The sequence below is a fragment of the Emydura macquarii genome, unplaced genomic scaffold, assembly GCF_026122565.2.
Source record: "Emydura macquarii macquarii isolate MOO-44397 ecotype Brisbane River unplaced genomic scaffold, CSIRO-AGI_Emac_v2 contig_302, whole genome shotgun sequence".
Lineage (NCBI taxonomy): Eukaryota > Metazoa > Chordata > Testudines > Chelidae > Emydura > Emydura macquarii.
Window position 1 is genome coordinate 1 of NW_027130439.1, and position 72,089 is coordinate 72,089.

At 43.2% G+C, this 72,089-nt stretch overlaps 1 protein-coding gene across 1 annotated transcript; it reads right to left on the reverse strand.

Annotated features, from left to right (window-relative positions):
• Window positions 1-1,829: 1,829 nt before the first annotated feature.
• LOC137156668 (nuclear factor NF-kappa-B p105 subunit-like) lies at window positions 1,830-56,210 on the reverse strand (the record flags this gene model as incomplete). Its single annotated transcript, XM_067553556.1, has 9 exons — window positions 55,658-56,210; window positions 38,453-38,505; window positions 35,744-35,828; window positions 26,503-26,540; window positions 23,542-23,640; window positions 7,639-7,787; window positions 5,798-5,958; window positions 4,769-4,927; window positions 1,830-1,936 (listed from the first exon to the last, which is right to left on the reverse strand). Coding segments are annotated over exons 2-9 (843 nt in total), but the record flags the coding sequence as incomplete, so codon positions are not given.
• Between the last annotated feature and the right edge of the window lie 15,879 nt (window positions 56,211-72,089).

A 72,089-nucleotide genomic window follows, 5' to 3' on the forward strand; every position in this document is an offset into this window, starting at 1 on the left:
TACTGCTGGCAAAAAGCCACTTCTCAGCTACTGTCAAGGTGACAACATCTACTTTCAGCAGCAGTCCTGAGCTAAGTGCTCTCCAGCAACACATTTCCTCCCCCCTTCCCAAAGCAGTGGGAGGGTGGGGATGGGTTCTGTCAGGCTGGTGGCCGTCTGTAGAGATCTCTTGGAGAGGTGGGGGAAAAGCTCATATAAAAAGATCATTTTCTGGTTTTGGTAATGGCAGGAAAGTCTTTCACCTTCCTAAGCAATGGGAAGAGCCCTGGAGTCAGGTGAGTTTCTGCCTGAGCCCCAATCTGGCAGGATTAAGATTGAGAAACACTCCTTTCAGCCCCTGCTGCCATGTGCATTCAAGTTTCCTAGGGCACAGAAGTTTCAGAAAGTGACGGAATCAGGGCAGGGGAAACCCCACTCAGCCCAAGGGGAAACCCCACTTTGGAGTTTCCATTTATTCAGACTTTTAAAAAAAAATTACATTTTACTTAATCACCTTGAAAGGCCCTGGATTTATAGTTTTAAAGAGAAAAAACTACTTCCCCAAACTCCACCAGTTTCTCTCTTCCCTACAAAACTACATGGTACATTTTCTTCTTCCACAGCTCTCTGCTGCAATGTGGAATAACAGAAAATGCCTGATTCATTTAACAACCCTACGGTCAGGCAGAAAACCATGCACACTGTTGTAGAGATAAAGTAGATCTGGGGGTCCCTGCTTTAATCTACAGCTTGAAACACTCCAAGTCCCCTTTTTCTTTTCTGTTTACTTCCATCGATGAACAGGAAATCAGAATATTGGGAGGGGGGAGGGGGGAAGAAGGGAAAGGCCAATATGTTCAAATTTGAGCATCTTAAATTAGGCATCCAAATCTGTATTTAGCGCCTGACCCTGAAAACACTTAATTCCAGGAATAATGTTTACTACTGTGAGTCCATGAGACACCTCACATGGCACAAACCTTATACCTCGTAGTAACTATTTATAGGTTCATTCCCTTTGGCATCTCTACCTAAAAATGGCCTGATTATCAGCAGTGCTTTGAGCACCTGCAGCTCCCCGACCATTATACAAGGGGTTGGGAGCACCATTGGTGTGATCACTGAATTTACACCTGAAGGGTGATCATGTCCTGTTTTGGCTGGGATGATTCCTTTTTAAACCCTGTCCCAGGTATTATTACATTTGGCAAAACTGAGCATTTGTCCCCATTGCTCTTGCCAACTGATCATCAGGCAGGAAGAGCAAACAGGACAAATGCTCCAGCTTGCCAAAGCCCTCGAGGAGGAGGAGAAAGGCAATCAGTGATGCCAGGCGGCTCAGGCTAGCTCCACCATGTGTGGGAGGAGGCTTGGGCAAGCGGCTCATGTTGAGTCCCGTGTGGTGTCCCCATTTTCCTTTGGGAAATATGGTCACCCTAGGTCCATGATTACACATATCCAGTGTTCACAAATCCTGGCAGCCTGGTGGCTAAAACACAAACTTCAGAGGGACTGGGGAGGTGTCCTGGTCACCATTTGCTGGTTGGGGGCGAGGGAAAAGGAATACGTGAGCTTTCTTTCTCTCCCAACTCTCCAAGGCTGTTCTCCACACAAACTCCATTTACTTGAGGGTGAGGCATTTCACCCTGTTAGGTTTAATCACGGCTGGCCTGACTTTCAGAAGGGCTGAGAACTCACAATCCTGCTGAAGTTAATGGGAGCGGTGGCGGCTGAAACCCTTTGAATGCCACTGCAGGCCTTAAGCATACAGTACATGACAAACACAGCAATGCTACGTTATAGTCCCAACAAATGGGATGACTCAAAACACCAGAGTCTGAGGCTCTTACCTTTCTGAACCTTGTCACAAAGAAGGTAAAATCTCTTCTCCCTCCGGTCACACACCCGGCCGTTCTGTCCATTCTTACAATCTTTAAATTGGAGGCATTGGGGGCTTCTGTCGAAGGGACGAGTTAAAAACAAGATGTTATTCATGTACTCTGCTGACAGCTCTAGGCTAAGAATAGGCATGTCAGGGTTTGGTTTTAATCCATAATGGTCAGTACACATCGATTTCAGCTGACACCCTGACACTGAAAAAAAAAAAGACATCAATTGGTAACAGCTGGCGGGACTGCAGGGACTGGGTGTCTGGCTCTGCAGTCGTGTAGGAAGCCCTCTGCAGCTCCGCTGTCACAGCCCCACTCGCTCACCAGCCAGGAGTGAGGGAGCTGTCCCCAGACAGGAAATGGTCCACAGCACCCTGTGGCCAGGGGCTCATCCTCCTCCTTGCAGTCCTAGCTGGGATTCTCTGCTCCCTTGGGCCAGGATGATTGTAGCCCCTTCCTCCACTACCTTACACCCCGGTGTCTTTGGCCCCTCAGACACACAGAGCCCCCTGCAGCCCCGCTGTCAGCACTGCCCTAGTTCTAACCTCAATCCTACCCCCCACAACTGTAAAAATAAAAATATTTAAAAATAGAAAAGAAAATCTTAAAAATAAAAAATGGATAAAAACCATCAAAATTAAGGGGGGAATTCAAATTCTGCCAAGCCTAGCTAACAAGAAAGCACAGGAAATGGGATAAAAGGCAAATCTCAAAAGAGTCACATGATATTGTCTAGATACCTATTCTTGTGAAAGTGAAGGATGAACCACTAATTTTTTCATCTTAAGGGCCTAATCTTGTACACCTTATGCAGGCCAAACTCCCACTGACATCTGTAGAAATTTTGCTTGAGAATGGACTACAAAATAAGAGGCTTCATTCACTATCGTGTTACTCCTGTATGAGCACCATACCAGTCAAGTAATGCAGAGGTCAATTAGACGCAAAACTCTACATCGTTACTAATTAGATAAAAAGAAAATGTCATATGAGAATTGCATTACATTTTCTCTCTTGAAATCTGTCAGTGTGGTGCTAAGGCAGACCTTTGTCCCACTAACTGCTCAATATGGTGTGTGTGTGTGTATGTTGCCGTATGTTTTTTCAATCTTCTGTTTCTTTTCTGCTCTGTGGCCTACTGAAAAAGAATTTCTTGGTCTCCATCAAGTTGGCAGTAGACTGGGGTCCCCATTGCCACCACAAAAAATGGCAATTATTGGCAGTCTCAGCAGACAGGTCACAGAACTATCCTCTCACCATTACAAATAATACCTTCATGTAAGGTCTGAGACACAAAGGCAGAGTGGCATGGCAAAAGCTTGCACTGTCACATGCTGCACCCTTATTGTGGAGGACTTCAGTGGCACCATTCAAGAGCACTAGATTCACTCAAAAATAAATTGAGAAAAAAAAAAATCCTGTTTCTTTTGACATTAACAAATAAATGAATTCAGTTGGTGGTCCCAGATACTCTGGTCATTGGCAGTGGCATGAAAACCTAGATAGTGAGAGAGACAGATACATCTATTTCCTCCACCTTCCCCACAAACTGAGGATGGACTTTGATGCTCAAACTGCTCAGCAACAACAAAAACAAAAATGTATAGAGCAACATCACCTTCCTTTTAATGTGGCTTGGCATAACTACAGCACATTTTGTATTGTAACTTCCTCCTCTCTGCTTACTGTGTCAATATACGGGTGTGTGGTACCATAATGAAAGCATATTGGAATTATAACAGATATTAAAGTAAACCATCAACATTCTTCAGAGATGTCACTCGATATGTCACCTCACCCTCCAGATGAACAGAACCCTGCAGATACAAAATTGGTATCCACATCTGAGCCACGATCCGCAGATATAAAGCTGCAGATTTGCAGGGCTTTAGATATAAAATGTGGATCTGCATCCATCCGCGATCTGCAAAAATGGTACGCAGATATCTGCAGACATAAAGTGGATATCCATGGATTTGCAGGGCTCTACAGATGAAGAGCCTGATGCTTTTACTCTTCCAGAGAATGCAAGTACTGTATTTTTAAAAAATTGTATATACTTTTTATGGATTATTATTGCATGAATATTGATAAACTGGTAGTTATCAGTAGCAGGTAGGAGAATAGCAGAATTAGAGGGGGTTCAGAGATGGGCAATGAGAATGATCAATGGCATTGGAAAAACTCTTATATGAAGAGAGATTAAAGATTGGGATTGTTTACCTTGGAAAGGAGATGAAAAGAGTGGATTTAAAGTATATAAAGTAAGGAATGGTCTAGAGACAATAGATTAAGAACAAGAATTGTCATAATTAATAGGACATTTTTGGATGGGATATACCAACTCCACACTGGGATGGAAGTGGTTAAAGGACTGTACTGGGCCCAGAAAGCCCCGCCCCTCCAACCCTGCAGAGCATGCTCCACCGAGAAAGAGGGTTGAAAAGGGAGCAGCAACCCAGCTCAGAAGTGGGAGGCTGGGGAGGAGTACAGACCTACCCTGCAGGACTGTATGCGGAGCCCAGCTGGGCCTGGCAGTTTGGTTTCCTTTTTCCTTATCTTGGAGCAGAAGCTGAGGAAGGAAGCAGTGGTAGGAAGCGACCAGGACTAAGCATTAGGCCCCTCGGCCCACCAAGGACCCCATCACAGGATATTGAACCTTAGGCTTCAGGGCTTAGGCCACTCTCTTACTCTAGAGACCAGGATGACACCCAACGTGAGGGGCAGATTATCCCACATCAGCCTCATGTGGGGTTCTTACCTTCCTCTGAAGCATCTGGCACTGACCACTGCTAGAGACAGGACAGGGACTAAGTGGATCTTGGGTCTGATCCAGGCTGGCAATTCCTATATCCTATTTTCCTAGAAAGGAAAAGGACATTAATGCCAAATGTACTTACTGCTATCATATATTGCATCTGATATGACAGGATCAAGTCTTCTCGTGAAGCTGCCAGTGCTATCTGGGAGGAAGGCAGTGAACATGAGTCGCACCACGCTGAGGTCCATCTCTTTAGTCTGCTGAAGTGCTGCCTGACGGATGATTTCTCTTTCCCGTTCTAGAACCAATCAATAGCAGAGAGAAATTGACACAACAGGGGAAAAATAATTCTACCTCCAAAAAGCACTGACAAAAACTGCTTTGCTTTTTGTTATTTTATTGTTTTAACCACGAGCTTCAATCCTTATTTTTACCTGGAAAATTGTAAAGGGCTAATTCACTGCATACTGCACTGGCAGTAAGTGCAATGACATGCAATTTGTTGCCTGCATGTTGATATTTATACTGCACCCATAATTGTGCCAGGCACCTCACAAACATACAAAGAAGTCCTGGCCCTTTGGAGTTTACAGTGGGTGGAAATATGATGGAGGAGGACAAGGATAAGATAGTGCAGTTATTTAAACAAGGATCACATTTAGATCCTTTAGGCACCAAGCAGCAATAAAATAAGTAAGTATTCTCTAACTTCTGGCTTTGCTGTAGACTTGGATTGGCTCTTTGGTCCTTCATTAGCTCTCTGGGAGCAATACTGACCCTAGGGATTGGAGGGATGATCTTTCCCCAGCAGGATCTCCATTCTGCCTACAACCACTTAAAGGAGCCGATAACTCTCCATGATTATACAAAGTGACTCAGTTTCTCAGCCTACTAAACGGGTGACGATGGCAGCAATGTTGGTGGGGCTCGTGTACAATTGTAAATGTTGTCAAAAACTAGAGCAGGTGGTCTGGTTCTACATGCATGATAAAAATGGAGATCCCAAAAGCAAAAGACGTCTCAAAACACACAGCTGGGGGCAGACTGCCTAGGGAGCCTACTTAGACATCATTCTGGCTGAGAATCTGTGTTTCTTGAGCAAATCTATTATCAACAACACATGTTCTCTATCAATCACAAAAATCCAAATGCATAATATCCCACCCACCTGTTAGTTGTCTCTCTCCACCTTCTGCTTGTATGTAGTTGAGTTCAGGATGCACTAGGAGCCCAGGATTGTATCCTTTTTTACAGGCATTTATCATTCGTGCTTCCAGAGTTTCAAACACTTTCTTTTTTGTGACATGAAGTATCCCTAGGTTTGGAAACCTACACAATATGATTGGAGAAATATATTCTTAGTCTCTTATGCAGAAGTTTGTCCACAGTCTTTCTCTGTTACCCCAATCACTTGGAGCTGATTCAAAGACTCCATGATCATCCAACCTTCTGAGCAATATTGCTTTTCAAGGGTAAATTTTCAAATGTGGGTGATTGAGCAGCACTTGTAAAATGTGAGGGCACCCACTGCATATGCAAAACCTAAATCACTACGTGTCAGTGATCATATGGATGCACACAACAGGTAACCTGACACACACGAGTACTTGTTTGCACGAGCAGTTACCAGTTTTGGGCATGTATTTTTGTTGTGGATGCAACTCAGGAAACGACGTTTGAAAATTTGACCCTCACTGTCTGTGCTTGCTCTGTCTTGGTAATGCCATAACCAGAGATGTTCAAACTCATGAATACTGTAGGGAGAACAGTTGGATTTTAAAACCAGTGGCCTTCTATATTTTTTAACTGCTGTGCAAAAATCCTGTTCAGAGAAGTTAAATCAGAGTCCTAAAGGATTATGAGAGCAAGCTAAAAAACAGTGCAATGATTTCCATAGGATAAGAAATTTACTAGTATGGTTTTTATTAGGCATTCAGTGAGACACTGCAGATACCAATTTGAGTGAAAATTTCATAATACACGACCTATTTTGAAATGAGCTATTAAATTTTAAAATAGTCAATTAGCTCTGGAATTAGCATGGAATGAAGTCGATATTCCAATTGAGGATAGAAAGAGCGGTTCCTAAATATCTGATGAGAAACTACACAGGAGTTTAATAGGAAACACACCAAAGAAATATTTCAGATAAAACTATTTAAACTGCTACAATCAAATCAAGTCAGCACATTGGGCTTGAACATCAAAAAGTCACTGCATTTAAAAGAAGTCTTCCTCCTCTCTAGTTTTTAGACTTCATCACTTTCAGCAAGAAAGACATTCAGGAGATCATTGGAGTAAAATTCACAATTAACAGCTAGCTTTAAACCTGATCCACAACTGAAATCAGACATTAACCTGATTACTGAATACTGATATAAACAATTGCTCTCTTGTAAACCAACAAGACCAGACTAACTGTTGTTTTAGTATAATCTTTATTGCTTTAAACTTAGATTGAACAGTTTTAATTATTTAATGTTCTCATGTTTATATTTGTCTTATTTTAATTTCCATTTTACTAACTTCTATTTTTTTAATTCTTTTTCAGCTCTGATGTTGGCAAAGTTCAATGAAAATGAAAATCGATGAAAACTGTAATAAAAGGTCAAGAAAAATTTTACAATTCTGCCATCCCCATTTTCAAACTAGTTCTAAATACATTTTTGAATAAACTTTTAATACAAATCTGGATTGCACACACAACGTGCCTGTTTGTAGCTCTCCAAAATCATAGTAAAATTGTTTGGTTAAATCTATTTAACTTTTCCAGATTCGAATAAGTCCCAAATATACCCTCTACGTCTTACACCAGTGTCTTCTAACCACAGATAAATTGAGGCCACATTTATTTTTTTCTATTTTAAAGTATGAGCAAAGTACAGAGCAGAAAGAGAAGGACTAATGCTCCATTTAATGGTTTACCTTTACAATTTTTGTCTCACCAGTTACAGTTTTTATCCTGGATTCTCTACCCACTAGCTTTGCCAGATATATCAGTATACTCACCCTACTACCATATCCTTAGGTCCTGCATTAACTGTGCATACTCCATCCTCACAATATTTACCCACCAAGCTATGGGCATGCAAGTGGACGCATTTTCCATTAGTGACTAACTGGACAATTACTTTTGCAGGCCCAACATAATTGAAGATCTGTAAACAAGTGTAACACATGTATTTTAAAAACAGAACAAATATTAATTTATCATCAATCTAGACAGGTATTTTCTGTCACTCTGATATTTGAGCACAAACAAATTTACATAAAGCACATATATTTTCATTCATTCCTTCACAAAATACAAACAAGATAAAATGATTCTGCCATGTCACCACACAGAGAGTCTCATCAATTCATTTACTAACTGATTTTTTAAAATTAACTACAACAAAAATAAACTCAACATACAAATAGGAGGAGTAAAAACAAAAATAATGAGAAATAAAAGTTCAAGAGGGTCATATACATCCATTTTTCAGAAAATAAATAAGTAAGCAATTCATTTTGGTCTTCTGCACTACATAGGTTAAATTCCATTCAGTAGATTGCATTTCCAGTAGACAATAATGCATGTTCAGAAGCTGAAGGAAATGGTATGTGTTTAGCATTAAGAAAATGCACTGTTTTGCTGAATGTAAAAGTGCTCTTACAAAGTTAAGATTGAAATATTACAAAGATTACTGCATTTCTTTACAATGTGGTGTTCTCATTCCAATAACCCCTTTTGGCAGAGGCTTTACAGAGATAGATTTGGCACGGAGTTCATTCTATGTTCATAAGAAAGTATTCTACACTGGCTCAAAAAACTGCAGCTATCATAGGGACTTACAATAGCTTCCATTACCATAGTATCTTAGTACACACAATCAACACCTTTCTCCTTACAGCAGCCATGTAAAACAAGGAAGTGCTGTCCCCTTTACCTATGGGGAACTGAGGGGCAGAGAGACTCACCAATGGTCACAGAAGAAATCTGTGGCACAGCAAGGAATTGAACCTGGGTTTCAGCATAGCTCCCCAACAACTGACCATCCTTCCACTTCACACGCTAGGCGTGGCCCTGAAAATACTAATGCACATGTTTTTCTTTACTCATGTGCATAGTCCCACTGAACTGTACATAAGAAAAAAGATAAGCAAGTGCCTAAGGTTTTGCAGGATTGGGATCACAGTAACCGGGGTGCTTGGGGCCACTGGTGTGGAAGTGTGTAGAACTCTGTCTCCTACTTTCTCACAACAACTTTTTTTCTGACACAATTTTTAAAGCTATGGTTATAAAAACAAGTGATACCACAGAAATTGTATACATTAAAAAGTATTGATCAAATACCAATTTTATAAGGGCTTTATTTTATCCATGATATCATTCACATCTCTGATTAGCTTCTCTCACAAGCTGTGTTCATCAACTGATTATCAGTTATCTATATATTTTAAATTGCGCTTAGAATAAAATCTTCTAACCCTGTGTTTCTTACACATCCTTCCCACAGTTACACTTAATTAACTAACCAGTTTACCAATACGTCTTTCCTCACATTTAGCCCCAGGTAAAGTCATTTTCATTACAGAAACATACAGATTTAATCAACTAGGATACTGAAGGATATGCATACACAAATGCAGTAAAACCTCAATTTTACAAAGCCAGTCAGACAAACAACCAGTTATATAAACCATTCTTCCTGACGAAAAAAATAAAAATGATATAACCAAAGTAAGGTTGATAAAAGAACAACTTGACATCCCACCACATTCTCATGCCTTAAATGAATTGGAAATCACTTTGAAGTGGTTTGAAAGACAAGGTAAAAATGATGCCGTGAACCATGTTGTAATTTACACACTGCACCTACTATAATTTTGGTATTTTTTTCAATTTTATGAACTTTTAATTTTATGAATTTCTCAATCCTCAATGAATTTATAAATGGGGGTTCTACTGTACAGAAAAAGTGATAACTAGGTGACCTCAGCTTCTTATATTGATAAGATACTGGTATCATTACTCACCATTACTTCACCACTCTAACATGTGTTGCTTATTTTCATTGTTCCCTTTAACTCTTCTTAATTCCACTCCATTACACTTGGAACACTCTTAATCTTTGCCAAGTGCCCTCCCACACGACTTCCTCCTACTCACTGCTAAAAGCTAACCAGTTCCAGGAAGCATGTGTCTGTGAAAGTCCTTTCTTTCATAACCCACTTTCTGCTTTTACCTGTACTGTACAATTAAAATTGCCTCTATTCCGAGTATATGGTTTACACATAGGACTAGCACCCATGAACTAATCTCAGCTCTAACAGTGAATCAACCTACAGCCTTGGCCAAGTCACTGCCTCATCTTCCTGATTTGGAAAATTGGTGTGATAATATTTGTCAACCTCAAAGAGGTATGATGATTATTGATTAATGCTTACAAAATGATTTGAGAATGAAAAATGCTACTTACGTCTCAAGTATGATGATAATGATTAACAATTCTCTAGGATACATTATTTCCTCATTTTGACATATGTATTTTCACTGCTATAAAGTGCCTTAATTATCTACATTGTTATATATTGATAAATATTTAGAATGATAAATAATGATTATCTACATTGCTAATAAATGATAAATAATATATAATGTGCATGTTCCATCTTTGCATCAAAATAGTTCACGACAGTTCTGTATCAGCTGTTCAAACCACAGTGAAACTGTATCTAGGCTGCTGGGTTTTAAGGACTTTCCAAAACATCTGAAAGCAGAACATTTAACTACCGTGGTATCAAGATTGTAATCTTCTCATGGTTTACTCAGCTCAGCACAGTCTTTGTAATCTGCCTAACGAGAGAAGCCATAGTTCTCTAAAATGTAACTTGTATACAGATTCTTAGATCATAAAGCAAGAAGGGAGCAATGTGATCATCTGGTCTGACCTCCTATATATGACAGGCCACAGACTTCCCCAAATTAATTCCTGTTTGAATTAGAGCATATCTTTTAAAAACACATACACTTTTGATTTAAAAATTGCCCGTGATGAAGACTCCACCACAAGCCTTAGAATAAGTTGTTCTCATCGTTATTTACACCTGCTGGTAAAAATGTGTGCCTTATTTCAAGTCTGAATTTGTCTAGCTTCAACTTCCAGCCATTGGATTATGTTATCCCTTTGTTTGCTAGACTGAAGAGCCCATTTTCAAAGTTTTGTTCCCTATGTAGCTACTTATAGACTTTGATCAAATCACTCCGTATTTGATCAAATCACTCTTTGATCAAATAAATAGATTGAGCGCCTTGAGTTTCTCAGTTTAAAGCATGGTTTCTGATCCTTCAATCATTTCCTTAGCTCAACTCTGAACTCTCTGCAATTTTTCAACATCCTTCTTGAATTGTGGACACCATTCACAGTATTTCACAATTAAGTCTAAATTTCATCTGGTAACAGGTCAACTGCATATATACTCATCCAATTTTTTCCACTAAGAACTCCAAAAACAGTCACAGACATTTAATTACTGATAAATAAGTTCTTTTTAGAAAGTTATACAAAATATATCCGTGCTGAACATCTAGAGGCATTCAGATACTATAGTGATGGTGCCAACATAACAAGATAGATAAAATAAAATGTGGCAAGAAGGAAATGTTCAGCTATTAGAAAAATAGCTAAGTGTCACTCTACTGTACAGTTAAAAAATGTCTATTGTCTAACAAGGAAATTACTAAATATTTGGTTTCTAAGGGGCAGAGAAGACAGAGAAAAAGAAAACAAGGAGTCCTTGAAAGAATATTGTTGCAGTTTTTGCAGTGCTTCTAGCATATGGAAGCAGCGTTCAGTTTATCTAATCCGATGAAGTAAAAAATACTGCATACTCACATTTATCTGATGTTTCTGTTTAAGAGATATTTGTTTTAGAGATTAAAGGAACATCTTGAGATCTAGTGAATTTCAAAACATAAATTGAAAGTAGTTTCAACTGCTTCACATTTCCCTGACTCTGCTCAGCAGTTTTTATGGTTTACAAACATGTTTTCCTATTTTAAAGATATTTTTCTGTTGCTCACACAAACAAGTGAAACTAACTGACTGATTAGAGAGAGCAAACGGTGAAACTAGCTATAAAGTGATGTCAAAGTATTACGCCAACAAACTAAAAATTAAGACCCTGACTCCTGCTTTCTAATCTCTTTCAGTTTTAGCAACAATTGGCCCCAGTTCTGCTAACAATCTGAGTAACTCTGCATGTGAGTAGTTCCATTATTCCTGTGTGTAAAGTTACTCATATGCGTAGGAGTTTTCAGGATTTGCATGGCTTTAGCCGTTACTTATAAGTGAAACATTTTTAGACAGCAATGTGATATTTTCAGTTGACAGTGTCCCTTTAGGCCAAAATTTTCAAATTTGGGGGCCTAAAATTTAGACATCTGAGTACATATTTCTGCACTTAAATATAAATGACCTCCTGTTTGATTGAAGTCAAGGGGAGTTCCAGGTCTTCAGCTCCTCTGAAAATCAGGCCACTTATTTAAGTGCCAAATAACAGGTTAGGTGGTCAGTTTTAAGAACCCAAGTTTGGCTATTTTGGCCTAAAGGAAGTCAATGGCTCAAATTCAGCCATGGCAATAATGGATGCAACTCTCATTGATTTCAGTCTTGGCTGAATTTGGTCCAATGCATTTTGCTTTAAAGGAACTTTCAAAGGCTTATAACAAGTTCTGTTCATGCTTGAATATTGATCATTTCATTTTAAAGCAACTAGGGAATAAAGAGTAACTTTAATTATTCTCTAACGTGTATTTAATATTAAGCAGTCATTCTAGAATTTAATTTCTACTGGAAGAAAATCAATATATTGTTCCATTCCTCATCAGGGAAGCACACTACCTGAGTAACTTTAAATGATTATTCTGTCAATTCCCATGGAAACTACCTAAGACTTAAAATTAAGTACATGCTAAAATCCCACTGACTTCAACAGGGACACTTTCCTGAATCTGGGTGTAAAATAGGATAATCCCAGATGATTAAAAATAAGACACTTTCTAGTACTTTCAGTTTTCAGCACATTATCTTCTAGCATCCACAATTGGGCTAGGCTCTCCAGAGAGTAACACATAAGAGGTAGGTCCATATGAATTTACAGGTCTGTCGGCGTGGATCCTGCTGCAGGATTGCCCTAAGCAATAAACATGTAAGAAGGTACAAGGATATTTTGTGTATGGCTATTTTTGTGAAGTCTTTCCTTCCAAATACATAAAAAGTGTAAAGAAAAATTATGAATAAAGCTATTCAGATGTCTCAATGAACTGATGTTAACAGGCCAATCAGGTTTTATGATACAGGACAATCAAGTTTCATTCTTGTGGTGGTGATCATTTCTTTGTTAAAAAACCACCTTGAGGAATGTGCATAGTCCTTACACACAGTGATCAGCATAGTATTTATTCCCTCCATTTTTCTCCAGATGACAAAACTGTGATCATGAATACGAAGCTCAAAAGCTTTCAGATGACAGCAGCAGAGTTCTATATTTCACAGTTTTCCCTTGTTAAATTCTTTGTATTAAGCAGACACAAGTTAAATTTACTGTAGGTTTTTAAATTATATTAGCTCTCCAGTGTAGTCATAGGTTGCTCTGAAATAACAAGGTTACTTACCTGTAACTGTTGTTCTTCGAGATGAGTTGCTCATATCCATTCCACTATAGGTGAGTGCGCGCCCCGTGCACGAGTCTGCGGAAGCTTTTTTGCCCTAGCAACCCCGGTGGGTCAGCTCCAGTGCCCGCTGGAGTGGCGCGCGCATAGCGCGGCATATAGGCTGCTGCCGACCACGCGGGCCCTCAGTCCCTTCTTTCTGCCGACTCCGACAGTGGGGACGGAGGGTGGGTGTGGAATGGATATGAGCAACACATCTCGAAGAACAACAGTTACTGGTAAGTAACCTTGTTTTCTCTCTTAGAGTGATTGCTCATATGCATTCCACTATAGGTGAATTGATAGCCATACCTTTGGTGGCGGGAAGGAGTCACTGGCGAGAGGCCCTTCTCAGTACGGCTCTGCCGACGGCTGCGTCCTCTCTTGCCTGCTGCACGATGGCGTAGTGAGAGGTGAAAGTGTGGACCGATGACCAAGTTGCCGCTCTGCAGATATTCTGAAGGGGCACTCGTTCCAGGAAGGCCGCAGAGGAGGCCTGCGCTCTGGTTGAGTGCGCCGTTACCGGTCTCGGGAGAGGCACCTTCGCCCTCTCGTAACAGGTGCGGATGCAGGCGGTGATCCAGGTGGAGATGCGCTGGGTGGAGACAGGTGAGCCTTTCATGCGGTCCGCGACTGCGATGAACAGTTGTGTGGACTTCCGGAACGGCTTGGTCCAGTCTATGTAGAAAGCCAAGGCTCGCCTGACGTCCAGCGAGTGCCATCTCCGCTCCTCCTCCGAACCGTGTGGTTTAGGAAAAAACACGGGGAGGAAGATATCCTGGTTATAATGAAACTGGGACACCACCTTAGGCAAGAAGGCTGGGTGGGGCCTCAGTCGTACTTTATCCGTATAAAACACTGTGTAAGGGGGCTCTGAGGTCAAGGCTCTTAACTCAGAGACCCTCCTAGCCGATGTAATGGCTACGAGGAAGGCCACCTTCCAGGAGAGGACTAGCAGTGGGCATGTAGCCATAGGCTCAAAGGGGGGACCTGTGAGCATAGTAAAGACCAGGTTTAAGTCCCAGAGAGGCAACGGTTCGCGGATCTGTGGGAACAGCCTCTCTATCCCTTTGAGGAACCTGATGGACATTGGCTGAGAGAAGATAGACCTCCCTTCCACGGGGCAATGGAAGGCCGAAATGGCCGGCAGGTGTACCCTCAGAGAGGCCAGGGCTAGGCCCTGCGTCTTTAGGTGTAGCAAATACTCCAGAATGGCTTGTATGTATGGTAGAGCCCAGCGGCAGGATACCCCGTGACCGCGCCCAGCAACTGAAACATTTCCACTTTGCCCGGTATACAACCTGAGTGGAAGGCTTTCTGCTTCCCAAGAGGATGCGCTGGACCTGCTCCGAACAAGCTCTTTCCCCTTCTGCTAACCACGGAGCCTCCATGCAGTCAGGTGGAGGGAGTCCAGGTCCGGGTGGAGCAGGCGACCCTGGTCCTGGGAGAGGAGATCGTAGCGCCTCGGGAGCGGGATCAGGATAATGATCCCGGTGCGATCAGGATAATGTCCGCTCTGTCCCTCTTGATTTTCAAGAGGACCTTGGGAAGCAGTGGAACCGGGGAAAAAGCATACAGTAGTGGTCCCGCCCAGTGTATCAGGAATGCGTCTGAAATGGAGCCCTGCTCGCGCAGCGAGCAGACCATCGGGCATTTCTTGTTCTGTAATGTGGCAAACAGGTCCAGATGGGGAACACCCCACTTGCGGAAGAGAAACTCTGTGACCTCCCCATGAAGTGACCATTCGTGGCGGGGTAAGAATGACCTGCTGAGGCGATCCGCCTCGTTGTTCCTCACCCCTGGGAGGTGAGAGGCAACCAGATGAAAATCGTACCTCACCGCTAGGTCCCATAGTTGAAGCGCCTCCTGGCATAAGGCCGAGGAGCGTGCTCCTCCTTGTCTGTTGATGTAAAACATCGCTGCGGTGTTGTCTGTGAGGACTTGCACCACCCTGCCCCTCAGGAAGCGGAGAAAAACCCTGCAGGCTTGGAGGACTGCACGGAGCTCTCGAATGTTTATGTGAAGGTTTCTCTCCTGTAGCGACCATCGACCTTGTGTACTGAGGTCGCGGGTCATGTGGGCCCCCCAACCAACATCGGAAGCATCTGTAATTAATGCTACAGAGGGGACAAGGTCTGCAAAGGGGACTCCGGTCATTATCTGTGTCGGGTCTGTCCACCAGTTCAGGGACGCTAGGACCTGGGGCAGAACAGTGACTACTCTGCTCAGCGAGTGTCTGGCTGGGGCGTAAACTGAGGCTAACCACTCCTGAAGGGGCCTGAGTCTGAGGCGAGCCAGCCTCACCACATATGTACATGCCGCCATGTGCCCCAACAGTTGGAGGCAGTGCCTGGCTGTCGTCATGGGGGACCTCTGTAACTAGGAAATGATGGCAGTCATGGTTTGGAACCGGGGTAGTGGGAGGAAGGCTCTGGCCTGCACTGCATCTAGGGTGGCCCCGATGAATTCTATGCGCTGCACAGGGGTCAGCGTGGACTTCTGCTCGTTGATGAGCAGACCCAACCTGTTGCATGTCGCGCACGTTAGGGCTAAGCTGTTTGTCACATGATCCCTGGACCTTCCCCGAAGCAACCAATCGTCCAAGTAGGGGAAGATTTGAACCCCTCTGCGCTGCAGGTAGGCTGCTACCACCGCTATGCACTTTGTGAACACCCTGGGCGCTGAGGAAAGGCCGAAGGGGAGGGCCGAAAACTGGTAGTGGCCACCAGCTACCGTAAAGCGGAGGAAACGTCTGTGGCCCGGGAGGATAGAAACATGAAAATATGCGTCCTTTAAATCGAGGGCAGCATACCAATCCCCTGGATCCAGTGTGGGAATAATGGATGCTAGGGAGACCATGTGAAACTTGAGCCGTCTGATGAACTTGTTTAGACGGCGAAGGTCCAGAATAGGCCGGAGGCCTCCCTTTGCCTTGGGGATAAGGAAATACCGGGAATAAAACCCCCTGCCCCTTTCCATAAGGGGGACTTCCTCTACTGCCCCTAGGCGGAGCAGGGAGCGGACCTCCTGGAGAAGGAGTTGCTCGTGAGAAGGGTCCCTGAAGAGGGACGGGGTAGGGGGAGAATCCGGCGGGAAGGCCAAAAGTTGCAAGGCGTAACCTCTCCGCACCACACTTAGCACCCAGCGGTCTGAGGTTATGCCCTGCCACTCTCGGAGGAATGGCCGCAGCCTGTCTCTGAAGGGCAGGGTGTGATCCAGGTCGACTACGAGAGCCGTGGGAATGGGGGAGGTGCCACCCTCGAGCGTCCCATCAAAAGGGGCGCTAATTGTTTTTCTGCAGCCCTGGTTGAGAGCCCTTGGCAGGGCCTGGGCGGTCCCAGCGGTTGGGCTATCTAAACCGCTCACGACCTCTCCTAGGTTGAAGTGGTCTAGGGGGTAGTCTGGGAGCGGGTTGCTGTTGCCTCTGAGGCTGCTGTCTGCCCTGGCGTCTTGTCGCTTGAGGCACGTACAGGCCCAAGGACCTCAGTGTGGCTCTTGAGTCCTTCAAGGCATGTAGTTTGTTGTCCGTCTTATCCGAGAACAGGCCCATGCCCTCAAAGGGCAGATCTTGTATTGCCTGCTGTACCTCGGATGAAAGGCCTGAGGACTGTAGCCAGGACGATCAGCGCATGACTATACCCAATGCCATGGCTCTGCCCGCCGCGTCCGTAGCGTCGCTGGCGGATTGTAGCGTAGCTCCTCCAACCGTTGTGCCCTCCTGGAGCAGGGTGGTAAAATCCACTGCGAGGTCTTGGGATAGGGCAGATGTAAACCTCTGGAGTGACGACCAGAGATTTAGATTATAACGCCCCAAGAGAGCCTGATGGTTGGCTATGCGGCGCTGGAGAGCAGCAGTCGAGTATACCTTCCTCCCAAAAAGATCAAATTTTTTATTCTCTCTGTTTTTGGGAGTATTTGCCTGGGCACCTTGCCGTTCTCGTTGGTTAATGGCATCCACTCCCAGCGTGCCCGGAGCTGGGTGATTGTACAGGTACTCGAAGCCCTGCTGCGGGACGTAGTACTTCCGCTCCGCAGTTTTTGATGTGGGAGCCACCGAGGCGGGGGTCTCCCAAATAGGCTTGACTAGTTTCAGTACCCGGTCATGCACCGGAAGCGCTACTCTAGAAGGGCCCGCAGAGGCTGGAATGCCAAAGATAGGGTCCTCCTCCTCGGAGAGCTCCTTAAGGTTGATTTTTAGGTTCTCCGCTAGCCTTTTCAGGAGCTCTTGGTGTGCCTTAAAATCGGGAAGCGGGGTCCTGTGGTCCCTGGAGGTTGTATCAGGGGGAGAAGAGGAGGACGACTGTGGCAGGGGACCCGTGGAGGGCCCTTCCATAGGGTCCGACTCATAGTCCGACGACTGGTCGTCCCCTTGTGGACTCTTAGGTGGAGGAGGGGGTTGGGCCTTCGTTGACGGGAGGGACCCTGTCCCTTGGACTGTCTGTGGTGGCCAAGGTCCCCAGCAGGGCCATTGCCATGGGCCTTGCCCCCATGTTGGTACCGGGCCCGGTGCTGAGTATGGTGCAATCCCTGTGTGAGCCGGGCTTGGAGATCTCCGGCTCCTCTTGCGCTGCCCTTTAGCTGGAGATGGGCTGCGCGACGAGGGGGAGCGATGGCGGCACTTGCTATGCCGGCGTGGTGGAGAGCCACTGGAGGAAGATGAGTACCTCCGAGTCTTGTGGCGATGTTTGCCAGGATGGCCCCTGGGACTTCGTAAGCGCCGTCTCTCAGGGCTATCGTGAGGTACCGGAGAGACCCCCGGTGCCGAGATGTCCAGTGCCGGGGCTCGTGCCGGGCTGCGGGAACGGGCTTGAGAGGTCTGTTGGTGCCGATGATGTCGCACCGGGCTGTCTGTGAGAGACCTCGAGCGTCGGTGGTAATGCCCCTCCCTCGGTGCCAGGGATTGAGTACGCCGACGCGGTGCCGTGTCCTCCCTCGGTGCCGTACGTCGCGCCAGGGAACGTGATGGCGACCGCGATCTATGTCGGTACCGCGGACTGTCCCTGGGTGCCAGGGACAGAGTGCCGATGGTGTCCGGGCGCCCTCTCCGGTACCGAAGGTTGTACCGGACTACTCGTCCTGGATCTGTGCGGCGGTACCGGTCTCGTCCCCTCGGTACTGGTGAATGATGCTGACGCGGTGCGGAAGCATCCGGTGCCAAAGGGCGCGATGGGCTCGGAGTCCGGGATTGCGATCGAGCCCGGCGGCTTGGTTCGTCCCGCCGCCTACTGACCGAGCGGGAGTGGCGCCTGTCTCTGTGCACAGCCGGGGATCTAGACCGGTGCCGGGCTTGTGTCTGGGTCACCAGGATCCGCACCGGATTGTGCTCTGACGATCGGGAGCGTCGATCTCTTGCCGGCACCGAGTCCCCTGGCACCAGAGATGGTTGGTGCCGGGAGCCCGAAGATGAGCGGGAGCGGTGCCGTGTCTCTTTCGGTTGGGTCTTCCCCCGCAACGTTGACCGGTGCCGGGGCTCCGAGGACCTTAGCTCGAATACGGAGCTGGAGTGGCTCCCCCGGGAACCTCCGTACCGCCCCCGGTGCCGCGGTGTGGAGGAGCTCGACAACTCGTGGTCAGAGCCGGGAGGAGAGGTTGTTGCTCTCCCTCTCCCCGACCGTCTGGGGGGAGACACCGAATCCCGTCTCCTCTGCCCACCGGGGTAGCCCAGCGCGGGCTTACCCCGAGACGCGGTCCCCGAGTCCCTCGGCCGAGGGGGGGACGGAGGCATAGGCAAGGCCATGAGGGCTCATGCCGCTGCAAACGCCTCCGGCGTCGACGGCCCCTGTAGGGGCGCTCCCCCACCCCCCGGGGGTTGGGAGAGGCTCCCTACGAGGAGATGCCGGTGCCGGGATGCTCTCAACGGCACGTGGCTGGGGCATCTCCTGTATCACCCCCTGCTGTACCGGTCGCAGGGGGGAGTCCATAGTTACGGCCACCGTACGGCTCTTCTTTTTCGGTACCGTCTTGCGCGGTGCTGTTGTCGGTGCCGAAGGAGCGCTACACACCGACGAGATGCTCGGTGCCATCGGTGACCTGGAGGGCTCCGAGTCGGGACGCAGTGCCGACTCCATCAGGATCGCCCGGAGGCGAGCATCTCTGTCCTTTTGTGTTCGGGGTTTAAATGACTTACAAATGCAGCACTTATCCTTGCGATGCTGTTCCCCGAGGCATCTAAGGCAGTGATCATGCGGGTCGCTCGCAGAGAACACCTTGGAACAGGCCGCACATGGCTTGAACCCCGTGGAGCCCGGCATGGTTCCTGAGAAAAGCCCCTAAGGACTAACTATTTTTAAACAAAGAGAACTTATCTACAAGAGTAGAGGTTGCTACTTGCGATGAAGCAAGGGGCAGGCGTTCCACTGACCGTCACGGGCGGAAAGAAGGAACTGAGGGCCCGCGTGGTCGGCAGCACCCTATATGCCGCGCTATGCGCGCGCCACTCCAGGGGGCACTGGAGCCGACCCACCGGGGTTGCTAGGGCAAAAAAGCTTCCGCAGACTCGTGCACGGGGCGCGCACTCACCTATAGTGGAATACATATGAGCAATCACTTGAAGAGAGAACTAACTTTACTGTAATATGTTTAATATTCACATCCTATACTGAAGATGCACATGAATAATTAAATAATAAACGACACAGGGCTTTGAAAATGTAATATGCTCTATAAGTGCTATTACTGTTGTTGTTAAAGCTATAATAGTACACATAAAACATAATGCCATACACTGTAAGGCTACACACACACACGAGTTTTCTATATTACAATATAAATATTATTGATTTCTATTTCTTATAGACTTAAAGTGCCAGATCCCTGGGTGTTAACTTTTGTTTAAAAAAGCAGTGAAGACACAGCAACTTGGCTTTTAACTCAGGTTAGCAGCTCAAGTTCAACCCCAGGCTCTCCTATGGACTTTAACTTGAGCCATTAACCAGAGTTAAAATCCAAGCCAGTATGTATTGACAGCTATTTTAATCTGAGTTAGCTAATGGGGGTTAGCTAACTCAAGTTAAGAACACACCTTTTTGTTGCAGTGTAGACATATACAAAAAGAGATATGCTCCAGCTCAGAGGGAAGTTTTGTGCTTGATACAGAAATGACTGAGTGAAATCTGTGGTCTATGTTATGCAGGAGGTCAGACTATGTCAGACTCTTCTGGCCTTATAATCTACAATTTTATGATTTTATACATAGGGAGACTGCAGGGGTTTTCCTATGTCTTAGCAATTTCTGGCTGCCAAAATGGCTTGTAGGTCTATTGCTAGTCAGCATAGATTATTGCAGCTAGCCCAGTGCTGAGCTGGCCAAGGCTTTCACAGATGCAAACACCTCCCTTCCTGAGCAATATTGATCATTCGCTGGTCACAGTGAGTTACAAAATAGATTTTCATATTTCCCAGTTTATAATACCTTCCTTTGATTGCACTGCAGTCAGGACATGGGGCCTTTCTGGTTGAACCAAAAGTGGAATTTTTGGCACAGATATAAAATACACAGGGGATCACCCAAGGATTCCTCTGCACTGGGTAATCCTCCATTGGCTAGTTAAGCAACTTTAAGACAACTGTGCACATCCAAAGTGATTTGCATGTAGTGCAGCAGCATACTCTAGGTTCTGGCACTCAGTCTATAAAAAATAAAGAGGATTGTTCCTGAATGTTCAGTCAGGTTCATCGAGATCAGCTCAGTGGTGAAGAGGAAAGCAGCCTTTGACAAAACACATAGGAGGCTTATGGGAAAAGGAGTGAAACACTTCTCTTTACTGGCACAACTTGAATCAGAAACAGGCACTAACAGGCAATGGCTGGGAGGAAATTACTTCGTTCCTTTGCCAGCCTCTCCCACAAGGTATTACTGTGTGGTGATTTGTACCGGGAGAGGGGGGAACAAAAACCAACAGATGGGACCCACAGAAAAGACCGATTTACTTGACATTTTGCCTTCTAGCTTGTTTTCTGACTAAATCCTTTCCACATATTGCTTCCCATTGCATATGCTACTATCCTAGCTACAATATTACTATGTATTCCACCAGTTTCAATCTCATCAATTATCAAATTACATTGGATCAGCCCTCCAAGATCCCACTCAACTGGGATAAATATTTTATATTTAAATCTGCAAATGAAATATTGTTCATTGTCTCATCACCATCATCCTGGGAAAGGAAAAGCGAGTAGATTCTTTGCCAGAGCTGGTAACTTTTTGGAATAGTTTTGCAAGACTACATTAAATCTATGGTTTTCAACTTATTCTCAGTTTACCAGACTAACACCTGAGGCTATAACAGCCAATACTGAATTGAGTCATGCTCATTTTAACTCATGGTGGAGATACAGCTGTTCCAAACCCTAGTCTTTTTCAATATTTGGAGAAGAACAGAGCACGTGCACCTCAATGGATGGTGAGCATGGCTGAGTGCAGAAGCTCATCTTTAATACACAAAGGAGTAGGTAGAGGGAAAGAATTCATTAATTAAAAGCTATTAATTCTCGCTCTTAATGGGGAAATCTCTAATGGAACAAGTCAGAAAGTACGCACAGCCATACTGATACACAGACTTTTGTGAGTGGCACTGCTATGGGTAATTTGGGAACCACTGCATTAGCTATGACCTCGTGAGGAACAAATTAATGCTTCCTTCACTAAACTCAATCGCTCTCAATTCATAAGCTCAGAAAGCACAATTAAGATATAGTATATCCTTTCCCTGGAGTGCAAGGAGAATGCAATTGCTGAGGGAGCCTTAAACTTTGGGGTTTCCTAACTTCAGTGCTGTTATAATCTCAGCCTTAACAATGTATTAGCACAGGTTTTTGTCCTTGGTTGATGGTTTTTAATAATAAAGACAAAGCTGCTAAGGGAACACTATACTGTGAACCTGAGACAAGGTACACTCACCCCGCACTGGATGGGGAAGGGTTAACTCCACATGGTGGGATGAGGAAGCCATGTCCCCTCAACCCTACTGGGCAAGCTCTAAGTGCACTAAAAAGGAGCAGCTCAGCTCACTTGGGGCTGTATGCAGAGGAGGAAGGATTTGTAGTGGAGGCTCCAGCCTGGGAACCACTGGAGCACCAGGCTGTGGGAGCTGGAGATGCCAAAATTCTGTTGACTGCCCCGGAGCCTGCGGATGCCCGATGGAGCCTGGAGGCACAGGGTGCTACACTCACTGAAGGATCCGGAGACCCTGACGATGCCCAGGCTGCAGATTCAGGAGTCAGGGTAGGAAGGAGCCCGGGGTGGGTGGGTTAGCCATTACCCTGTGAGTTGTCAGAGTGTTTCGGCTGGATCCCCGCTGACCCGGTGGTGGAACCCTCTGCCACTGCCAGGGCCCTGGGCTGGGGCCTGGTGGAATAGGGAGGGCTTGGGTTCCCCTACCCCGTCTAGCTTAGGATGAACGGCTCTGCAAACCAGGACCACTGTATTGATTCTGGTTATTAGACCACACAGTCTGGCAAGCCAGGGCTGCCATACTGACTCTACCTTATAGGCCACATGGCCCTGCAGACCAGGGATGCCATATTGATTCTGGCCACTAGGCCTTTCTGCCCTGAAGACAAGGGTGAACTCATGGACCATGGCTGTTAGACCCCACTGCCCAGGTGCTAGGGCTGAGCAGTGAGACTTTAGCATGGGCCAACTACACCCTGCTGGATGGGGTACACTCACCCCACAACAGAGACTGATACAACTCCTGTAAAAGTCAATCTCTCTTTGCATTGAACTTAACTTTTAGGCACCCATTTTTAAAAAATCTGGACTCAGGGGCACTAGCTACATTATGTGCTTTCAATTACTACCAGAACAGTGAGCACCAACTAACATCAGGAAAGACTACCCTACCGCTTCTTTTAGGAGAAAAAAAGAAATAGTTTCAGAAGCCCTGTGCTAATTCCCGCTCTCAAAAACTTAGCAATTCAAACACACAAGGTTGGTTAGTGAGGGACCAAAGACATTCAGCAGATTCTTTTTAATTCACAGGATGGATTTTCACTTGCCAAAAAAAAAAAAAAAGCAACAACAAAACAAAAACAGCTAATGCCTTATTTATGTGGGTTACAGCCTCACAATTTAAAAACTGGTACTGAAATACACAGTTTATCTGAATAACTTTAAACAGATTTATGGTGATATGCAAACAAATCCTATATAATGATTTCTTGTATGACACTCTTGATCATATTATTAAATAATTAATAAATTATTAACTTACTTTGACTTGCGGGTATGATTTTTTGTTCTTTTCACTAGAAGCACCAGGAAGTCCACCATGTGATGGCCCTTCACACACATATCTAAAACGAAACCCCCTCTGTGGAGATTAAAAAAAATGAAAACAAAAGAAACTTTGAAAATCAGCATTTTAAAACAACTCTCTATTGACAAATTGAACTGTTACAGGTTTGAATTCCTTAAACATTCTCTGGATATTTCTATCTGGGTGGCAAACAGTTTTATTCTCATTCACACACACACAGCTACAGTAGGAATCTGTTCTAAGACTTGTGTGATTATACCAAATAGATTTAGATGTAGAGATCCCTTTCCATCCATGAAGCCAGGCACAAAGTGGATGAAGGATCTGGGTAGTGAAGACACTCTCTCCATCAAAGTAGCAGTCAGGGGATGGGGAGAGATAGAATATGAGCCCCCAACAGTGCAGGGAAGGTTGAGGGTAGGGGGAAAGACAGAAAGAGTTACTCTTCCTTGCAGAGAATAGCAACCACGAAACCAAAAAGAAGGTCAATTTCACATTTTATTTCAGGAACATCATATTTTGGTATTTCTAAGTTTTTCAAGGATATTTGGTTTGCCCAGAAATTTGTTCCATATAGGAACAAAAGCAAATTAAAAAATATGGAAAGTTCTGGTGAATCAAAATCTCCAAGTTTTGGTGAGCTCTGTTTATGAACAGTATCCCTTTATTTCCCGCATTATTTTTTTCTGTAAGTGGAGGGAAAGGAGTAGGAAGTGTACAAGTTAGGAAAGCTGCACAAAATAATTCACTTTTATGATTACTTTCATACTGGACATAAAAAAATGAACAGACACTGAAATTTTTTGCATAGGAACTCTGCCAGCATACAGTGATTGTCACTGGAAAGTAAGCCTTTACCAACAATAACTATACCATTATAACTGAGAACACTATTTACCTGCAATTCTAAGATTAAGAATATATATATATGGGTCAGAGCCTCAGCTTTGTAAATCAGAATAATGCCAGTGAAGTTAATACACACATAAGATTTCAAAGAGAAATTTAAGCAAGATAGTTCTTTCTAAGTAAGTGCTATTGTAATTGACATCCGAGGGATGGGAAAAACTACTGAAAATGAAAGCCATCTGGGAGGGGACCTGCGGGATTTGGGAGGGAGTAGTATTTAATAGGGTCTACAAAAAAGAAATGTTAACACACCTTCTTTAACTGTAGTATTGCAAATGGCACTAACTCTCTTATATTTACATTCAGGAAGGTTTCCTCTCTTAGGCCCCAATTCTGCAATTGACTACACAACTGCAGAGCCCTTTTGAGTTCAGTGGAACTCCAGGGAGTAGAGTAGTCTGCCAGGTAGCATTAACTGTAGGGTTGTAGCCTTAATCAGACAAAACTTGCATGGCAGGAGCAGACTGCAGACACCACGTCCCTCTGAATATAAGTGTTTGTCAGCCCACAGCTATTCACAATGCTCACACAATTACTCTTAAAATGAGTAATCAACCTCAAAGCCTCCGCAATATCTATTCTGCTAAAGTCTTTGTTGTTTAAATACTTGTCCCTCATACAATGTTTGACTTTCACTCATATACCCACAGAACAGACTGATAATCATGAAACACTAAGGTTAAAATCCATTTCAACACATTAAGGCAGAGCAATTGGGCTTTATGCCAGTGAAGGGGGGAGGAAGTGGCAGCCAGGGCTGAATTTCACTCCTGAATCTAGGGCCTGAGTACAGGGCCCCAGCACAGCCACACTAAAGCCACTGCAAGCTGCCATAGCAGATTCATCCCCTCTATATCACATATATTAGCTGCCAGGGCCACTGGATCCATGTAATTGCCATGTAATTGCCAGGTATGCTGGATGCAAAGCTAGTGCTGGAGTCAGGGACCCACCTCCCTCCAACTCCCTTTGGGCTGATGTATGTCCCTAGACATGCCCAGAGTGAGCAGTCTCTGCACTCCCCTGAGTGCAAAGCTTGTGACAGCCCTTTGCATGGGGTATGCCCATAGTGGGACGCTCTCTGGTCACTACCATCTCCCTTTGCACCCACACAAAAGCATCACATTATGGCCTTGTGTATGTAACTGTGTGGGAGGGGTAGGGGCAGGGTCTCAGTACTGTAATGGCCAAGGGAGGAATAACTGGATGTAGGATTATGTGCAAATGCCTTGGAAGGGCTGAAGCCACAATTCCATCAGAGAGGCTAGAGTATCAATCACAATGGGAACTCTACACCCTTGCCCTGGATGGGAAGGTGGTTTTCATCCCCAGCAACTCCCATACCCTTCACCTGCATGAAGCCCAAGTATTGCCGGGAAATAAAAATCATACCGACAGAGCAGTGAAAAGTAATACTGTTCTGCTTGTATAGAAATTGCATCCCAAAATTATCTTTATTTATTTTGGGGGTATTCAGTGTTACAAGAATGTGACAAAAGGAACCCTACAGGACTATACAAATTATGAGTTAAAATTTCCTGTAAGAGTTTTGTAAAGAGTATGGAAAGGGGCCTTTATTTTTGTTTTTTATTTTTCATTTTAGCAAGAAATATGAAAAAACCTACAAGTTTTCCATTAATATTTCATTTACTCATATTTGTTTCAAACACTGGGATAATTTCATATCATAATCTATTTTAAGGCTCATTCCTAGGTGGAAATGTTTTCTACCTTAAGTAAAATACATTTAAATATAACCCTCAGATTTTTTTTGTCCTGTGACACTTCCAGAGAGATAACTAGAGATAAGAATAGAACAGAACAAAACAGGAAACGACCTTGCTATAAAAGCGTAAAAACAAAACCTTGCTAATAATGCACACTTGTTATTAGTTCAGAATGCTTTACAATGAGATACATTATTCGGAATCTCTTCACCTTAGATTAGAGCTGTACACAGACAATACAGCTACTCAAAAGATTTTCAAAATGCAGTATTCCTCTTACCTGTTTAGGCTGTTCTATGATTTGAAGATATGGTCCATCTGCTAATAAAAAAAGAAAAATAATAATGCACATCTGATTTGTAGCAGCATCACATGTAAGAAGTCAGAGGGCTAAATTAGATGTCCTAAAAATTTTTTTAAATTTAAAATTTTTAAAAATGCCTAAGAACCTAAGTTTTATTTTGAAAGTGACTTGGGCACTTGGGAGTCTACATCCTATTGACTTTTAATGAGACTTAGGCTACAAAGAGTGGGATTCACAAAGGGAACTAAGACTGAGAGCCGCAGTGTTTTAGCACCCTGCCACCAAGTGGAATTCACAGTCCTGAAGCTAGGCACCCAGGCTTCTTATACAATGCATGGGGAGAATTAGGTGCCTTAAAAAAAGATTCATAGAAACCAACAAGCTGAGGAGGTAGCTGCTTAAGTCAGCCAGTAGGAAATGTCAAAGAGAGGTGGGTGGCCAAAGGCCTGCCCCCACAAAGGAGCTAAGGATCCTCTCAGGGCCGAATGGCGATTCCCTCCACTCAGGATTAACAGCTGTGAACCATCTCCTGGACTTAGGCACGTAGTCCAGGTCAGCTGTTTTTCAAGAACAACAGAGGAGGCGGCAGTTGCCCTCCCCTTATAAACTTTAGCCAACAGGTTAGGGCACTCACCAGGGACGTGGGAGACACAAGTTCAGCTCCCCCCTTTGCGTACTGTTGAGCCAAGATTTGGACCCAGGTCTCTCACCACAAAGTGAGTGCTCTAACCACACAGCTATGGGGCATTTTGTGGTGGGGCTTTTTCAGTCTCTCCTATTAAAGCCATTCCATCTGGTATGAAATAATTAAATATTCATTGCACCAGAAGAAATGAGAGGCACTCCCCTGGGAGGTAGTTCCAGTCTCTGCTCCAATGACTCTATTAGTATTTCATATTTCACCATCTTCTCCTATGGCTAAGTTTTATGCAGAGCCTGATCCAGAAGATGTGCTCTAAGGTAGCATCTGAGCATGTCAACCAGATCGAGTCCTGCAGGCAAGACAGGCAGGAGAACGCCCAGTTTATGACACCCACTGAGGTATATGCGTTAGTTACGTGCCGAACTGCTCGGCTGTGCATGTGCCCACTGCCAGAAACATAAGCACTGCAGGGACTTAACCAGTGGAAACTTAGGTACCTAGGGAGTTTGGGCACCTACAGGGCTAGGTGGCAGCAGAGCCAGATTTTGGGGAATCTAAATTTGGGACTTAGGTCCTTAAGTCCCCCTTGCGAATCCCAAACTAAGTGCCTAACTTGCACCTGTAAATGGGATTTAGGAGCCTAAGTCACGTGTACACGTTTGAAAACTTTACCCCTGGGCCAGTTTCTGCCACCAAGAAACTGGGTCTGCTCCACTAATATCAATGAAAGACTCCAGCTGACTGAAATGGTCCATAATCAGGTGCTTGGGATGAAATCCAGCCCAGTGCACTGGACCAGTACAAGGCCCATGCGCCACTTAACTCCTACTTAAGCCAAGTCCTGTTTGGAGGCTTTAAGTGATGCACAGGCTTGTGCCGGTCTTCTGCAGAGAGGTCAATTTGACCCTAATAAGCCTGATTCAAAGCTCATTAAAATTAATGGGAATCTTTCCATTGACATCAATGGCCTTGGAGCAGGCTTCACATGAGAAACACTCACTGAACTCAATGGGAATTGCATGGCATCTGAAACAACAGTTCTGAGAGGTGTAAACTGTTCCCTTCATCTTAATGAGGTGTTAACTATCATGACCAATGATAACATTTAAATGTTAACATTGTTAACAATCAGCGGTTTATCAAAGTCTGTAGTAAAAGAGAATAATATAAGGAAGATCTGCACAATCTACTGTGAGTTGTGTATCATTTTGGTGTCACAAGCAGGTACCATCACTTACTTTTTTTCAACCGCCAAGAGGAAGACAAGTCCAAAGAGTATAGCCAGAGCCCACCAGGACATCTGAACCCCACCACAAGGAGGCAAGTCACAGTGATCTAGCAGAGCCCATGGGTATTTCCATACCCCATTGAGAAGATGCCAAGACCCAGGAGCTCATCAGAGCATGCATGACCATATTCTGAATCCACCACAAGTGGCATGTTGTTTTGACATCTCCAGTGTGGGGAGCTTGGAAGGGTGCCATTAATCTTCTTGTAACCTGACTGCTGAGCCTGATGTTCACTGACTGATTGAAATTATATAGGATTCATTTATCTTTAGTACTATGATTGTGTTATGTCTTATGCAGGCACCATTCCATTTTAGTAAAATAGCTTTTTATTCCTTAAATCAAGGTATCATACAGAATCTTCTAAAAATAAAATAAAAATAAAACGATAAATATTCTAACAGGCAGATGCATTAGGAGCCATTCCTGCTTATCTGTCAAAATCAGTTGATTCAGTAATTGCCTTCATGCCAATAATATATTAAAAGGTCAACAATGACAATCTTTAATCTAAAGCTTCTTTTACACACAGCTAACTATACAACAAACTAATATTAAAGTCAGCCAAAATAACAAGTATGGAAATGGGGTATTCGTGCATTCATACAAAACACACATTTCCTAAAGATTATAAATGTGTATATTCTTCCTATGCAATTAAACATTTTGCTTGCATTCCAGAACACAACTGAACATTTTGATTACTAAAAGTTTTAACAGATACAGAGTGAGATATCATTTTGCTTATTCCCTTTGTCTGTAACATAGGATCCTTTTAGAACTATGTTCTAAAAGCAGTAAACAAAAATACCAAGGCAGAACATGATTTTGGATACCTCACATATTAATACTGAGAGAAAGCAAATAATAAAACTATCGGAAATGTAGAAAAGTTGGCATACCAAGTTGCCTTGTTATACTTTAGTCAGATTATATGAATCATAGATAGCTTTATTTAAACAAAGTAGGCCTGGAATTGCCCCTTCTTAACACCAGTAAAAATTAGATTGTTGAATCTGACTGACTGAAATAAAAATAACTGCAGAAACAAGTCATTCTGATATAGTACTGTTATGTGTATTTAGAAACGTTATCTAAAAATAAGAACAAGCATGTTAATTGACTTTCAAGCATTAATGCCCTAGTCATTTTATTCTGAATCCTAGAAAGGATTCTATTCTATTGTATTCTACACAGGGTCACTCTCATCATTGTATTGTCTGAGCTCGTTCCAGAAGTGCATCATATGATGTGGGAAACATCTGTAATGTGTGGGTCATTCTTTCTTTTATCCTCTCCCCAGGGAGAGAATGTGTGCAGTGGAGTATTTTGTTTAGGGAAGAATTTTTGTTTGTTTTGATTATTTTATTGTGTACAAGCTGCTCTGAGATTATACTTGAAAAAGCACAGCTGAAAAGGTGCGCTGGGGCAGAAGATGGGGAGATTTGTGATGATCTTCAGTTCACGGGAGAGATTTTTCCACAATTTGGGACCAGCTCCCAAGAAACCTCTGTCTCCTGCACATTTCATTCTAACAAACAAATAATGTATAGATGTTTAATCAGCCACTAAAAAGCACAGCAGCAAATCAAAAACTAAACAACCTCACCCTTTGTTTGCACTCCTACATTTTCAAAATGCATACTTTATAGTTAGTATATATTACCCAGAATTCTATGCTGTTTGGATGAAATTCACCCCTGTGCAGTCTATGCACCACTTAGGTGGGGCTTTAGCCCCACTTTGAAGACAGAGGTGGTGCATGGACATTGTCCCTCTGCACAGGGGTGAATTTCACTCCCACAGAAGGCCAAATTCTAACATCACAATTCCTCATGAAGTGCCTGACTCTCCCGCTGCAAACAGGTGGGCTGCACCTTGTATTTGAAATTAACAGCCACCTAACATGGATATATTTTGGTGTGGACCAGCAACATTTTGATTTTGAGCCTACTTATTTTTCTAGATTCCTTTTCCTTCTGTCCTGATACCTGCCCTCCTGCCGAGTCACTGGCCTACTTCCCTCACCTACTTCAACTGCTGGGTTTCTTCATTCTCCTTCCTTCCTCTCGCACTTGAATCACAGACCTCATGCTTCTTGCCACCTCTCATTGCTACATTCCTTCTTTTTCTCTCAGAGCCTGCTCCGGCGCACACTTTCTAGGGAGTATACGTCTTCAGGACAGGGCCACTTCCTTAATCCCTCCCACCACAGAAATGCCAAGAAGAATGGGGTTTGTGAGACTGATGTGAGGCACTACCCAGGCAAGGCTGGCAGAGTTGCAGGACTGTTGGATTCTCCTAGCCAAGAGCATGGCTAGCTAGTGCCTGAAACAGATCATTTTAACCCCTGAGATAGCCCTGGCTTGTGGATGGTCACCAGGCTACTGTACTGAACCCAACCTTTGGATCCTATGTGCTGCTAAGTTTTCTGGATCTGGGCAGTGTCTGATCACTGTCCCTAGTTCTGGGTCACTCATGTGCACTCCCAGGTGAACAGCTCTTGTCTGACACCCCACTGGCAGTGGGACACCACTGACCAAATGCCTAAACCCTCAGCCCTCCTGATCACCCCTGTAGCTTATAAATGTTCTTCCCAGAGTTCCACCCATATGGGCACTGTGGTTTATTGTCTGCAAGGACCACGTGACAGTTAAACCAAGGAACTTCTTAAACACATACACATTTTACTCATAGAGAGCACAAGAGCTATACATCTAGGCAAGACAACAAAACTTATATGCAATCCCTCTCCCCCTTAGAGTCCTCCTCTCTCCTGAGACTCTTTAGGGGTTTTGGCTATGGTGCTGGGAGAAGGCAAGCCTGTCCTGCCCCTCTCTTCCCGCATGTCTTTTCTTTCTGGCAGTGGCATGGGTTCCTTCCTTAGAGTGCATGTCTCTTTTTACAATCAGTCTGTCACACTTTTTCTCCTTCTGTCCTTCTCCTGGAGATTTTCTATTCTCCAGTACACACATATACACCCCATGGCTGCTGGGCACAAAGCAGGGTTCAGTGGTTGAGAGTCATTAGTAAGATAATAGTCCTTGGCAGCTGCCAGGTGAAGTTATTCAACTGTTGAGGGCCTTGCCCTTCTTCAGATTTGCAGGCCTGGTCGGTCTTCTGCTGTACAATGAAAGTTTTAATCCTCGCTGAAGACGACAGTCTTAAATAGGTCTTAAATAGAGGGTGTTGTAGTTAGTGCTTCTTCTACCCACTACACAGCAAGGATTTGCAGCAGACACTGTCTCCAAGACAGAATGTATCCCAGTGCTCCCCATGGGGTGGGGCAGTGTATTATTCATACAGGGCAGTCTAGCCCTGTATGAGTAATATGCCCCTACTGTACATCATAATGTAGCTGGAGGGATGGCAGTGTATCATTGCATTATATTTACAAACATACACACAACTACTTGTCAGAAAGTCCCTAAACTTCCTAGGTGTTTATTATTTGTTTAAATAACACTCAAAGGGCACTATAATCCATGGTTATACATTAAACCTGCTCCTTGTCAAATCAGTAACTCAGTCATTGTCCAGGCATGAATTTGGTGATTGAAAGATTTAAGTGCTGGGGCTGCATCAGTGGCAGATATTAGCTGCCTTCGTTCTCCAACTTCTTCATTTGGCAGACCACTTTGTGAGAGAGAAGTCCTTCTTGGACAACTCCCACCTCAATTTCTCCATACTTGGTTGTCAAAGTGCTTCATTTTGAAGATTCCTGTTTAAGGATCACTTTCTTAGACGGACTGACAGACAGAGAGAGACATGCACAAAACAAATAAAAATAGGGTGGGATCTCCAAAAGCACTCTGTGTTGGCCTAACTCTGCTATGACTGAAGTCAACTGTAAAAACTCCATCGATTTCAATAGCAACTGAATTAAACCAAAGAGGAACACTTTTGAAAATCCCACCACAACACTACAAGTAATCTTAGCTGAGCGTAAAAGAGCATTAGTTCCTGTGTTCAATGGTTAAAATACAATCCCAGCTCACAATATTCCATTAAAATGTGGCTAAAAGGCAGATGCATAGCAATGACAATACCGCAGTTCAAAGAACAGTAGTAAATTAATGTGCCATGATTTGTTATGGTGACCTTACTCAAGAAGTTGAGTGACTATGAGAAAGTCAGTGGAAGCTGTGGGTGATCAGCATTTCTGCAATTTGGTTATAATGTTTTGTTGTGATAAATACCCAGTCAGTCCCCCTGTCATACACAGCAAACTTGTCAATAATCTGGCAGTAACAGACAGCACAAAGAGAAGAACTGCAAGAAGAGGAGGCAGTCACCAAACAAACTACTCGGCAAACTAAGTTGTAGTCACCCTCCAGTTATGGGCTAAGAACCAGGTTCCACCACCCTTTCAGATGTTGATAGCACTACTCAACAGAAGTGTGATAGGATATGAGCCTAAGGGTTTGTCTACACATGAAGTTGTTCCTGATTAACTGGAATAAGAGTGTCCAAGAATAGATCTTGCACTTTAAATTCATACCCTACCATAATCAGAAACAACTTTCCAGTGTAGACAAGCCCTAAGTCAGTGGTACCCGAACTTTTTACTAAAGCAACCCACCAACTACATTTTGTCTTTTTCTGTGACCAGCCCAGGGTCCAGATTCATGTGGGGAGTATGAAGCTCCTATTTCTCACCACGCAGCAGGGGGACACCAACCACCCACAGCAGCACTCTCTGCCCAAGCACCGCTACCTTAATTCCAATCCGGTGTGGAGGGTATGCCCCAAGGCAAGGGGCGGTTGGAGAGCAGGCTTACTCTACACTCACCCTTCAGCGGCTGCACCTGTCCAGTGGGGCCAGGCCTGGTTCACTGCTCCAGGTGCAGTGACATGACACACAAAGTTGCAGCATGACTCAGATTTGGCCCTGGCCAACCCCGTGTGCCAGATCGCAAAACAACTCACTCAAATTAGGCCCAGCTCCCCCTCTGTCATGACTGATGGGTGGCTGGGCCAAACCTGGCAATGCTGTGACCCCATGTGCCCAGAGAGGGGCGCTGCGCCCACCCCTGAAGGACCATTGCTGCAGCGTGAGTGAAGAGTAAGTTCAGTCAAATCCCATGCTTCCTCTATGCTCCTGGCCCACAACCCATCCAGAACCTTCCTGTGAACCAACCCACTGCTCGGGAAACACTGCTCTGAGGATATGTCTACACTAGGAAAAAAGGTGTGTTTTTACAATGTAACGCATGATAGCTAACACCTCTTAAAATCCTATGGTGAGATCCTGGCCCCACTGAAATTGTTGGCAAAACTCTCATTGATTTCAGTGGGGCCAGGATTTATTGGCAAAACTTTCATTGATTTCAATGGGGCAAGGATTTCACCTCTAGCATATACAGGATGAGTTGTAGTTTTAACATGTGTTAGCTGTCCAGATGAACCTTCCCCTCCCCCTTATGCTTTTAAAAACATCCTTTTCTAGTGTAGACAGGGCCTAGATGTCTGAAAATCAGTTTTCTATTTCTGAAATAGTTGCATTAACTCATCTGTATGGTGTGAGGTTGGCTGCTTCTAACATGAAGATTATCAGGAAAACTAAAAAGCTACATGCAGCGAGACACACATCCCTGCAGGATCCAGAAGTATGTGCAATACTGATAATGCCAGAGTTTGGAGCTGCTATTTAAAACTAGTAACCAAAAGTCTCCCACAGAGATTTGGGGAAGTTGTGAAAAAAAAACTAAGGCTATGTGCTGCAGCAAGTCTCTAGGCTTTGCAATTGAATCCTACTGGCCAGTTCCATTCTGTGTTAATAAAAACTCTTTGTGGCATCAACTGATGGCAAAATCCATTTTCTGAATGCTTATGTGTTCACAGATTTGCTGCTCAGAGAAATAATTTCTCTTGAAACTATGTCATTCCTGACCCTAACATATTCACATTCTTGACCCTAACATATTCACATTCACCCTAGGAAAAAGTAGAGTGATTTACAATAGGACATACTAAAACAACAACAAATTCCTAACCACTAAGACATTCTCAAAAATATGTATTTATTATTCAAGCCCTATGCATCACTTAAGCCCTTAGAGTTAAATGGAATTTACATAGCCCTCTGTACAAGGATGGATTTTACTTTTATGCCCTTTATTGCTGTCAAATTTGCAAGTGCATCCAATAAACTGCATTTTAGTTTTTTGTGATACAAAGCAACCTGTAAGGACAAAAGTACCAGTTATGTCCTGACAGAATGTGGACTTAAATGGATCATCAACAGAACATGACGACAGCATGTAAGCTGCAGCGGAGAATCAGCAGCAAAGAAATAAACAATAGGTTAGAGGAAAATTCTAACATTATTGATAAATAAGGATTCAGAGTTCTTTTCTTCTCCAAATCTGTTAATCCAATAGACTAGACAGGGGAGACTCAGGACTCCTATTTTCCAGTTAAAAGTAATACTGACAAATGACATTTTAAAAAAACCCTTCAAGAACAAACTATCAGCTAATATTAATCAATATATATTTATTCTTCTCCTGATCGCTGCCAAGAGATTTCAACACTCCTAAACCAGATCCACACTGGGGAGAATTGATCTGCATACTGACACAAAATATTCTTTTGTTGTTGGATTTTTGTTGTTTTTTTTTTTTATTTTGCAGAGGTTGCGGGGGTGGGGAGAGTGCAAAATTTGGCTCTGCATTTTCAACATTGTGTTAACATTCAGGAAACTGTTAGGTGCATTTAATATCAATCTGACACTTTACAGGAAATACAGAAGTCTCTGAGAAGGAAAACAGATTCAAATGATACAGGAAGTTGAACACACTCTAGGTTTCATTAGTAAGAAACATATCCCCTTAAAAACAACTACAAGTTAAACACAGTGCAAGATAGCATGCAAAAAATGTATCTGTTACACTGCAGGCACTACAACAACTGGAGGCATCTATAAAAGCTATTGTCCCTTTAAAAATTAAACACATCATTTAATGATGTTTGGTCAATCAGAACATTTAAATAGCTAAAACACTCAAGTTTTATTTTAGGCCAAAGAAGTAGCCTCAGTACTAGACCAGTCACAGATTCTCTCATAGGTGAAGTGAGGTTGGGCGGGGATTCTTAAAGATGTTTTAAAATCTGACATTTTAATAACAATATGAGTAAGTAAGATTAAAAACTTCAAGATGTTTCATAATATAGCATAATAAATATAAACAAACAGCCCTCTTTGAAAGAACTCTATATCATACGCACAAAAAAGCAACACTAGGAAGAGAAATCACCAGGACCAAATAGTAGTGGCTCTTACCTGTTCGTAGTGGTAAATCTGAGGTAATGAAACCTGTATTATTAAATAGTGTATTCATTCCCATGAACTGATCCATTGCAAACATCTGTATTGAAACAGAGTTCATGATTATTAGTAGACAAAATATTTCTACACCCACACAATATCTTTCAAATGAGAATTTCAAAGCACTTTGCAAATATTAATTAGGACTCCCAATATACCTCTGAGATAGGTATGCATTTTTATTCCTATGTCAACAGTGGGATAAACCAAACCTCAGAGAGTTTAAAGACTTGTCCACACTAACATTCCTTGGTGCATCTTGCAATGGTGCAACTCCACCAGTGCTAGCTCCTGTGGACTTGGTAATGGAGACAGGGCTCAACATTTTCAGCAGTGTGTAACCTGTAGCAAGCATGGAAGGGGTTGCTGAGCAGTGCGTCACAGGCCAAATATTCAGAAGATCTTGGAAGTCGAACCCCTTTGAAAATCTGGCCCCAACAGTGGTCACTGAGCACTTGAAAAATCTAGCCCCAGGTGACTTGCCCAAGGCCATACTGAGAGTCAATGGCAGAGCTGAAGAGTTTCAACTCCCAAGCCCCTGGTTTAACCATGATCTAACCACAATCTTTATTTAAAATGTATTCACAAGGGGCACACCATGTTAAAATGACAGTACCAGACGAACCACTTCCTTGGGCTCAACTTAAAAATCTAAAAACAGCCTTTCTGATCGACTAAGTGGTACCACAACTAAATTCATCACTTTCCAAATGGGAGGATAAGCACAAAACAAAAAAAAATGAGTAAACATAACCTCTGAAAAAACCTAGAAATTTGCTTCTGCAGGTATTTAATATGACAGAAGAGAGAATCCTCCTGGACTGGATGATGTGGTACTTGTTATTGGGCTACCAATTAACATACAAGCAGTAGGTATTACTGTATTTTCATCACAGTTAATCCACTAGTTTGGAACAAACTGTTGGGTTGACTCTGCCAGTACAGGACCAGAGAGACAGCTCACTACTCAGGGTGTTTGGTGAATTAACAGCTCTCCCTTCAAAGGTCTAGTGACTGCATCACAGCTCCAGTCTGCTACAGTGGCAGCTTGCTGTGCAAGCTCTGCTCTGAGCTCCAAGGATAGGGTTTGGGAATTTTAACAGTCCTTTCCTGCTTTTCTTCTCTTCTCCTCTCCCTCTCTCCCCTCTCTTCCCCAGCAGTGTCCAGACCCACTAGCCTCAGCAGCGGAAAATACTGGAGTCAACAGCATTGCAATTGCAAGTCCGAGACTGCCTCCTCATCCTTCTCAGCTGTGGTCAACAAAGACTAGGCAGGGCCCTTCCCAGTGAGGGCTTTCACAGGCTTCTTAAAGGAAGGTGACTGCCCATCAATGAAGACAATGGATGTCAGTCACCTGTTTTCTCCACAGGGTGCATTTGTGTACACAAATGAGCTCCCTGATTTTAGAATTAAACTTAACAGTTTCATAAACTAAGGAATCTCTTTCCCACTTCCTATATATATGTGTATCCCTCACTGCTTCTCGTGAGGGTTACATGACTATTTCAAGGGAAAAATAGACCTGTATATTGTATATTGCATTGGCCACTGTCTGAAGACAGGATACTGGGCTAGATGGACCATTTTCTGACCCTTATGGCTGTTCTTATGTATAGTGAAACCCCACCCTCACTGAAGTCAGAGGGAGTTTTGCCACTGATTTTAATGGGGCCAGGATTTTATGTTTCTTTTTAATGTGCTATAAAAAAAGTTACTCCTCTTCTCAGTATTACCAACCCTAGTGATTTTATTGTAAGTTTCATGATATTTGGTGTTATTCTTAAATCCCTGGCTCAAGGAGTCAGGTGACTAGGTGAGAATCCGAGCTTTTATTTTATTTTTTAAAGTGTTTCTAGATCTCATGGCTAGGGACAAAAGCTTGAAAACATAACTCCAAACACAGGCACCCTTAGAGTTCCAAAATCAGAAGGCAAATAAAAAGAACATCAAATGTAAATTTTTAATCTAACTATTTTTAAGTCAATCTCATGATTTTTGAAAGTTTAGAGCTTGCAATAAATACTGTATTCTTGCACTGGGCAAAACCAGATTCAAATGTCAGATGTAAACAACTTAGCTTGCATTAACATAAATTAAGCTTTAGGAGATTAATATTTTTAATTGGAGCCTTTGAATCAAGTACAGTTCTCGGCACTTCAATTAATTATACGCAAAGTGACAGAGTTATTTTGGATCAGTTAAGAATTTGGGAGTTCTGGAGTCCCACAAAACAGCTGTGAATGAATGAACACTGCAGTCAATGTCATATTAACAACCCTGAGATAATTACACAGAGGAGCATTTTTATATATTTTTTTAAACTTCATTCAGTCATGGTCACCACTGAATTAATTTCAGTGTAAATTTGGATTAGGCAGCTAGGAAATAAAAACAAATGTAGGCAATTCTTTTAAAGCCACATTTACATTATTCTGGCAATGTTGAAGGGTGGGCCTTACAGTGGGAGTAATTTACATTTTACTGATATACGTTTTTTATTAAGATAGGATTATTCTGATATTTTTCCCTTTGCTGTTGTCAGATTATAGAAATTTTAGATACTATGGGAATGGGGCACACGACAAATAGCTAAAATAGCCAGACAGAATAAACTCATTCAGTTTGGGCATATTGAGAACATATAAACTGTGTGTTAATACTTACTTGATGATCAGATACTCCCATAATATAAGCATCCTCTTCAGCCATTTTAAGAGCTGAAATGATGAAAGCATAATGAGGATGGTTGTTCACTGACTGCCATATCTTTTCCAATATGCAACAATAATAATACCTGTATCAAAATAACATTAGTCTGCTTTCAAATTAAAAATCCTATGCACTCATTGTTAAAGCTCTGACAACCCATTTCTGTATCAGTAACATCATCAAATGCCTAGATACCCCTAAAATTGCCCAGCACCTCCTAGGGTGGAGCCCAGAACAATGACTGGCGTTTCCTGCTTTCAACTTCCATTAAATTGAAAATCTCAGCCAAAGTACGTGGGTCAAAATTCATCTCTCCTTGTAACACAATTAAAATCAGGAATAATTTTTTTTTCTGTTTTTACCAGGGTGGATAAAAATCCATGATCTTTTTTTGATTGAATTATTTAAATTATGAATTTTTCTTTTAAAAAATAAACCTGTTTAAAATTAAATCTGAATTTAATAGAAAATATGTTAAGACCCAAATTTATTATACTCTCAAAATATTTAAATGACAAATAAATATGCTCTTTTGTGTTTTTGAATTCCAGTTACCATCCTAATGCAACTTGACATAAATCATGAGCAAAAAGTTAATATTTTAAAATGTACAATTAAGAAGAACCTGAAAATATTAAGCTATACAATTACTTAAATAAATGTATGCAGTGATAGGGTACCCTCTTAGGGAGCAAAAAACTGCACCAACTTAGTGTAAAGATTTTATTAAGTTGTAAATCAACATGTTTTAATGGATATGTCAACCAATGAGAATAAACACATTTTGTGCTTCTATAGAACTATTTTCCAAAGATCTCAAAGCAAAGAATTTAACAACATTCATGAATTAAAATTCACAGTACCCATGTGCAGTATAACTGAATTTCAGGAAACTGAGGGCCAGAGAAATATAGTGCAAATTTTCAAAAGTGTGGACTAATTTTGGATGCCTTTGATTCCGGATGCCCAATGTGAGACATCTCTAGCTTGACTGCCACTTGTGCTGAGTACCCACAACTGCAAGCATAGTCAATAAGAGCTGCTGGTGCACAGCACCTCTAACAATTAACTTTCCAGATGTCTTAATGTTACCACTTCCAAACAGAGGCACCCAAAATTGGTAGACACTTTGGACATGGGCCTAAGTGACTTTCCCAAGTCAGTGGCAGAGCTAGGAAGTGAACCTCGGAATCTTGGCTTCTAGTTCTCTAGTCTAATTGTGACAAAAGACTGCATTTTATATTTTAACTATTTTAAATGTAGTTACATTTCCTTTATAATGTTAAAATATTTTTAAAAAATCTCTCAGGGAAATGTATGAGTAGAGTATAGAGTATAATGTAGCTTATGAAATGTATTAGATCCAAAGAGTCATTTGACTGTAACATGCAAAGACGTGGTAAATAAGGGCAATAACTTTACAAAGATAGGCAGGAGTCAGCGGCTCTCATCTTTCATCACAAAGTTAATAACAATATTTTCCAGTGAAGTAAAAACCCAATTGTGAAAACCTATTGTCATACAAAAATGTGGGAAGTGATTAAGAATCTGTAAGGAAAAATTCGTCACTGAATGACCTTTACATGATTAGCGAGAAAGGCATTGAAAAGAAAAATTGGAACATCCACATACTTTCTCTGAGCAGAAACTTAATCTGGTGTGTTGACGGGCTCCAAAAGAGGCGTAGCCCAGCCTTTCAGCACCATTGCAAAAGGGAGAGAAAATCAAAATGGGAAAAACAAAAGCCTCCTCTGGGGGAAAGAAGGAGTTCAAGAGGGTAAAATTACATCTTAGCATATCAAGTACAAACTTATTTTTCAACTTATACTTTGAAGAGAGATTTTTTTAAAGTGGGAGTGTAGCTAATGTCTAGTTGCAGTATTGGTCATACATCAAATAACTGGAAATGGTATTGAGCCAAGGATGATCAATTATTGCAGCAAGATGTCGGTAATAAAACCATATAACCACAGAACCATACAAAACTCAGTAAGCTAAGCACTGATTTTCTATTATGTTTTATTTAATTTGCTATTGACATCATAACCCTTTATGAAGAAAGCCTGGAAGATAGAGCATCTCTAGCCAGCCTCTCTGTATGCAACATCCTTCTGTGTAATAGACTTTATTTATTTACACCATTAATAATTCCAACACATTTAATTAATATAGCTATCTCAAACAATGATGCATTCTAAGAGGACTTTGTTCTGTTTTTTACAGTTCTGGATTACAGAGGAATACAACCCTACTGACTAAATACTTACTAAAAATAAATATTTCATTTGCAGTATAATGACTTCCCATTTAGATCATAAGACGTTATGGAAAGTGGAAACTGGAAAAGCACAAAGGCCAAATTTTCAGGAAGCCACCAGAAATGCATCTGCACAATTATTTATGCCACAAATTGGGTAACTATACACACAAAAAATTCCAGATTCCACTCACAGAAGTAGAACGAAAATTGTTTCCGAGAGTCTAAAACTATTTTCCCCCATTTGGCTATAAAATGCTTAACTCAATCCAATTATTATTCCATGAGTCTTCTAAGTAAAGCAATGATCAAAATGTCCTTAAATGCCTAGCAAAATAGAAATGATGCTGATAAGGAAAAGGAAACACTCTGAGGGGCTGACTAGAATGCCAACCTCCCTCTCTATTGATGGCATTTGCTTGCCAGATGTCAAGGCAGCATGCAGTCTCTGGGTGCTGTTAGACTAAACATGTACATAGAAACAGTGGAAAGAAATTCAATGCTTCCTTCCAAGTCTGGTTAACTAAGCAATTGAGCTCCTTGCTGCAGGAGGATGATAGAACCATGATGCATAAGCTCCATGCATTTATCACTTGCAGGTTTGATTGCAGCATCATTCACCCGCTGGTGCTGACAAAGGCCACATGTAAGCTCCAGCTGATTCAACACAAAGCAGCTTGTTGTCTCTCTCATCAACAGAAGTTGGTCAAGTAAAAGAAATGACCTGACTCACTCACTTATGGGGGAAATGTGGTTATTTCATATTTCTTTTTCTGATTCCTGGCAATATATATTGCATGTAGAATCTATATTTAGAATTTTTATCATACATGACTCAAAACAAAAGCAGGGGCAAAATATTGTATTTTCCAAATATCTACCATTTATTGTGCTTTGCTATTAAAAATTAAAAGATGTCCTGAAATGATGCAATGTATACCTTTATCGACAGAACTAAACAGTAGCTATTTGGATCCTGACATAATGACAGTAAGGACAAGTAATTTAAAAAAATACAGATTTTATTTAACAAGAACAAACTGGGTAACTACACATGCAATACACTGCGGCTATAACACACACATCATAAGCAGGCATCGAACACAAGTTCTTTGGTGCATGTGTGCATGCACACACATGTTAAGGCAGTGTGTTACATACACATGCTGAGTTCAGGGCATGCAAACATGTGGCTTTATGTATGTAAATAAACTGGGAGCTTTTTCAGGGACTAGCTAAAAATTCACCTCCAGCAGTCTAAAACTATCCCCTCCAAATGAGTAATATACTCTCAGATACACACTGAAAAGCATTTAATCTATCTTCAAAGCAATGTTGAAAATGCCCTTGTAACATTTCCCCAGAATACAAGATATTTTGTTCTCTAAATACATTCTAACCCATCTTTCTATACATTCAGGAAATTGGGGCAAAGCCATAAAATGTCAATAACATCATCAAAAACAGGAGACTTTGAAAACAACAACTTCTCCCCACTGAATTCTTACACCGCCCTTCTCACAGTAGTATCTGAGCACCTTCCAGATATATATTAAGTGACATGACTAACATCTGTCACATGTGGTTTGTTCATTCTCTCAACTTGTACCTAGAAAGAAAACTATATATGCGGTGCAGTGTTTTGTTTAGGGAATTTGTTTGTAAATGTAAATGCTGCTATGTTTTTATGTTAGAGAAGTTAGGTCACAGAACTGTGCCTTGTACTCGGTACAGAAGGAGTTGACATTTGTAAGGTCCTTATTCCTGTTGGGCAGTTTCACAGTTTGGGACTGGCCCCCAAGAAAGCTCTGTCTCCTGCACAGATGAGCCTGAACTTCGTGTCAGAATATTCCAATATACCTGAGAAGGAGAGTTGTCAACCATAGTCCTCATCCCAGAACTTCAGGTGATCTTTTAGGTATCCTGAACCCAGGCCACTGAATGCCATGAGGATAAAAACTGAGACCCTGAACTTGACTCAATATTCTATGGGAAGCCAGTTTAGAGAGCAGAAGGATAGATTTGATGTGAAAGAGAAAGACTACACAATTTAAATTCTTTCAATTTGAGGAAAAACATTATTGGGTTATTCCCACATAGGGGACTGGAGTTCTGGACTCATAGAATTTTCCTCTGACTGCTCCCTGGAAGGGTGGAGGAATAGCATTTAGCCTCTTGGAGAATGAGCAGGGGGCCCCTGAAGACCAGTTGGATCTGCTGAGATCCTTGCCATCTATGCTGAAGTTCTGTGTCTCTGCTTTTAATTCCTTGTCCCCACAGCAGGTTGGCTACTGTAGGATTTCACAGAAGCAGAGGGGAAAATGTTGCCCTTTATTGTTATTTTTAGATCTAGGAAAAGGTAATTGGGAAGTGGGTGGGTTAGAGGCTTTAAGGGAATTTTACAGGGAAAAGTATTTATGGCTTTGTTGGTATTAAACAATAAAGTAACACATCTGTTTCTACAATGTACACTGAAGCTAACAGGATTGCATGGATTTAATTGAGGGCAGAATATGGAATATAATGTCAATTATTACTCGGTGATAAGGCTTGGAACTAATGCTTGAGTAAGAGCCAGTAAGAATAACCATAACCTGAGGAATGCTGCTGTAGATCATTCACTGTATTTTGGATATCTTTCTGCATTTAATGACTATGTGACATGACAAAGCCTTTTAAAAAACAAAACCTTTCCAGACAATGCCAACAAGTGCTTTTACTATTTTCGTTATGCTTTTTGCTTTCTTGGTGGACAATTCCCCCCAGCTAGTGTTGCTGGCTCTCATTATTAGGTTTGGATTTTAAAAGGAGAGCAAAGACATTTCTCTTCTCTATATTAGTAGTCATGCTAGCATACACAATGGAAATTGACCAGGATTAGGTTTTTAAAAAATATTAATCCTTTTGAGAACAAGCAGAACCTGATATTTTGACTTCTTAGTCTGGGAGGAATCAGACGTGATGATGATGATGGTGACACAGATGCTGGTTTACCAGTCATTTCAGCAAACATTTACAAATGCCTTCTTCTCTAGCATGTAGTAGGGCTTTTCAATTTATTTTTTTTAAACTTCATGTTACTTATTAGCTTTGGTCGCATGATTCTGGTTTTGCAGGAAACATGTATTTAGCAAACATATACTAATGAACTGGAAAATCTCTCATTCCTCTAAATAGGAAGTAAAGACATGAAAAAGATCCTGAGCATGATTCAAAAGTTATTTATAAAAGTGAAAACAAAAACAAAATAAAAATAATTTTCATCTTATTCCCAAAGATCTACCTATTCATGTTTTTAAGTGTAGTAATGAGTAAGATTCATACTTCAATGGGACCTAAAACCACAGAAAAAAACCCATTCAACATGTGCTTATTTTACCCCACCTTGCCAGAAGGGACGTGGTCAGAAGGTCTCTGCTTTTAGTCTATGCAGTTTGTGTACAAATGATGTAAGTGTTCGTGAGAACTCAGTTTTGAAAGATCAAGGAAAAACAGTGCCAATAATCTCCCTGCAACACTTCCTAGGACATCTAAAGCAGGGGTGGGAAAACTATGACCTGCTGGCCACATACTTTTCATCAGGCCCTCCAGCTCAACCAGTGGTCTGCGAGCTCCATTCAGATGGTCCATAGAAAGGCTGCAGAACAAGCTGTGTGGCGTGGTGATGGCCGATCCCCCTCCCAGCTCCACACCTTCCCCCTGCCCTCTCCTACCACGTGGGCCCAGCAGTGCCCTGGTGGGAGTGCAGTGGCCTCTCCCCCGCCTGGCCCCCATCCCTTCCCTCCCTCTTCTACCACCACGTGGGCCCAGCAGTGCCCTGACCGGAGCCAGCATTAATGGCCTGCCCTACAATTTCTATACCCAGATATGGCCCTCAGGCCAAAATGTTTGCCCACCCCTGATCTAAAGCCTACTCACATGAAGCGTGATAGTTGGTGAAAACATTTTATGCAGCTACAGATCTCTCTTCTCAAACTTTCTATGTCACCCGAAGTACATTAAAGCAGTCAGCTGCAAGTTAACATGGTGCTGACAGCCTCTTCAGAGAACATACATGCCAACACTCCCTGTTTAGGAGAGTTTGTTGCTATTTTATTTTAGACAACCATTTTGCCCAATCTGTCCCCCCTGAAAGTTCTCCTAGGCCAAGATATTTAAATTCAGTCTATTAGGTACCTTCAGAAATTAAGTAAAATTCTACAGACGTTACACTGAAAAATCTATGTAACTGAATGGAGAATGATCTCCTTCATATAGACTTTTAAAAAGATAATTATACTCCTGCAGCAGAATTATTCAGATAGTTTATTAAAAGTTCTAAAGGAAGGTTATCTACCTCTATTAAATTCAATAGGATTTTTATATAGCAGCTTTTTTTTCCCTCTCCTGATATTAGTGAATATAAGAGCTCCCTTTTCTTTCAGAAATGAGAATCTAGAAAGTAAATGCAGCCAAATGACACAATAAAAAACACAAATGACACACAAAAAAAGTCCCACCCTGAACTGGCTGGAAATCCTGGAAGAACAGCTCCTGCTGAAAGTTTTCTAGCATTTTATGATTTCAGCCAGGTTGAGGGAATGTGTTCAGTTCTATTTTCTGTTCAAATTGGTATGCCATTCCCTAGTATTTACATATAAAAAAAGTCATTTTTTCACATAAAAATGTGTGAACCAACAGCAGCTGCAGATAAATTGTGATTACTAAGCCTGCTAACAGGTTTCTTTTACTTACTCAAAATAAGGAAAAATAGGGAATGGGGAGGTGAACTGAAGTTGTATTTTACTATTTAATGGTAGTGAAATCAGAAATATACATCATCTTGTACTACATCACAGCTATAAAATATTGCAGGCTTTCTGTTTGCTTATAGATGACTGTGGTTTTGGAGATATGTTCATTGTTGCTGAGTGCTTAGAAATTCTGTAGCAGCAGTGAATTCTGCAGATACAAATGATTATTGTTGTACTATATAATCGTCACACAACAGTTCATCCTGTATCTCTTCCTCCTCCACTAAGACCCTATATTTGCCCCTACTGTCTGTAACCTCAGTATCATCCTTAGCTTTGATTTTTCTCTACTGATATATAATCCATATCTGTATGGAGTAAATTGTTTTGTCCCACTGTACAAGCTGAGAGTCTAGGAGACCTGGGTTCTAGTCCCAGTTCTGCCTTTGGCATCTTGGGTGACCTTAACCAAGTCACTTCACTGCTCTATTCCTCAATTTTCTCATCTGTAAAATGCAAATAATGATATGGACCTTCTTTGTAAAGTGCTTTGAGATCTACCAATGAAAAGCACAATACAGTATATTATTATATGCACAAAGCCTCAGGCCTTCTAAACTCTCAGAGAAGATGCACTTAGGGCAAGCTAGGCCATCAACATAATGTACAACAGCTACATAGAGGAACCTGCTTTTTATAGCTTAAACCATGTCTGGCCTTTAGGCTGTATCTACACAAGAATTTTTTTCTGAAAAAATAATCCCCTTTTTCTAATACTGGTGCAACTGCATCAGTGGAAGCACCAATGGGAGCCCTAGCATAGGCAGGGCTCCAGGCAGTCGCTGGCATTTTAAAGATCATGTTGTCTAAACCTGCTTAAAGCAGGTATATGCAACAAAGAGGTATACATGCTGACAGCTACCTGTGTCTTGTACGCCCATCATTACTACCATGGATGGAGCTGCACCAGTGGGAAATTATTCAGGAGAAAAAGCCTAATGCAGAGAAGATTTAACCATCACAGTCATTTTGTTTCCACAGGTATCCCACTACCTATTTCGTTGGTATTAGTCCTAATACCTGGCACATTTTCCTATGTTCCTAGACAGTGGCAGAATAAGATGGGATCATTAAGCTAAAACACTGTTCTGAGGAATGGCTTTGGATATATTTGGAATTTGAAAGTTGCACGCAGTCTCCAGTTTGGCATGCATAATTACACATTTTATATGTACACAACTGCCTGCTACTGTTACAACTGAGAACCCCTAAATTACTAGTTTTCCTCAATTTTTATGGTTTGTTTGCTCTGAACATATGACTGTGCTTAACAGCATATTGTATACAGTCAACTTCACTATTACACTTACTGTGTCTGTGTCTTTTATACAGCAAGACAGGAAAGAACATTTTAAAAAACAAGAAAGACGTTTGTGAAAATCACAAAAATTGACGGGGTCTCTGAGGCAGCTGAAACGTTTGAAATTACTTTTAACTCATTACAGAAACTGATTAAATCTCAACTTGACGGCATCCTGCTAACCTCTTAGTAGATCTAATGTCTTTTTCGTACTCTGTGACTTCAGTAGTAGTTTTGTTTGGGATTTTTTAAAGAACTTTATACTGAAAATAGGGTTTTAGACATGCTATTCAAAAAGAAAATACATTAAAAATAGTTGCATATTATCACAAAGAAACAGCCTTTTCCAATGCTGCCAAGCAGGTGCAGAATTTCTCCAGTCACTTACAAACCTGTAGATCATCTAAGTTTTCTACATCAATCCAGAATGATGACATTACACTCTGGTTTTTCTACTAACACAGTCTGTCTCTCTTTGTTATTTGCTATGGCTAGTTATAGTTTTCTATTTGATGGTACTCAGGAGGTTTTGACACTATTTCAGATGGAAATGATCTTTTGATTTGGGATCTTAGATAATTTCTTAGTTCTTTTTAAACAATAATTTTACACTCCATCTTAAAAATTCTTTCACCAAAGGACGCATTACCAGACATCAGGGATGTTTACCCACAGAATCTGCATTGAATCATAGCCTACAGAAAGTCTGTGATAGCTTATGGCAATAAAATGATTAACAAAGACTAGAGGCCACATTTTCAAATGTGCTCAATGCCCACAACTACAGGAGTTGCTGGATGCTGAGAACTTTTGAAAATATGGCCACTTAATTTAGTACCTTAAGTGGGAACTGAACTCTTTCAAAAATTGAGATACTTATTTAAAAATCTAAACGGGAGCTACTGGGTACTGACTGAGCTCTTTTAAAAATATAGCCTTAGATTTCCTACAAGAAACAATTACTTTACTGAGCTAAACATTTAATAGTATGAGGAAGTTTATCGGATTTATAATACTGTGGGAAGACTATCTACTTTGTATAATTAATCCATGTACAATATAACCAAAATGTTGCTGCCTTTAAGGGTTAAGGCAGGTTGGGAATAATACGTATAAAAGTAGCAGAATATGCTACCCCATTGAGCCTAATTGCCCTGATATTGTGCTACCGATGCCAACCGTCTGAGATAAAATTAGTAAAGAATAACTGGCACTAAATGTAGTGTGAAAATAAGTGAGGAATGTGTATTTCTTGTTAATTGCAACTGTGTTATGCTTTGTTCCTGTAGAATGGGCAGGATTTCCTCATTAATCTTGCTTCACTGAGCATCCTTGGAAATCTAATGACTTTCTTTACAAAGGGGACTTCTGGGTAATGACTGGCATTTAGGGAAGGAATAAATAAGGAAGTAGTGACTTAAATTCAGATAGTGATACGTTATCATTTGCTCTGTACACATAAATTGTGCTTCTAGCATATTGTTCCTGAATAAAATAGGAATATTTTTGTTCAAACACATTCAGCTTAATGAAACTGAAAAAATAAACAGTCTTAAACTTGCAACAAAATATGTGCTCAAAATACAAATAAAATGTGACAAAACTATCCAGCTTCAGCAGCTGTATATCCACCTACAGAAATGGACTGTGGTGAGCTACTTTAAAAAGTAGGTAAACTGAGTGAGGACGCTATATGAGCCATCTGGATTTTGGACGTTCTATTTTTTGTTAAATTCGGGTTTAAAAATATAGGAAGAAATAAAGCACCAATAATTTTGGAATGGTTTTTAAAAAACCCTTAATTTTATGTTTGTAATCCAGGCCGCTTTGCAGGTGGGAGCCTTGGGTGACTGCCCAGGGCACCCGTGGTCGGGGGGGCACTGTGGTCAAGAGGCAAGAAGCAGGGCAGGACTGGGGATGGCCGCAGAAGAGAGCTCGGGGCAATAGGGGGGGATGATGAGGAGGCAGCAGAGCAATGGAGGTTGGGGGGAGAGACTGGGGGAGGCAATGGGAGCCAGGGTTGATTGGGGGGGAGACCAGGGAGGCAGCAGAGACCAGAGATGATGGGTGGGTGGGGAGCCCAGGAGGCAGCAGGGCCTGGGGGTGATGGGCAGGGAGCCCAGTGAGGCAATGGGAACTGTGGTGCCATAATGCAAGTTCGCCCAGAGCGTCATTTTTCCTAAGGCCGGCCCTGTTTGTAATAGTATTATATTCAAGTTTTATGTAAAAGTTGACCACTGCAGTCAAATTCTAACCCCGAAAACATACACACTTCCCATTCTTTTAAATAAGAACTGCACGTGAGTATCAAGAGCAGAACTTGATCCTTTATGGAGAACGAATAATTTCCCCAAGGAACTAAAAACGAACGAACAAACAAACAAACCAAACCCTCAACACAATTTCTAGCTCAAACATGTTCTCATACATCACCAGTTACACCTTCAGCCCAAGTTCTAGAGTGTAATTCAGGATCGGTTCCTCATTTAAATAACATTGACATACACTGTAGAGAGAGGAGGCTCTGGAGGCAGCAAGAGCTCAGTTAGAACGCAGCTTGCTTGGGATTTAATCCATATAAAATAAAACAAAACAACCGCTCAAGCCTCAATTTTATGTAGCATAATTCATGTTATACACAACATAAAACATTTCAACATATCCCTAGTAAAATTAGAAAATCATATTGCTTATTTTAGTAACTTGCCTCAAACTGACCATCAGTCTGTGAGAGGCAAGAAATCTGATCTTAAAGATCATCATCAGACTTAGGGCCTCACCTATTCTTGACCCTTTTGATACCAATAGGAGTCTCTCATACACAGCTGACAGGTGCCTAAGTCCTTTTGTGAATACATCCCTAACTGCCACATTAGGTGCCTAAATCCCAGAATCAAGCTCAATTGGGATTCACAAAACCCCACACTCAGCTGCTCCCACTCCTTGTAGGTGCCTAAAATTACTCACCACCTACATCTATGCAGTAAAAGTTTCCTGCAGCTCCACACCAGGTGTCTGGAGACCTAAAGCCCAGATTGATTCACAGACTGGGTGAAGACAGGCATTCCTCGGCCTAACTCACCTGCAGGGCCCCATGTAGTAAGCACGTTCAGACCTTGTCCACTGGATTGGGCCTCTATAGATGAAAGAAAGAGGACCTCCCTCATAACTTTCAGGCCACTGGTTAGAATACTCACCCGGGATGTGGGAGACCCCCACTTTAAGGCCACCCTTCACATGAGAGGAGAAGGGATGTGAACTGGCCTCTGCCCCCCTCAGGTGAGTGCCCTAACCACTGAGCTATACGTTTTTCTGAAATGGGGCTCCCTCAATCTCTCCTGTTGAAGCTATTCCACTGTGGATAATAAAAAAGTCAGTGTAGCAGGGGGGACTGGATCCTGGCTCTCCCATGTGAGTGCTCTAGTCACCAGGCTCCAGTCATTCTCATGCTCACACACACACTCTCTTGCCCAATGATTTTTTTCACTATTTAATTCAAAACGGAAGAGTTTCAAAGGAGAGGCTGAGGGAGACCCACATCAGAATACCCTATAGCCCAGTGATTAGAGCATTCACCTAAGAGAGGCTTGGAACAGAGATTTGCCACCTTTCTCCCCATCAGGAAGATGGATCTGAAATAGGGGGCAGAGAGGGAAGTCTTCTACATCCTGGGTGAGTACACTATTCACTGGTCTAAAGGTTATAAAGGGATGTCTCCCCCTCCTGCTACCCGCATCTTGCTAAAACAGCATAGAAGCCTACCTGAGGACAAGATCTGCAGCTGGAAATCTGAACGAGGGGGAGGAACCTCCCTGCAGCCAGGATTTAGGCACCCAGACTGGAGCAGGGTTTAGCACACACCCCATGATGTGGCATCTCCCACTGGCTAATTTAGGCAAGGAGCATGCTTGCTTTTGCATTACCCCATTGTGAGGCACCCCTCTCTCCCCATTCATTGTACATGGAGCCTTGGTGTCTAACTCAGACTTTGTGACTCTCAGTGATTTTCTAGCGGCAATGCTCAGCCTTACCACATGTAAATTCCTTTGTTAATCTCTAGCCCATAATGTTTTACTTTAGTTAATTCTGTGCCTTACAGGAAGAATTTAATTAATTTGGTGCTGGATTTAACTGGAATATGAAATTTAAAAAAGAATAAGCAAAGAAGTGGCAGTAAAAACTTCATCACAGTGCTTAGTTTGCCAGTGCACCTCAATCCTAATCTAGATCTTTTACCTCTAAAATGGGACAGAGACAGAATAATTCAAAAACACTATTTAGTCCCTGGCCTCTCAGAGGAAATTGTCAACAAAAATAGACCCTGATTTAGCAAGGTACTTAATCATATGCTTAACAAAAAGCATGGGGGCGGTCCCATGGATTTCAATGGAACTACTCATGTGCTTAAAGCTAGGCCGGTGCTTAAGTACCTTTCGGAAATGAGGACATGATTAGCGAGACAAGGCGGGTGGAGGTAATATCTTTTATTGAACTAACTTCATAATTAGTTACAGTTGTGATTATGATTTTGGCAACATGGAAATTTTTCTAAGAGCTAGACTGATCCTATCACACAGTTCACATAACGGCCATCATAGGGGAACTTTAAGACACAATTTATCCGGGCTAGAGCTGAAAGCACTCTAGAGCTGAATGTCAAGAACTTTTTTTCCATTTCTTTTATAATTAACTCCATTATTTTCATGTTTGGAGCAGGAAACCTATGCCGAATAAATCCATCAGTAAATTGAAAGAAAGTTGTATTTAGAAACTTCCTTGCTTGTTAAGTAAGGAAATAAGATTCTCCCCCAAAATTACAGCTAGGAAAGGTCTAACAAAAAAGGCCTACAAGGCAGGAACTTTTTATTCAGATTACTTTCTCTTTTCAAGAGGTCTCTTGCCACACATGATAATCTGATAAAACAGTGTATCCAAAGACCACAGAGGTTTCTGACCAATAGTTTCCCTTGGAACAGAAAGCTAACTATAAATGAATAAAAACATTATGTTCTTAGTTACATCTTTTCAACCTCATTTATGTCCGTAGGGTAGGATGTGTGTAACTAAAAGGGAAAATTCGGCTCTGTAAATTAACCTATGAATTTTAATCACTATAGTAACATATTTCATAACCTTCAGACACTGAAAGGGCTTCCAGTTTGGTTCCCATTCTCCTGGGACAGAGCCACTGTGTATAAGAAACACCGTACATGGGGTCCTACTATTGAAGGACATTTTCTGGGTTTGCTCAAAGAGCATTATATGAAGTAGTGGCATATAGCAAGTAAAAAGGACAAAGCAATACTTAGAAAGGGGAACTTGATTTTTCATGAAAACTCCAATATTTACCAAGTGTTGAGTTTGTGATGTAATGATGCTTCTCTATAGATATGTATGGCTAAGCATTACTGAAATCATGTAGTTCCAAACAAATAAGAATAAATCAAGTTTAAAGAAAAATACTTAAAATCATTATGAAACTATATATAATTGTAAGTGGGAAATGTTTAAAAGGTGGGACTAAATTAAACAATGCTCTCCACTGCTTTTTTTTTTCCCCCCCTTCTCCTTTTCTTCCATTCCTTCCTCATTTTCCTTTTCCATCACAAGTCCTTTTTGCAGGGCATTTTTCACTGTGCAAAATGGCTTCAAAACTCATCAAAGGACTGCTCACCAAGGGGCTCCCTGTCAGTCACAGAATTACTTCACGGAGGAAGTCATTTTTCAAACCTAAACAACTCCACATCAAAATGAAACCAAATCATTCTCAGTTTCATAAACTTAACTCTCTCCAGCACTTATTGACTACTTATCAGTGAAATTAATTGCATTTTATGACGACTTTTTTGTTGACTTAAATTTCTTACATTAAAAGAGGTATGGGGAAAGGGGTTTGGGCAGGAAGGGAAAAGAAAACCTTTTCACCTGTTAAAGTCAATACTGCAGTCTGAAATTATTCACAGTTTTTGCAGACAGACACTTTACCAAAGCTAGTCCTTGGAGGGCTAAATAAAAATTCAAGTGTATAAATGCTGTGGGCAGATCCTTAGCTGGTATGCATGGTCATACCTCTGAAGGCATCATTTCAGAAATATTTTTTGGGAGGGCAGGAGGAGTTGTATCAGCATATATAACATTATATGTTATTATATTATAGCCTGAAAAGTCAGGGGAAGAGGGTGGGGGAGAAGAAGTAGAAGACATACTGGAGCATATAGACCTATGAAAAGTCTGGGAGGGGGGCAAACCAAAGCCGGGGGTGAGGCAACTGCCCCCACCGCTTTTTCCCCATAGCAAACAACATGCTTGCATAGCTCCATTCACTTGAATGTCAATGAAGTCACAGAACTATGACAATTTACATCAGCTGAAGATCCAGATCTGAGTCTTTAAATAGTGCATTGTTTCTGTATTTTAGCAACTCAATTATTGCTCATTTATTGATATAGATGACAAAATACTGCAAGTGACAAAATCTTCCTTCGGCAGTATTTTCCTTTCTTCAAATCACAAAAGTGTGGCTTTAAACTAGAAAAAAAAAATCCCTCTTTGGCTAGCAGAATATTTAGAAAAGTAAACAAATTCACAATAAACTGCATATAAGTTCCAGAATGTCAAACAAAACAGTTGGTCACATTTTTCACCCACTACATCAATTTTATGGAGTGACACTGGTCCAAAACTGATGTACCAGAGTGCAGCATTAAACCCTTTAGTATTTGCTTAGATTTTTCTTCTTTGGAAGAAAAGGAGAAAACTAAAAAGGACTTAAAATTTGCCTATTTGTGCTATGTTAATAATTCTCTCTCTATTTTCCTCTCAAATTTTACATTTTAGCAAGTGTGTATAAGTTTTAGCAAAGATTACTGCCTTTAAAAAGTTATTTATTTTTTAATTGAAAACTGAAATGTATTGTTAAATCAATAGCAAGGCTTAATCTGTAAGCCCCCCAAATCTGCAAATTTACACGCATGCTCATCTTTACTTGTGAGAGTGAAGTTGCTCATACATAGAAGCATTTGGAGGATCAGGGCCACATAATGTAATTCCCCTTACATACAAAATGGAGTCTACATTAAGCTTCAGAAACCTATATCCTATTTTTTGTTCACATGAAGTGAGTAACTTATTAATGCTCCTTCATTCATGTAAAAAAATCCAAACATGACACTCTAATGAAAAATAATAGAGAATTGAATCCTCTTATTTTAGAGCCAAATGTAACAAACAATTAATTAGCTATTATTCTCCATCTATGGTGATTTCATTTTCATAATTTAATACAGTAGAGCCAATTTACTGCTTTTGATATTATTAGCTGCAGTACGCCTTATACTTCGAATGGAATTATGGAAAATATCAGAAATAATGTTTATACAGTCATATTGGTCAGTGACTAGTTTAAGGGAACTCAACCAATGCAAAGTAATAGAATGCCGATTTTTGTTTCAAATAAAGGAGGAATATCACATGTGAAATCAAAGGGACATTTCAAAATCACTGTAGTTTCAACACTAAAATTCTGTACCTCCTCTACAGTTACAAGTAACACCTATAACGTTAGCAAAAAACACCAAACAAAAACAAAACAAAAAATCATTTTATGTACAGTGAGTTTCTCCCTGGCTTACAAACATTATCAAAAGAGTGGAAAAACCCATATACATTTTTTGTTTGAAGTATTCTTTACCAATAAATAAATATCACAGCATGGTATTTAAAATGTGCTCTAACAGAAACTATATTTTTTTAATTTGCACAATTGAAAAAAAAATCAAGTAGACAATCACCCTTTAAGGAAAATCCACAACAAAGTGGATCAGATGATTTGTTTATTGAAAGACTAGTTAAGTGACCAGTAACACTTCATTTCTGGTCCAGTGGGTGGAGGGAAACAGAGAAGAGGGTAAATTAACCATATTGACAGGCTCCCAGATACAGGTAAGACACCTGCACTTAGAAGCAATGAGGATTTGGAATGAGAACCACACCACATTTGAGCTCTCATTTTGTGGACCCACCTAGGGTTTAGTACATTTCTGTTCAGCATCCCAAGCCACCTGTGCTCCTAGCAGGCAGCACCTGCCAGGAACCTATTGCCTTGGACCTTCTCCTATTATTTCAATAAGAATTCCCCCACTTTATCTTCTTTGTTTGCTTTTACAGCTAATACTAACCTGGATGTGTCCTTGGAGAAATAGCTCTATGCCGCTTACTATGCATCAGTCTTTTGGATGAGAACTTAAACTACGTTCTGTCAGTTCTCTGTTGACAGCTATAGAAGAGTTGGGCATTATAGTTATTAAAGATCCCACGCCAAACGTCAGAAGTGGGGTCTGCCTTGCTGTCCTCTGCCAAAATTTCCCTCCGCCTGATGGTACCTGGCTAGCATCCCAGACCTAAGAGGCAGCTGAACTTAATGACACTAGGGAGACACAGAACAACGCCTGCCGCTCTTTCAGGAAGATATTTAAATATAAAAAACATTATTCTTCCCCTCCCCCAACACACACTCCAGATCAGTTTCATTACAAAACCCAGGCCAAAACCTGCTGTCAGCTGTGCCGGTGTCAATCCGGAGTTACTCCGCAGTGGCGCTGGACAGAGGCAGAGCAGCGTCCGGCCGCTCAGCGCAGCAGAGCACAGTCCACCCCCCTTCACACGCATCGTGCCGGGCAGCCCGGCCAGGAATGGGGAAGTGAAGCAGCTGGGGCCACCGTAAATCATGTGCAGAAAGGCGCAGCGAGGAGGAGCAGCAGCAGCCGCCGCCGCTCGTGGAAGCCCAGCCAGCCCCTTCGCTGTTTGCTCACCTCCGGCGGGAGCGGGTCCCTCGGCCCCCCTCTGCTCCTCCAGGCGTGACACGCTTCGGCAGGGCGACGGGGCTCGGCGCAGGAGCCGCTCAGCCGGGCACTCCGGACCGCGGGAGAAGGGGCCAGTCGCCGCCGCCGCCGCCTGGGCAGGAATCAGCGCGGCGCCATGTCAACCCCGCCGCTGCTGAGAAGCGGAGCGGCCGCCTCGTCCTCCTCCTCCTCCGGCAGCCGCCGCAGCGCGGCGCGGGTTTTCCCCCCGCTTTGTTTTGGAGCGCGCCACGGGCGGCTGCGTCCCGCAGGCCTGTCAGCAGCGCGCGGGCGGCAACTCCTCTCCCTGCCCCCTGCCGCAGTGACTGACGGACGGACGGACGGAGCGAGCGCGGCGCTGCGCCGCGAACCTCTCACTTCCTTCCTGCCTGGAAATTCCCGCTGACGTCTCGAGAGCGAGAGAGAAACAGCGGCCGCCGCGGGGCTGCGGGGGGCGGGGGAGCTGCGCACGAGAGCGAGCGGCGGCCCCGCGGGCTGAGGGCCAGGCAGGGCTGCAGGAGTCGGGGGGTGGCACGTACAGAGGGGCTCGTGCTGTCACTGCCCCCGCCATCCCCGGGCAGGGCGGGGCCCTGGGACCCGCTGGGTCGCTGAGGGGAGTTGGGCGGGCTGGAGATTTAAACAAAACTCAGCCTCGTTGTTTGTATGGCAGCAGCACCCAGAGAGAGCAATCCGCTCCGTGGCCCGGTGTGCTTGTACACCGGACATACACACGAGCCAGGGCCCCTCCCACGCTCCCTGCAGAGGGCCCATTCTCTCAGGGGAACACACCTCCCCCAAATCCTCTCCCACCCCCGAGAGGAAAGAGGGTGTAAATAACACCCCCTCCCCCACCAATTCTCTCCCCTCTCAAAGAGGAAAGAATATCTCTCACACACACCCAAAATTCCTCTCCCCTCCCAGAGAGGAAGGGGACTGTAACACACATACCACCTCTATGCTAGCTAGCAGGGGCTATATTAGACTCAGCCCTAGTCTACATTTACGAGGCGATTCGGCGGCAGTCAAGGGGAGTTACGCAGAGTAGTTTGCGTAACTCCCACCCACTGCTGTGCTTCCCTTCTGCATGGCCCCTTCACTGCATTGCACCGATGGGAACCGCGTTCCCGTTGACACAACGCTACACCACTTGGGGTGGTTTTACTGCATCGACTTCTGGATCAACTGAGTAGATCTTCACTGACTGCTCTGTTGATCCACATAGATTGATCTGACAGCAGCGACTTTGCTGCCCATCAGTGTAGACATACCCTCACTGAGGCCCAGGCCAGAAACTAAGGAGTGGACTCCCACCCTGAGCACCGCCACCCATAGTAGCTTTTCTGGACACCCTGCGACATTGGGGCCCAGGCATTTGCTCTGCTTGTTACCCCCTAATGCTGGCCTTGTGTGCTAGAGAAACTGCCCTTCTCCTTCCCCCACCAATGCTCCTGCCCCAGAGAGGAAGAAGCTTGTAATAAATCCATAGAGAACAAGATCCTTCTTCTAATGAAGCAAGAACTACATGCACACAAACACTGAAAATATCTTCCAGACTACAGGGAGATAGATGAATAGGGGTTTTATCTACACTAGAGAATGTTTACAGAAAATTCCCCACTGATACTAATGTTGATTTATCAGCACCAATCTTCAAGTTTGCAGATGATACCAACCTGGGAGGGGTCGAACGTGCTTTGGAGAATAGGATTAAAATTCAGAATGATATGGACAAACCGAGGAAAAGATCTGAAATAAATAGGATGAAATTCAATAATGACAAATGCAAAGTACTCCAGTTCGGAAGGAACAATTAGTTGCACACATACAAAATGCCTAGGAAGGAGTATCTGGAGTCATTGTGGATCACAAGCTAAATGAGTCAACATAACAACACTGTTGCAAAAAAGCAAACATCATACTGGGATATTAGCAGAGGTGTTGTTAAGCCAGACAAGTAGTAATTCTTCCGCTCTACTCTGTGGAGTATTGTGTCCAGTTCTGGGTGCTATATTTCAGGAAAAATGCAGACAAATTGGAGAAAGTCAGAGAAGAGCAACATAAATGATTAAAAGGTCAAGAAAACATGACCTATCAGAGAAGACTGAAAGAACTGGGTTTGTTCAGTCTGGAAAAGAGAAGACTGAGATAGGACATGATAACAGCTTTCAAGTACAGAAAAGGTTGTTACAAGGAGGAGGGAGAAAAATTGTTCTCCTTAACTGCTGAGAATAGGACAAAAAGCAATAGGCTTAAATTGCAGCAGGGGCAGTTTAGGTTTGACACTAGGAAAAGCTTATCAGGGTAGTTAAGCATTGGAATAAATTGTCTACAGAGGTTGTAGAATCTCCATCACTGGTGATTTTTAAGAGCAGGTTAGACAAACACCTATCAGGGATGGTCTAGATATTACTTAGTCCTGCAAAAGTGGAGGGAACTGGACTTGATGATCTCTCGAGGTCCCTTCCAGTTCTACAATTCTATGATGCATACCAGATCTGTTAAAGCAGATGGTTTAATCAACACAGTCCTGAAAACAGCCTCTGGAGCATAAGCAAAGCTCTTGAGGCATCTGCCCTCCTTTTCAATATGCTTGTATAGCACCTAGCACAGCGATTCTCACAACAAATTTTTGGTGGCCTCAAAGAATAGCCACCAACTTTTGCTGGTGGCTGCTCTAACAAACCATCTCTCTGTCCTTACCTTCAGTGTGAGCCTGCTCTGGGTCAGGAACTCTGGCCTGGACTGGCCATCTGTGGAATCTGAAGCTCTCTGTGCCCCGGCCGGGCAGGAGTGAGAGAGCTGCCAATAGGGGCATCCCTGCAACCCAATGCTGCAGCTGCCTCTACTGACAAGAGTCACCTCTGGTGTGATGCACACTGGCCCCATGCATCTCCGGAGGCACTGCTCGGAGCCCCCGAGGAGGCTGCATGGTGCAGGGTGCCAATCCTTGCTGGCAATGCCAGTGCAAACAGCAAGGCAGTGTATCTCACTGCCCTTGGTAACAGATATTCAGGAGCAACAGCGGGATGCTGCAGGGATAGGTTGCTGCTTTGTCCTCCCCAGTCTCTGCCCATGCTTTGAAGACTGTCAAGGCCACAAAAAAAAAAAATCCACTGGTGGCTGCATTTGAGAAACACTGACCTAGCACAACAGGGCCCCTGGTTAGCTGGCCTGTGTGAAATAATAAATACACCAGAGTTACCAAAGGAAAATTGGGCCCCAAGGCTCTGTGAGAAGGAGCTCAATATACAGTAGAATCTCAGAGTTAAGAGCACCTCAGGAACAGAGGTTGTTTGTAATTCTGAACAAAACGTTATGGTTGTTCTTTCAAAAGTTTACAACTAAATAGTGACTTAATACAGCTTTGAAACTTTAAAAGCAACATTTTTAGTCTTCATAATAACCACGTTAAATTTAAATGAAACGAGAACAGAAACAGTTTTCTTACCTTGTCAAATCTTTTTTTTTTAAGCTTTCCCTTTATTTTTTTTTAGTAGCATCATAGAATCGTAGGACTGAAAGGAACCTCAAGAGGTCTTCTAGTCCAATCCCCTGCACTCAAGGCAAGACCAAGCGTTATCTAGAAAAATAGGGTACTGTACTGTATTTGCTTTTTTTTTTTTTTTTTGGGTGGCGGGGGGTGCGTGGCGGGGATCATGTCTTTTCTGCTGCCTGATTGCATACTTCCAGTTCCAAATGAGGTGTGTGCTTGACCGGTCAATTCATAAAACTCTGGTATTCGTAACTCTGTAGATCTAAAATGTGGAAAGTGTTTCAGAAAGAGAGGGAGAGAGTCATTTGAAAGAAAAGATGCCATGCCACAGCTAGTTACAGACATGCTGACAGGCAAGACTTGTGTGAGCAAGTACTGGGAAATTGGAGAACCTGAAATGGCTACAAAAGTTAAAACAGATTTTGTGGAATGATTTTAAAGGGACATTGTTAACGGATTTAGGCCCCAATATTTAGGTTTCAAATTAAATCCTCTGCACTGTCCCTGGATGATCTAATATTTAAAAAAAAAATACAATTTTAATTCTGTTAAGACCCAATTCTCCACCACTGACATCAATGGAAGTTTTGTAATTATTTTTCAATGGAAGCAATATCATGCCCTAGATTCCCAACCTTACAAAGGGATTTTTTGCATGGCAATAAGGGTCTGGGTAGGTACATCACTGTGAAGGATCAGGGCCCCAGATTGTAAGCACTTTGGGGAATGGTGTTGTGTACTCCACATTCTATAAAACTCTGAACACAATTTAAATTCTCAACAAATAAATGATAAATGAATAAATAAATTTAAAAATATTGATTGAATTTTCAGTTAAAATGTCTTTTGCTGAAGACTCAAGTTCCTCCAAACAACATCATGGATGCTCTAATTTTTACCAGCTGGTAATGGCTACTAAGAGGCTGTTAGGCCAACCAAGGATTGTGGGAGTAGTTGGGCTATGTCTCCTTACCCTAGAGCCCCCTGTTCCCTGGACTGTGAATGTAGGAGTAGCATAGCTAGCTCTACATCCCTTGAGAAGACGTGTTGGAGGAACACTTAGTTCTTTAGTTTGGGTAGGCATCCCACCCTTTTGCACTGGCAGATTGGCACAGAAGGACTGTATTGAGGCCAAAGAATCTAGTCCATGGATTTCTCCTGTAGGAGAATTTCTACTGTGTAAGAGATTAGGCATATTATCCAATACTTGGTAGCCTATTCATTGTGCCTGGTCAGCTAACCTTTGCGTAGTAGTAAGCCAGCCATATTTATATTTTAATCAGCTATGCTTTCATTCTCTCTATTTCTGAATAGTACTAGTAAAATCTGGGTTTTTTTTATACAAGTTACTGGAACTGGAAGTGAAGTTGGGATGTTGGAGAGAAGGAAACAAAATTCTTACCTCAGTGAAAGCTGAGTGAGGACTAAGCACTCAAAGCAAGCACGTTTCAATTCCTGTATGAAGATTGCCAGCTTTCTTGCAGCACTGAGACCAGACAGGGTACTGAGGAGAGCTTAGTGATCTTCTGGAGTTGTAGATTTGGCGAGCAGTGCAACATAAATAGTTAGTCTAGAGGCTTGTGCTGAGCAAAGTGAGTGGGGAAAAAAATGAGCAGAGTTGTGAGTAGGGTTGCCAATTTTGGTTAGACATATTCCTGGAAGTCTCATCACATGATAACCTTTAATTAAACATTAATATTTAATTCCTGGAGACTCCAGGACAAACCTAGAGGGTTGGCAACCCTATGATGAGTAGAGATGTGCATGGAGAAGGGGATGGAGTTCTGTAGAAGATTGTGAAGGCTAAGGACTGGTTATTCCCTCCCTTTGACCTTGTGTAGCCATTTACATCTGGGCATAGTGGGTGTAACACATGACCATTTTGATTTGGAAGTGCTTTACACAGTTGCAAATGGCTACATAAGGTGTAAGGCAGTAGACAATCAGGTGTTCATTTAAAAAAAAAAAAAAAAAAAAAATTATGCCATGGCAAATGGAACCAGTGAATGAATCTGAATAGGGTAGTAGCGTGTAGAATGGTAAGAGAATAGTGGAGAAAGAAAAATATTTTTAGCAGCTGTCTTTTTGTTCTATGCTGATACAGCTGCCAGTACAATTGGATCTTGGTCACCTATCTGTGATAATACAAATAATAATAAGAATGATAGCAACAGCTTCTTGGATGCACTGAAGAGGAGCAAGAAAAGCACCAGATGGACCAGAGAGAAGGAGGTTTCAATAGTGAAGGTAAGAGGTGACCAATATATGGATGACAGTTTTAGTGGCAAGAATGGAGAGAAAATTGTGGATTTTAGAGAGGCTATAAAGAGATGGCAGCCTGTGTGTGGTGTGAAAGAAAGAGGAGCCAAATATGATTGAGCTAGTGAGCCAAGCTGAGGGACAGGACAAGTGATGGAGAGGGGAGTACTTGGGGAAAACAGGTGAGAACAAAATAAAATAAGAGCAGCCTGACACACACACACACACACACACACACACACACGAAAATGCTCCTGGAACTTTAACTATAGCACTGCTGGGAATCTGCACTAAAGTGAACAATTCAAAGAGCAGTGTGAAGGAGCCCGCATTGCTTTACGCAATGGCTGACTTTATTGATAATGCACAGAAGAAAGAAGGCTAACTAGTTGGGCAGGTCAGGTTTGTTTTCCTTGCTGTACTGGTGTGAGATTCTGGTGGAGGTGGAACTAAATTCAGTGTTGCATATTATAATTTCTGTTGCTGGTGCAAGCTGGCAAATCCACCCCACAGGGCGTCATGGTCCTTCCTTGGGCCCAGGCTCTGAGGAAGGCCACGGCACCTTGCTACAAGGGGAAAGTTAGCAGGTTCAGTCGCTGCTGAAGCCTACCTCTGGTCCCTCAGGTGGGGCGGGGCGGGGCTGGCAAAGGAGTCTGTAGACACAACACTTGGTATCCTCTGTGGCTGCAGGCCCAGAGGAGACAAGCACTCCTGGGGGGGGAGGGGGGGGAGGGAGGAGGGAGCTAGGGAAGGGGGCACAGGCCCACCTGACTCCACTGCATCCCAGCCCAGGGCCCTACCAGTGACAAAGGGTTCTGCCACTGGGTCAGCAAGGCTCCAGCCACAACATGCTGACACTGGTGCAAGTGTAAGCTCAGCCAGACCTTAGTCAGCTGCCCCTGGGATACTTCCTTCCACCCTCAACCCAGGTACCTGGAGCCTGGGGTCTTCCTCAGATTCCCCAGGGTAGGTGGCTAGCAGGAATCCCACTAGTTCCTTCGCCATCGGCCAGCAGCAGATCTGGGAACTCCTGAAGGCCAGCGGCAGATGGCAGCTCTTCCAGGTCACAGGGCTCCAATGGGTCCTCCAGCACACAAGGCTCAGGCAGCTCTGGCAGGTCCCAGGTGACGGGCAGCTTCTCTAGGTCATGGCTGGCCTCAGAGGGTCCTTCCCCATCAGCAGTCCCCGGTAGCTCTTCCCAGTCACTAGGGCCCGGTAAACCCAGCAGGCCCTTGAGGCTCCGGTCATTGGAGGGCTTGCATTGCCCAGCCACAGGGCCTAGGTCAGGCTTAGAGCAGGGCCTCAGGAAAGGCGCATCCTTCTTTGGCAGCAGCTTCCCCCTGATTGGGGCACTAGGCCGGCCTTTTGTACTTCCCCTTCCTGTCTTGGCCCCGCCTCTCTGCTCCCAGGGTCTGAGGCCTGCAGTTCCCTGATCCGCCCAGCAGGGAAGTCACAGCCCTTCCTTGGGCCGGGGCTCCAAGGAAGGCCACAGCACCTTGCTACCCTGAGTTTTAGGATTTTTTTAAATGCTGATGGATATTATGAATATACTGTAGTTCTTCCCACAGCCCTCTATCACATTACCACAGTATATAAGTCTACTTGCTTTGATTCAAATATAGTCTTATATTTAAGTGAAACTTCACATTGGAATGTCTAATAACCTTAACTCTGAATTCTTGCTTTATTTTCATGTTATGCAACTGTTCATCAATTTGTCTAATAGCGATAATACAGCATGGGATGGTACTGCTGAAGAAACCATGGTGGAGGATAACTGTAGGTGTATGCCCTTTAGGGCAGGCAGGGTATCCCCCTCAGTGTTTGAAAAGCACCTAGCAGATTTTGGGCATTGTGGCTATCTAAAAAATAACAATACTGTATACTTTATTCCTTTGGTCACTGGCCTGCCTACTCTGCGGGAGCCAGATGCTATGGCACACAAGTCTCAACCCCCTGGTTCATCTATGGAGTAGGAGCTGGAGTCTGCAGAAGCCAGGATTCTCCTCTTCCCCCAGGAGCCCTGGTGGCTGTGCCTGGCACATTTGGCAAACTGACTAAGGGCGCCATCTTCCTGGGAGCTGTGGCTGCTTTTGACCCACCCTCCCAAGGTACTTAACCCAGGTGGGGTGGGGTATATTGCTGCCTGGGGTTGGCTCAGTCAGGTTCATGTGAGTGAACCTCAGGGTGGGCACCCTCCTACTCGTCTCTATTAGATGCGGGGAGGGGAAAGTAATTCACAATGAATCTCCCACTCATCATGCATAAAAATGGTCCACTGTAAATAATGTCACATTGCATAGTTGTACTGTACATGTATTCACTCTCATTGGAGATTTAACTATGACTATGAGGGAGCTCCAGTTGACAGGCTTCTCATGGGGCCCAGCTGGTATGTCATGCAAAAGATATGAACTACTCAGAAGAAACAGCTTGGCCTGCTTTCACCTAACAGTGAATATTCCTCTGTATAATAATATAATTATACTATGATCTGAAACTGTACATCAGCACATTTCCTCAGAATATACTTTTATATGTATAAAACAATTGTGCAACAGTGAAAATAGTATATCTATAATACTGTGAACAACATCATAAGCAAATATCAACTGCCTCTGGCTCTCCTTAAGATAAGGCAAGTAGTGTCTCAACAAGCTTAAATCCCCCCACCACTCCCCAGGAATAAATACAATTCTAGTCTGTTCTTTAGAAGCTACAGTTAATCCAGACTATAGTTCATCTTTTGTTATTTTATCAATTTATTATGTAAACACCACTACCACTGAAATGAAAGAGCTTTTTTGTCATTGACTTCACTGAGAACAGGTTCTTGCCAGTCCAGTAGCCTGCTACACCCACTCCACCTCGCTGGATCATGATTAATAATGCACCATGTCCAGAAGCCTTCTAGTATGGTGGAAGACTGCTGTCTCACCACCTCATTTGCACCTTTGCAAGATAGGACCCATCCTGAGCAACCAACTTCTCACCTTTGTCTGACTCAGACCAGACCAGACTGTAGTCTAGTGGGTAGGGCACTCACCTGGGAGGAGAGACTCAGGGTCCAGTCTTCCCTGTTCCCATCACTCTCTAATTATTTATGCACAGTGGAACAACTTCAACAGGAGACAATGAAGGGGCTCCCCATCAGAATATCTTAGTTAAGGCACTCTCCGGAGAGGTGAGAGACCCCTGTTCAAATTGTTTCTTTCCCTCAAACAGGGGGGAACTGAACTTGGGTCTCCCACCTCCCAAGCGAGAGCGTTAACTCCGGAGATAAAAGTTATAAAGTGGGAAGCAGCAGAAGCAAAACCAGCTCCTCCTCCTGTTTTTTATGGATCAAGGCAGGTGCGTAACTCATTCCCGCAAGAAACAGCTTATGTGCCTAAGCCACCAGACTGTCAGAGAGGGCTTCCCCTTCAGGGATCACTAGCAGAGATAGATGCCTAAGTCCAGCTGCAAGGAGATGCCTAACTCCATGAGAGGGGCAGGGCTTGAAACACACTCCTCGTCAGGATCTCCCATAAGTTAACTTATGTGTCTCTTAGCCTAGCATGCTAGCATTTGTGGCGTTCCTACCAGGACTGCTGGAACCTCGCTAGAAGTGGGGAGGGAGGGGTGAGGGGATGGGGAGATGAGGCCCCATCCCCTCTGTGGCCCTGCCCCGCTCCTCCTCTTCCTCCCAAGGCCCCATCCCCTGGCCAAGCTTGAAGCGAAGCCAGAGCCGTGCCATAGTAAGAACCACCCAAGGAGCCTGGGCTGCTGTAGAGAGCCCCAGACCCTCCATCTGCCCTGGGTTGTACCCAAGAGCAGCCCCCAGCCTATGTTCCTGCCCCCCTGGACAGATGGAGGGTCTAAGGCTCTCCACAGCGGTCCAGGCTACCTGGGTGATATCGAGGAGGAGCAGGGGTTGGGGGCTATAGAGGGGGGGCCAGCACTAGGAAGAGGCTGGCACTGCAGCTGTTATATTTATGAAACAAACAGCAGGATCTTATTCGGGGACAAAGCAATACGCCACTGTGACCCGTCCCGTGCCCAGGGTAGCAAACTGATAATGCCAAGGTCAGGGCAGGCTGTTAAAAGGAGAGCAGATTCTCCCAACACTGGTGGGTGACACTGAAGTCAGGTTTCCCAACCAGCCACAAACTGCGCTTCTGAATCTCCACAGAAGCCAGTATACAAATACACACAGCCCCCTTTACTGCATTTCAGCTTCTGGCTCCCAAATCAGCACTAGGTCCAGTAAAGAGACCAGTTATATAAACTCTATGCTCTTTACTAAATAGGTTCCCTCTGACCCCAAGGGTGAGCCACAGTACCAGTTCAATATAAGGTTGGATCTTACCTAAAATACCACACTGCCAGCCAATCCTTTAGTAACTAAAACTAAAGGTTTATTGTAAACAGAAAGAAATAAACCATAAGAGAAATGTTAAAGAGTCAAAGCAGATCAAACACATACAGATGATTGTAAGTCCATATACATAAAGTTTCTGTGAGAATTGTGGAGTTGCAAGCTTGTACAGTTCCCCTGGTACACATCCAGTACCTGGATGGGTCTAAGTCCTTCGGTTCAGTTGCAAAATCATAGAATATTAGAGTTGGAAGGGACCTCAGGAGGTCATCTAGTCCAACCCCCTGTTCAAAGCAGGACTAACCTCAGCTATATCATCCCAGCCAGGGCTTTGTCAAGCCTCAGCTTAAAAACCTCTAAGGATGGAGATTCCGCCACCTCCCTAGGTAACCCATTCCAGTGCTTCACCACCCTCCTAGTGAAAAACTTTTTCCTAATGTCCAACCTAGACCTCCCCCCCTGTAACTTGAGACTATTGCTCCTTGTTCTGTCATCTGCCACCACCAAGAACAGCCTAGCCCCATCCTCCCTGGAACTCCCTTTCAGGTAGTTAAAGGCCGCTATCAAATCTCCCCTCATTCTTCTCTTTTGCAGACTAAACAAGCCCAGTTCCCTTAGCCTCTCCTCATAAGTCCTGTGCCCCAGCCCCCTAATCATTTTTGTTGCCCTCCGCTGTACTCTCTCCAACTTGTCCACATCTTTTTTGTAGTGGGGGTGCCCAAAACTGGACACAATATTCTAAATGCGGCCTCACCAATGCCGAATAGAGGGGAATAATCACTTCCCGCGACCTGCTGGCAATGCTCCTAATGCAGCCCAATCTGCTATTAGCCTTCTTGACAACCAGGGCACATTGCTGACTCATATCCAGCTTTTTATCTGCTGTTACCCCCAGGTCCTTTTCTGCAGAGCTGCTGCCCAGCTCGTCGGTCCCCAGTCCATAGCTGTGCATGGGATTCTTCTTTCCTAAGTGGAGGACTCTGCACTTGTCTTTGTTGAACCTCATCAGATTTCTTTAGGCCCAATCCTCCAGTTTGTTTAGGTCCTTCAGTATCCTATCCCTACCTTCCAGGGTATCTACCACTCCCCCCAGCTTAGTGTCATCCGCAAACTTGCTGAGGGTGCAATCTACCCCATCCTCCAGATCATTACTGAAGATGTTGAACAAAACCGGCCCCAGGACCGACCCTTGGGGCACTCCGCTTGTGACCGGTTGCCAGCTAGACATGGAGACATTGATCACTACTCGTTGAACCCTATGCTCTAGCCAGTTCTCTATCCATTTTATAGTCCATTCATCCAACCCATACTTCTTTAACTTGCTGATAAGAATACTGTGAGAGACAATATCAAAAGCTTTGCTAAAGTCAAGGTATATCACATCCACCACCTTCCCTACATCCAATCACCTCATCATAGAAAGCAATCAGGTTGGTCAGGCATGACTTTCCCTTGGTGAATCCGTGTTGACTGTTCCTGATCACCTTCCTCTCTTCCAAGTGCCTTAAAATAGATTTCTTAAGGACCTGCTCCATGATTTTTCCAGGGATTGAAGTGAGGCTGACTGGTCTGTAGTTCCCTGGATCCTCTTTCTTCCCTTTTTTGAAGATAGGCACTATATTTGCTTTTTTCCAGTCCTCAGGGACCTCCCCCTGTTGCCACGAGCTTTCAAAGATAATAGCCAATGGCTCTGAAATCACCTCAGCCAACTCCCTCAGCACCCTCGGGTGCATTGCATCCAGCCCCATGGACTTGTGTATGTCTAATTCTTCTAAATAGACTCGGACCTGTTCCTTCAGCACTGCGGGATGTTCGCCTCCTTCCCATTCTGTGCCACCCAGTACAGTAATCTGGGAGCTGATCTTGTCTGTGAAGACAGAGGCAAAAAAGGCATTGAGTACCTCAGCTTTCTCCACATCCTCCGTCACTAGGTTGCCTCCCTCATTCTCTAAGGGGCCCACACTTTCCCTAATCTTCCTCTTGTTGGCAACATGCCTGTAGAAACCCTTCTTGTTCCCCTTCACGTCCCTTGCTAGCTGCAACTCCAATTGTGCTTTGGCCTTCCTGATTTCATTCCTGCATGTTCAAGCAGTGTTTTTATAATCCTCCCTAGTCATCTGACCAAGCTTCCACTTCTTGTAAGCTTCTTTTTTGCGTTTAAGTTCGCCAACGACTTCTTTTGTTAAGCCAAGCTGGACGCCTACCATATTTGCTATTCTTTCTGCACATCGGGATGGTTTGCTCCTGTGCCCTCAATAAGGTCTCTTTAAAATACAGCCAGCTCTCTTGGATTCCTTTCCCCCTCATATTAGCCTCCCAGGGAATCCTGCCCATCAGTTCCCTGAGGGAGTCAAAGTCCGCTTTTCCGACGTCCATGGTCTGTATCCTGCTGTTCTCCTTTCTTCCTTTTGTCAGGATCCTGAACTCGACCATCTCATGGTCACTGCTGCCTAGGTTGCCACCCACTTCTACTTCCCCTACCAAATCTTCCCTGTTTGTGAGCAGCAGGTCAAGAGAAGCACGGCCCCTAGTTGGTTGCTCCAGCACTTGCACCAGGAAATTGTCTGCGACACTCTCCAAAAACTTCCTGGTTGTTTGTGCTCCGCTGTATTGCTCTCCCAGCAGATGTCAGGGTGATTGAAGTCCCCCATGAGAATCAGGTCCTGTGAACTGGAAACTTGTCCTAGTTGAGTAAAGAAAGCCTCATCTACCTCATCCTCCTGGTCTGATGGTCTGTAACAGACACCCACCACGACATCACCCTTATTGTTCTTGCTTCTAAGCTTAACCCAGAGACACTCAACTGACTTATCTCCAGTTTCATACTACAGCTCAGAGCAATCATAGTGCTCTCTTACATACAGTGCAACTCCTCCACCCCTTCGCCCCTGCCTGTCCTTCCTGAACAGTTTATACCCATCCATGACAGTGCTCCAATCTTGTGAGTTACTCCACCAAGTCTCAGTTATTCCAATCATGTCGTAGTTTCTTGACTGTGCCAGGACTTCCAGTTCCTCCTGCTTGTTTCCCAGGCATCTTGCGTTTGTGTACAGACACTTGAGATAAGTAGCCGATTGGCCTACTTTCCCAGTATGAATCGGGAGGCCTCCCCTGCTGCACCCTCCTCCTTCTGCTTCCTTGTGGTGTCCCTCTTCCCCACTTACCTTCGGGCTTAGTTCTCCGTCCCCCGTCAAACCTAGTTTAAAGCCCTCCTCACTCAGGTATGCCTTTAGTTTCTTCCTGGGTCCCTTGCATCCATGAGTGTCTTAATGGGCCATTAAGCAGGCTATTGTCCTGCTCCCATCCTATTTGGGGTGTTGCCCAGGCAGCACAATTTGACATACAGAAATATCAAATACATCCATAACTTCCATTTCACATATAATACCTGAACCTAAGCATCATCATCTTACTCAGCACATTACATCCTTTCTAACAGTACCTGACATGGCATATCTTACATGAATCTTTATGATTTTGACATATTAATGTTACACAATACAGTAAACGCCACCTCCCCCCTTCAAGCCAGCCTGCGTGACAGCCACGTTTCTTGTGAATACTAAAATTATCTACAACAAAAACAATTTCTAAAATGTATTTCTTCTAATACATTTACACACACGCGCACACACAAAGAATTACTAACTTCCTCATGGGCTTGTCTCTGGAGCTCAGCAATATGGCATCAGAACGTTCACAAACACTGATGAATTTTATTTTCCCAGCACATCTGTGAGATGAGAAGGTGGTGTTGTCCCCATTAGAGATGTGGAACTGAGGCACAGAGCAAGTAAGGTCAAATATTTTCACTGATTTTGGGTGGCCAATCGGAGATGCCAAGTACTTGAATTTTCAGAGTACATACTGTTTTGCATTTTGTTTAAAGCATAGCTCCCACTGAGTTCAGTTGCAGCTGTGAGCATTCAGCACTTCTGCAAATCAAACCACAGGCTCTCAAGTTTGGCACCCAGAAAATGAGGAACACACAATTAGTGACCACTTATAAGAAGTTTGGTTTAAGTAACTTGTCTAAGAACACACAAGAACTCTGTTAGACACAGGGATAGAATCCCATTCTCTAGGGCAGTATTCAATTCTCTTACCCATGAGACCATCCTTTCTCTTCCTGCAATCCCCCGCATCATTCCCTACCTACCATCTTCCAAGATGGCCATCCATCACTTCAGGGGGAGGAGCGCTCTGCAACTGTGGTACCTATTTCTGATCCCTTGTCTGTTCATGTCTCCAGGCAGAGCTCCTCTGGGCAGCATCTACTGACTTCTAGATGCCTTTGAGGAGCAATGCATGCTGTTCAGGCTTCTCTGTAGTATCCCCGTCTAGATCCCTCATTCTTTACCTCTTACATCACTCCCAGCCACTCCTGGTTTTTCATTTGTTGCCCCCAAAAGATATTTATAGCTTGGGCTCAGTGATTTCTTCCCCTTTGCTGGGAGGGAAGACCTTTAGTTATGGATGGGCCTAGAACCACCTGACTCAGTGGTAAAAATAGTACCTACTTCCAAACTTCTGCAACAAAATGAAACAGTGGTCCTACAGACAACAGCCTTCTTCACCACCCAAGTCTGGTTCATGCCCAGAGCAGATCCAGCTTATTTTTACCTGAGCCGTATCTCAGAGAGACAAACTGTTTTGGCTGAATTTAAAACAAACAAACAAACCCAAACCTAAGGTAGACCGCATGGAAGGTTTCAGCTCAAGTGGTTAAAGTCTGTAACAGTTAGAAGCAAATGAAAACAAAGTCTTATAATAGGAAATGTCAGGCAACTTTAATAATAGTCAGTGTTAATAGCCTGTCATGGGTCCATCTCAAGCTACCCTATCAGCAGGGCTGCCTAGGCTGTTTATGGGTCTCCTAATGACACACACACACAGTCTGTTTCTTTTTCACCACATGTACCTTTAATCTTCAGTTTCCAAACATGGCAGGACATAGCACACATATACAGGTTGCTCTTGCTCAGCCTCTCAGATTTCTCTTTTACTTCCTGTTCCTCCCAATTATATATCCTCCCCTTATTAAGCCAATTACCTCATTAGCCCAACAATTACCACCAAGCATCAGTAATCCCCACCAGTTACAGTTAAGCCTGAATCATTCTCAGTGCCACAGCAACCTCAGTGACCTGGGCGCTACAACTAGCAGTTAGTCACACCACCCTACCTGTGACAGAAGGTTTGGTAAAGGGTTCATTCAGTGCAACTAATACAAGTCTACTCACAGAATTGCAGGCTGGGAACTTGCTGCTTCATTTAATTTCATCACACAGCAGATTTTGGGGAGGGTTTCCCCTTGACTAAACATGAAATAAGGGAGGGTTGGAGCATGGCTTCATCCCATAATACAATTAATCCCATGATGACCACTTTACTGCAGAAGGATTATTTTGTGGCTGGAACACAGGACTCAAAATCAGGAGATCTGGGTTCTGTTCCCAGCTCTGACACAGACTTCCTGTGTAGCCATGGGGAAAATGATTTAACTGCCTCAGTTCCCCATCTATAAAATGGGGGTAGTAATATTTACCTTCCCCATGGGGTATTGTGAGGCTTATTTAATGCTTGTGAAATGCTTTGAGAGCTTTGTTTGGGTAGAAGTTGCTATGTAATTATAAAGTATTATTTATCAACCACTCAGGACACTAGCTAGAATGTGGGTCCTGGAAATAAGGATCAGACTATTTTCAGGTTATCCCCCCCTTGACAACATCTTTAATATACAGGGAATGAGCAATATGGAACACTAGTGTGTAAAGAAGATGGAATTATTACTTACTAAAAATTGTGCCTGTGAGTCATCTTCCTCCATCCTACAAGAGTTCTTTTACTCTGAACTATTTATCTCCACCTGCTGGCAGGCAGGAGGCATAACAAGATTTTTAATCCTCTAACACAGTGTTTCTCAATTGGGGTTCCGTGGAACCCTGGGGTTCCGCGGGAACACTGTTACGGTTCCGGGAAAGTGACATTGCGCCGCCGAAAGCAGCTGTTCTCTGCGCCGCCGAGAAAGGGAAGATGTCCCGGATTTTTCGGCGGAGGGTATCGAGTATGAGTGTAATTTAATTGAGAAACGCTGGTATATAATTTGCTTATTTCGACATTTTTTTTGGCCCCATATGTAAAAATACTGTTAAGAGTTTGGGGGGTTCCGCAATTATTTATCGAGTTCAAAAGGGTTCCGTGGCCAAATTTAATTGAGAAACACTGCTCTAACATAAGAAACTGCTTACGTCCCATTAGTTGACAGGTCACAACATCCTTAAGAGACCAACAAA